General features: G+C 42.8%; 1 protein-coding gene across 2 annotated transcripts; it reads right to left on the bottom strand.

The window, feature by feature from the left end:
* Positions 1-16,750: 16,750 nt before the first annotated feature.
* On the bottom strand, positions 16,751-65,649 carry MKX (mohawk homeobox). Of its 2 annotated transcripts, XM_066315673.1 has the most exons (7): positions 65,555-65,649; positions 65,075-65,321; positions 62,952-63,111; positions 54,628-54,781; positions 53,058-53,393; positions 19,334-19,367; positions 16,751-19,221 (listed from the first exon to the last, which is right to left on the bottom strand). In XM_066315673.1, the coding sequence occupies exons 2-7, from the start codon at positions 65,254-65,256 to the stop codon at positions 19,035-19,037; spliced, it is 1,053 nt and encodes a 350-aa protein (XP_066171770.1). In that variant the 5' UTR covers positions 65,257-65,321; positions 65,555-65,649; the 3' UTR covers positions 16,751-19,034. The 2 variants fall into 2 exon arrangements, with proteins under 2 accessions (XP_066171770.1, XP_066171779.1); XM_066315682.1 differs by lacking the exons at positions 16,751-19,221; positions 19,334-19,367 and adding an exon at positions 45,060-45,856.
* Positions 65,650-72,089: the final 6,440 nt, after the last annotated feature.

Below are 72,089 nucleotides of genomic sequence, written 5' to 3'. Positions count from 1 at the left end.
AAAAGGCAGCTCAGAGGCTTCTTGTGCCTGCTGTGGGCAGCAAACGGAGCATTCAGCCTCAAGAACAGTCTATCAAGGTACTTCTGCCAATGGTAAATTCAATCATTAGGCAAAATGCACTCAATGGAGACCTGTTTAAGTGTGATGCAAAGAAGCATGGGTGGGAAAGAGGTAGGGAACCAAAGAGTGGCTGGATCAAAGTTCTGGCTTTCTAATTCAAATGGAATGAGCTCAAGTCCTTTGAAAGTTGTCCATTTGAAAACATTTCTGCTAACTTTTTTTCCTCACATCAATTTGCTTATAGATTAATTTTCATAAGCTTTCCATAGGGGGAAAATTGATAATGTGACCCAAAATATTTCTTTTCCAAAAATGTCCAAGTTACAGTGGAAAAAAACAGTTCAGCCACATAAAGATGTGATAGTTATAAAAGCAATGTGAGGGACTCGCACAGCTCTCCACCTGCAGCAGCTAATTAAGAAGCAGAGGCTGAAGCCAGGTCTTTCCCCTTGCTCGGAAAGGACTGCTTCCTGTCCTCTGGCACTGCAAGAATTGGGGTTTGCTTCTGTGGTTATCCACTGCCTCCAGCAATGTCAGCATGGGGGAAACTTAAAAGTCCTTTCTCAACAATGACTACACTTTCCTGGAGGCAGCGGATAATTGCAGAATTGAGTTTTAATTCTGTTTTTCTCAGAGAATTGCAGCTAGGTGAGTGATCAAAGTAGCAGTCTTAGGAAAGGGTTAGGTATTTATACAGTCAAACAAACTGTATAAAGAATCAACACCAGTGCTTCCATATTAGGTCTTCTATGTGGTGGGACAAAGACAGAGGAGCTTGTCCTTTCCTCTCTTGTGGTTCAGTTCTTCCACCACAGCTGCACTGTCCAGGATATCACAGAATCATAGAATAGTTTGGTTTGGAAAGGACCTTAAAGTTCATCTATCTCCAACCCCATTGCCATAGGCAGGGAATGTTCCACTAGACCAGGTTACTCAGAGTTCCATCCAAACTGACCTTGAACACTTCCAGGGATGGAGCATCACATCTTTCCTGGGCAACCTGTCCAGTGCCTCATCACCCTCACAGTAAAGAATTTCTTCTTAATATGTAATCTAAACTTACCCTGTGGTGTTGCCCTCTTTAACTTTCCTCTTACTGTACCTCTCTAGGCACATCCTGGTGCCTCACATTGGTTCCTCACTTCTTTAAGATCAAAGCTGAAACAGGTCTTTACCCTTCTCCCTCTGTACAACATACCTCAAGCTATGACCTAAAGAAAGTCTCTGAGTACAACCACTGAATATGAAGAATGATGCATCCCAACTTATTTCTCAGCCAGGTTGACCTGAAATGAAATAACTTTATAGCTCTGAACACTAAAATTTTGAGGAAGGTTTGCTAGTCCCAGGAGGAAGGTCATCTGCTCCTTCTTGCCCTGCCCTGGGTGTTGATATCCCATGCTTCTGCAGCCAGCAGCAATCAGGGGGCTTTTATCTTTGTTGGATAGAGCTGGGTGGTTTTGGTGGTGTTTTGCTGCCGCTGGGGGATGGACATATCCTATCCAAGGGACAGCACACATCTGGACAGAGCAGCCAATTTACAACTGTGATCAAGAGGTGCTGGAAATGGCCTGCTGCTGTGCTGTACCTGTTATGCATCTCTGAGGGCAGGGTTTCACCTGGTGCCTGACACCTAATTGGGAGTTTCTGATGGTAGGTGTCCACAGGTGTCTAAGGTACAGGGGAGGTGTAGGAAGTTTAGCAAGAGAATTGTACTTCAGAGGGACAAAACCTCTCTTCATCCTTCCCTGGAAATTTTGGTGTGTCCATCATGTCAATGGTGTCCATCATGTCAATGAAATTTAGTTGCTGGTTTACATGGAAAGCTGCATCTTGACTCACAGATCTGAAGTCTTAAACTGAATCACATTTTCAGGCTTCATCAGGATCTGCTCACAGAAGGAGATGCTCATCCACCTTTGAGCTGCCTCATGGACCCAGAAGCCATTCCCAGGAGTGCTGTGAAAGCCAGACTGCTATCTGCAGTTTGCAGACAGCCTGCCTTCATAGCTTGGGTTTGGGATATTTGTAATGCTACCTTCTTCTGGGCAGGTTCCTAGGAAAATTGTGATGGGGCATGCTTGGTTGGTGATCCAAGCACTCGGTAAATGCCCTGTAAAACTGGTTTGATGTGTTCCTGTGGGTAAGCAACATAGGAAGGGCATCAGATCTGATGCCTTCTGACTGTTCTATGCAGGCTGCTCTACATGGCAGACTAGTGCAACCAAACCAAACTCTGAGTTCATTTCCTGCCTGAAATTCAAATTCATTTGAACTTGGCCTTCTACCTCTTGACTGTTCCCTGCAGGCCTTAAACATTAACATTCATTACTGCCTTCGTCCTCATCCCAATGACATTCTGTTGCCTTTAGACAGAGTCTCTGAGAAAGATGCTACGTGGTGGGCTGAGATATCAGGCTGAACCTAAGAAATGTCCCACAGAGACAGCTTCAGCAGCTGGTCCTGGGGCTCAGTGTCAGGTCTGTGTCCAACATCTGCCTGGCAGCAGGAGAAAGCACAGCGACAGTTTCCTCCTTCCTTTCTTGCGGTTGAGCCTCAAGTTCACCACAGGCTCCTGAACTTAGACAGAGGATATATTTCCTGAAAGCTCCAAGTGAGCTGCCACGGCTGTGCATGAAAGAGTTGTCCTTGCTGATTCCTGTGGTCCCAGTGTGCAGCACCAGTGTAGGTCTGTTCCTCACTGTCTCAGGCACTGTCCCTGTGCCTCCTGGTGCCTTGCACAAAACCAGGCATGACCTCTGCCCAAAGGAATTCCACCAGGCAGCGAGATGTCTAGCTGCTAGAAAATCACCTGCAATTATTCACACCCTCAAAATTGCTGGAGCAAAATGAGAGCCTGCTTTTCAAAATCAGGTCCATTATGTGTCTGCAAAGTATATAATCTCCACATAATTCATCAACACCATTAATCTAAACTCCTAGGTACTGAGCTCAATAGAGCATGTGTTTTCCATGTGTGTGTAATATCAAACAAACCTGTGTTTAACTTGTCAGAATATAATCAACTCCCATTAATTACTTCAGTATGAAGTCTCCAGTACCAATGGTTCTTCATATAATCACTCAAAAAGCTTTTATTGGGGAGCTAAACAGCTCAATAACACTAATTAATTGTGTTTCTTGGACAACTGAGATTGTATAAGTGGAAAGGTGGTTTTGGTACATTTCCCACTACATTGATTTTCACATTTCTGGAACGTATTTCCCCATAATAGTCATTAGAGCACAGAGAGAAGAGTTGGAAAGGTGCGGTAGAAGCACAGCATTCCTAAAATATGATTTGAGATTTGTACTGGATCTGTGCTATTTGCCAGAAATTCAAACTCTGGCAAATAACTTAGCCTTTCTAGGCTGTTTGCCCAATAGGCTGAGTGAAAAAAGCAGCAAACCTAAAAATCTGCCAATATTTATGTACCAGCATGTGATTCAATTGTTTTATTGCAGAGTAAAAGTGACACAAGAAAAAGAGGAGGACAGAAACTCTGCAAGTCCAGGGGAAATATATGAAGCATTTGAATGTTAGTGTTAAAGAATTTTAAGACTTTAATTAAGCCACCCCAAAATTCACAAGTTCAATAAAACCAAAACCAAAACAAAAACAAAAACAAAACAAAACAAAACAAAAAAAGGAAAGAGAAAAAGCACAACAGCACAATTGCTCTCCTGGGGTTTTCAGGGCTTTACTTCTACACATATTTTTCTAATTCCATGTAGAGGAACAAAGAATGTGTTTTTCCCACCTGAGAAGTGTTTTTTGGTGATTCATGAAGCTTTCTCCCTTGTCTGAAGCAGAGGTTTCTCAGTTACAGGGCTGTGCTGCAGAGCGGAAGAGACCTGGCTGGGAGGGGGATTGCCAGTGGGGAGGGTGGGAGGCCAGGGGAGCATTTCAGATCAGCAGGATATTACTTGGTGTCGTGTGTGTATGTACTTATATATAAGGAGTAAGTGAATTGTTGCACTCAATGGCATGGAGAAGTAAATAAAAAGCCTCTCTCAGCAGGATTGTGAATGCTGGCTGTGGATTTGGATTCATGTTTCAAGGCTCCATTCACAACTGGGTTTTATGTTTTCAGGCCCTCTTTGCAGCTCCAGTGTTATCTCAAAAGCAACATCTTTCTGACTTCACAACTGGTAGCACTCAAAATGCAAATCTACTTATCCAGCAGTTACAATATCCAGTTCATAGCTTTTTGCCTTAGAAGTGTTGGCTGCCCCCAGCATGACAAAATACAGATTCCACTCCACAGAAATGGGTGGCACAGCCAGTGCTTTCATAAATCAAGATCAAACTGTGCCTAAACCCTACAAGATTATTCTTATTCAAGATTATTCTTATTCTTATTCAGTAGATGGTTCTTCTTTTGTGGTAAACATTGTCAAAAAAAAGCCATAACTTAGTCCTGTGCCCTGTTGAGCCAGGTCCTGTAAAAGTCAACTCATCCCTGAAAAACTTCATCTCCTATGTGCTAAGGATGTATTTAGGAATGCAAGGAGGAAGGAAAGTTGCAGAAAAAAGTATTGTGATGGTTTAGGACTTCACATTTTGTCTTGCTCTAAAGGGCAGAGTTAGTTCCAACCTGAAGGAATGAGGAATGAAGTTTGCATTTCAATTCAGTTCAAAGAAAACAAATTATTAATAATAATTATTATTTGGAACGGGAACATTCATTGCTGAGTTGCTTTTGCCAGCAATTTGAAAAATACCTGGTCTGGCAAGTCTAAGAAATAGAGAAAAAATACTCTCTTTACATACAATCAGACTGTAATTTCTGAAAAGACATGTTCTAATTCTTAATGTTTCACACTCTTTTATTCAGACTATGGAGTTAATACTATATTCTCCAGGTAGACCTCTCAAAAGCCATTTGATAAAAAGTTGGTGACAAGAGATAGATAACAGTATCAGTATTATGTGTTACTCCTTCAAGGATCTCATGAGACATTTCTGCCATTTCCTTAAGTCAGTATGTTTTCACAAGTCACTTTTTGCAACTCTTGTTAAAGGAACAGAATCATAATACAAGAAAATAGATGTTGGTCTATAAAAAGAACTAGACTTGCAGTCTTAGTGAAATATTGGCAAGTGACAGTCAGGGTCTCTTCAATTCCTGGCACCAGGTGAAGTTAGAGGGAGGAATTCATGTTCTGTAGCTAACAGGTAATTTATTATGTTGGTCAGGTCTTTCAGATTTAGGACATTTGACTGGTTTCCATCCTCCAGTGATGAGTAGTTTAGTTTAATAACCAAGTTCCCATTAGCAGTATCTCTGATATTCTTTCCTACCTAGAGAGCCAAAGCCTGTTTCTATTATGCTGTACTTTGGATCTGTTTCAGGTTTATTATCCTCCCGAACATTTCTGTCCATGTATGAGTTCTTTGCATCCAGAACAGCTTATTTGGTGCAGACAAACAGCAGGACTGTCAGTCTTTTTAGTGTACACCTTGTGAATCATGTAACTGGCAGAGAAAGAGGATTGAATTTTCTGTATTTACTGGATTTGATACAATGGTAATAAAATTCTTGTCTCTCTTGTATCAAAAGTGACTGTGTATCTCTTTCGCTAATGGAATTGCTGCTGCTTGCAAAAAAACCCAAAAACCAATATCATGATGAATGTATGCAAGACTCTAAACTTCTGGTTTACTTTTCCCCTTTATACTTCTGGCTCATTCTCCATCTTTGTATATAGCTTGATTGTGTTTTGTCTCCTACTCCTACCCACCACCCCTCTCATTTCCTTGTCCCCTAGTCTCTTTCTGAAGGGAGCTGCTTGTACCTAGGGAACACATTCCGTGTCCCCTTGAGTCAACATACCAAATCTTTACATTTCAAGCAGTTTTCCTTCTGAATGATCCATCTTGTCACATAGGGAACATTCCTGATGTTTTTTCACAGGTCCTGCTGACCTGTGTGCACTCGCTGAGCAGCTCTGGGGATTCTCCAGCAGCAATTTCCTTGGCTTTGTGGTGCAGAGTGCAAATCCCTGCTCGGACTACAGGCATTCGTTTTCCTATTCATTAGTGGCAGTGATCACAAACCAGCCTGTCCAAAAGCAGGTTGGTGAACATGTTCAACAACCCCTTTTGAAGCTTGAGGCAAACTGTAAAATAATTTCTTCCCCTGTTGGCATCTTTTGTGAAACGAGAATTTCTCAGCATTCACCAGATGCTCTGGAGCAAGTGTTATTTGAAGCGGCTTATAGGATCTGTTCCCGTGTTTTTCTTTGTGGTCTGTCTGCCTGTGTCAGGCTCCAGAAAACAGTGAAAACATTCAGTCTCCCATGACATTGAGTAGAGAGAATATGGGCTAATCCTGCAACACAGCCTTCAGAGAGCTCTGTACAGGAACTCCAGGTTCTGCTCAAAACAAACATACCTTCTGGAGGGTTTCTGCCCAAGTATTTTCTGTGGAGGCCAAAAGCACTTACAGATCTTTCAGGAGCTGTTCTGTTGCACCTTTGGACATTTCCTTGCTTTCTTCTTCTGGAAATTTGAATTTACATGTAAAATGTACATCCCTCTCTGTCAACTTTCATGTTTTCAAGTCTGTTGTCTTCCATCTGGGAGCCACCTTTGTCCCTTATGTTAGACTCTGAAAGGCTGTGAAAGTTAAACAGCCTCCAGTGGATGGCTGCCCAGTCTCCTCTGCTGGCTGGCTGGTGGGATCAGAACTTACTGTCCTTCCCCTCCACTCTTATGCCTGGAATGTAAACACACCTCACGAAAACAGAGGAATAAACCAGCTGCTATTCACTCTTTTAACCATCTATTGAGCAACAGACCATGCCATGTTTATAAGGCAGATTGCTGAAATGGAAAATCAGGGTGGAGAGGTGACCTCAAGAGGCTATCCTGTCTCAAAGTATGACAAATGATACCTATTTAATTCCTGATTAATAAGTCTCTAACTTGTTCTTATAAAAAGCTTCATTGATGGAAAGTCTGCTACCCATATAGAATATGTATTCCAGTGCTTCCCTATCTGATCCCCCTTCAGCTGGCATGTCCTACTCAAGAATACACCTACCATCTCCTTTCTGAAATTAAAACCCATTATTACTCAAGAAGGGATCTTTATAACCCATTATAAAGAAGGGATTATTCTCTTTGTGTCTCTGCTACCACATATACCTGAAGTTCATAATCTTCTCTACACTTAATAACACCAGATAAATTAGATTTCCCTGTCAGAGCATAGTTGCTCCTAGTATGGTAACTGGGTGCCTCCAGTTGGTATTTATCCCTTGTAAGCCCCAACAGAGCTCAACAGAGCAGAAGACATTCACTTACACATCATATAGAGTGCTAGTCCAACACCTACATAAACAACTCAGTGTGGCTTTCCCTTTTTCACAATAACACAGTAGTTTTGGATCATCTTCACCCTGTGATCAGCCTTCATCTTCTACAGGACTCCCATGAAGATTTTAAGGAAACCAGGATACTACCTCACCATGCTCTGTGCAGTTCATCATTTTTGTTCACAGGTCCTTGTTCACAGGTCAATTGACAATACAGATGAATTCTGTTATTTTTCAGGCCATTTTTCCAATGTATAGAGGTAATTTAGATTTCTAATCCTGGCCTCTGATATACTTTCCAGGAGAACTAAGCTGACAACAAAAAGTGTATCAGGATTCTGCATTGCAAGAGTTCCACTTTTTTTCTGCTCCAGACCACCATGAAGAACAGTGGAGGCAGGGGGAGCACACCCCAGCAGCAGCAGCCAGGCGTCTTTTCCGGGCTATATGCCCCCTAGGAACTGGTTGTATAAAGCCAATAGCACTTATTGTATAGCTGGGGAACCTTTCCTTTATTCCTATAGACAAGCTATTGGCGAAAATACTAAACACAAACTGCCAAGGACAGACCCCAGTGGAAGCCCTTGATGGATACTTTCACTTTGACAATGAGTCCCTAATAACTTCCCTGAATTTTCCATTTGTTTCATACACCCTGAATGGTAATTTCAGCTTCATGATATTTCCTCTGCTTATTTATAAGAATGTCATATGAGAGGCTGCCAGAAGTCTAACTAGAGTCCCAGTAGCTGTCTGACCTACTGTGTATCTTCCATACATGCAGTTTGCTCTGCTGTCACAGAGGGAAATCAGTTGGTTTATGTGATATGTTTATAAGAAGCTCATGCTGACTGTTACTTTCAGTACCTTCCTGCCTTGTGCACAGCTTGACTGGCTGTTCCTGCAGATGCCTGAGATGTCAGCCAACTCTCTGGAATTCCACAGTTTGTCCCTTCTATGGCTGGCAGCACATGTTTTGGTGGATCAGTTGACACCCCTGTACAGTGTAAACAGCCAGGAATGGGGCTGCCTTTCCTGCCCTATGGGATCGAGTGCCTTTTACTGCCCCGCTATTGTGAAGAAGGCATGGCCAGGATCAGGGCACAGGTGAGCCCCAAGCGTTTGTTTTGGTGGTCTCCTGGTTGATCTCCAGGGCTGGTGCAGCAGTGCCTCAGGCTAGAGCGGTGCTGAGTCACCCGTGCAGAGCTGCGAGGTCTCTGAGCTACAGTTTCTCTGAAATTTACTTCCTACTTGAGTAACAGGAGCCATCAGAACAAACTACTGAAAGCAAGACATCAGAGTACATTACCAGGATTCTCAGTAAAAGTGAAAAATGGAGTCTCTGGGATCTTTCATGCTCAAGTGAAACCAGTATCAAAGCTCCATTGGTTTTGATGAAAGCAGAGTTCAGCCCAGGGTCTGTGCCATTTAAGATTTCACAGATGAAAAAGTAATGTCTCTTCTTTTACATGAGACAGGATTTCTTTCCATTCTCACAGAATAAGTTAAGAAATTACACTTGGTCTTTAGTTTCCATGCTACTATTTTGTTGCTGTTGAGGGAATGCAGCAAGAAGCAGCTTAGTATTAGTTTACATAATAATGTTTCCACACGCCTGTATTTAATTTCAAGTTGTAAATCCAAGTACCACCAGATCCTACTCTCATGCTGGTACAGGCCCTTGTGAAACAAATACGGGGAATATTTCATTTATAAATGGTGTATATAGTTCCCACCCCAGCTGCTCATGAAGAAATCTCAAAAATACTGCAACCTTCTTGCATTTTTGTTCCTGAAGGAGAATCAGATTGATGCTTCTTAGAAGATGTTTGATATTGACTGGATTATACAGCAATGCCTATATTGTTTTCACAGTAAACACTTTTTGCAGGTAGCCTTGTTTGAGATAGCAGTAAGGGAGATGTGGTTTTCCAGGAACTCAGTCCATAAAGGAAAGGCTTTTAAATAAAAAGGTGAAAGAGGGTGGATAAATATAACTTGTAACTATATAACACTTCACATACTTTAAAGTGACAAAAGCACCAGACTTTCCAGCCGAGCCTCTTCCAATTTGGCACTGGCCATGGCCGAATGGAGTTACACCAGTCTGGGCAGGCTGCTCTTGAGAAGACCTTACTGCTGCCCACCTACAGACACCCTGCTTAGCAGACGTCAGCTTCAGGGCTGTAGTCAACGGTTTTAAAGACTAGAAAGTACTAAGATTTTCTTTGTTCTACATCCTGAAGCGTGGTGAGACTCCCTTGGCTGTTTGCTGGGCTTTTTCCTCACTTTTTTTTGCATGTGGTTTCACTGCCAGTAAAAGGTTGGTGCAAAACTTGGAGCACTCTCAGTTTTCTGGTTGCCATTACACTGCTCACTGAGAAATATATTTATTATTGCTGTTGTAGTCTCTTTTAAAGTGATTGAGACACCTTCTTCAATCTGATCCCCTTGTTTTCTCTTGTTTGCTCTGTTATTTGTAATCAACATGCACGAACGAACATCACATAGATTCTTCCATTACTGTAGTGGGCATCTGCTCTCCAAGGCTGAGGAGGACTGGCAAATACTGAGTTCACTATCTTCATTTTCCATCTGAATGAAAATGTCTTTCAATATCCCAGGCAGCAGACAAAGCCTCACAGTTACTCTTAAACCCTATTTTATTTGAAAGCAACAGGACACTGATACAAAGGTGACCTACAGCAAAGGCAGCATTGTGGTAGCTGAAATGATTCAGCATAAAAAACCAGTAACCTCAAATGAAGTATCAAGATACAGACTTTTATATCCACAGGTCACCATGCATAAGTGGTCTTGTTTTCAAGACAATGAGCATTAAAAGTTCTTCAGTGCAACTATGGAGAATGTATTTTCCTTGTCCGTAGATACTTTTGAGAAGGTAAAACTTTTTTATTTTGGGTGTGTTAAAATGCTTTAGAAAGTGTAAATACATCAACAAATGAAGACAAATAGTCAAAAGAACATTTTAAAAGTCAGTAAACATCATTTGGAAACCTCAATATTTTTGCAAGTTTCAAACATTTCTATTGTGGTGTTGATTTCAATCCTTTTTACTATAATTATCTTTCAAGAAAACAAAAGTAAATCTAAAGAACAAGACTTACTAATTTAAAAAATATATAAATTGGGGATTGAGCATCTCTAAGCTTCCTTAAAAGAAATCCAAAGAAATTAAACACAGTTGTCCTGTTCCACAAAATGTTTCCAATTTGCTGACCTGGCATTTAATTCCCAAAGATTTAGCTGAAATGTTGCTGACCATTTTTCATGACTCCATTGGCTGCCACTGAGTACTTGGAACATTTTAAAATCTGGCCACATATTTTGTGGCCATTTCACAAGATTCCCAAACTTAAGATGAATACTTTAAATGCTGCCCAAAGCATTTAGCCATGTACTTCACTTATACACTCTCACTCTTCCCTATGAATACAAATTTTCTCTGTACGTGAAGGTAACAAACATGAATAGGGAATTTACTGTTGAAAAGGAACGCATTAGTGCAGAGCAGTGACAGAACTGAAGACCCCAGTGTGGTGTCTATGAGTCTGCTGCCTTTTCCCAAAATGAGAGTAGGATTATCTTGCTGTCTGACTTCTGGATTTCTTCTGATTCTTATAAGCACATTATCCACTTCTCAGATCTGGGAGAAAAATTCTTTAAAAGGAGCAAAACTAGAGCTTCAAACCCTTTAGAGTGAAGATTCTTCTCCCTGCAGCAGTTAATATGAGGAAAATCAGACTACTCTGCTGAAAATTCCCAAGTCACAGGGGCAGTCCTAAATGAAACATCTTATCTTACACCTGAACTTGTATAGCCACCAGTTCCTGGGCAGCAAGAAGTCTATCTTAAAGACACATTTCACACTTCCTAGGATGAGGTTATCCATGTGCTTCAGTGTGCTCCTCAGTAGATATTGCAAAGGGAGGTCAGTAGAGGTGGCCTGGGCCCAATAGGAGCCTTTGTGGTGTGAGTCCCAATGGCTTGTTTCTTCAGTGTGGTTTGTCTTCCCCAACTTTAGCTGTGTCAGATTTGGGCATCTGCTCTCAGTAGCTCAGTCTCCTGCTGCAGTCAGTGAAGAGATGGAAGTGCTGCAGAAGGTGATGCCTGCACTGGGGCATGTGACCGAGATGAAATTTTAAATTACATTTAACAGTAGAAACCCACAGCTCCTTAAGTGCATCGGAGTGCCACTTATGAAACAGCACTGCTGTCTCCTACCACCGCAGTGAGGGACATCTCAAGACATTCCCTGGTGTTAAGAGCATCCCCAGCGAAGAGTCAGCTTGTCCACATGGACCAAACTCCAGGTAAGGCTTACCTGGACTCATACAGGAAGCCTGTGGCAGAAAAGGCCTGCACTCCAGTTCTTTACTAACAAACTATCTTTCTTATGCTCAAGATAATGTGCCTTTACTGTAAAGAAAGAAATGTCCCTAATTTGTGGTTATTTACAGCACTGTAAATCAGGCACATGCCACGAAGTACCAATAAAAATTGTTTAAAATCAGCCTTAAATAGCTAAACTCTCAAAAGCAGCTCATAAAATGAGACTTGGCAGTTCTTAGGTAGTTATGGTTAAATTGACAGTCCTTTTGGGAGTTAAGATAGCCAAAAGCAGTAGTAGTCAGGAGTGAAGTGATAGATGGTGAGCTTGTTGGTTGAAGAGCCTCTATTGCACACTCCTGAGGCTTCATATGTTCCTTGGCCCTGGACTGTGACAAGGGAGATACCAAACTTTTTCATTGAACACCAGCTTGTTGAATCATACATCGTTTGCCTACATGACCCTAGAAACTGCAAAGCCAGAAGAATGGGCTTTGGAGTGAAGGATGCCATTGCTGTCTGCATGGAACAGGAGAGTTTTCAGGCAGGAGGAAAGATAAAACCACAATTAAGTCCAAAGCAGGCTGAAAGGAAAGTTAAAGAAATCTGGAGAAAGGACCAATACCATGAACAAAAAAAGCTCATCCATAAAGAAACCAGATCTCAGCTCCTTTTAAAAAGTCAGGTGCACAAGTTATATTAGCCTTGTGCCAGGTCTAACTTCCGCTGCCAATAACCACTTCCACTGCCAATAACCCAAGCTGACATAACAGCAACATTAAGGAGGTTTGGGATTTTTTTTTTTTCTGTTGCATTAGGCATTCATGTCTCTTTTCCACTTCTTTTTTTTTTTTTTTTTTTTTGCTTCATTTTTTCCCCCCTCAAGGTACTTGTATTTTAGCCAACTGCCTCCATTCTTGTTAAACAAGAGGAGTTTCAAGATGGGGCCCAAACCAAAACACTGGCTCAGCAACCCAGCACTGTGAAAACTGTGGGTTTGAGTCTCAATTCTGCTGCTAATGAGAATCAAGCACACCCGGGCACTTACAAATCAGCTCATAAAACATGAACTGGCATCAAGGCTGGGTTCCTGTAGCCTCCCTTGCAGTGTGTCAGTGCAGTGCTCTCAGGCAATTCAGCCCTTTGAATCATGTTGCACCTTTCTTTCCTGCCCTACCTAGCTAGGCTGGGCAGGGATGTCACCAGAGCAGCTTCCAACTACCAACATCCTCCTAAAAACATCAGCTCAGACACACAGAGTTGTATTATTGTCCACTTTGAAATAATGCACCAAAGCACAAAGAAAATTGTGGACATCATTGTGAAAAAGACATAAAATAATCAATGACCCCAAAGTTGCACAGATATATTCACACCATACTAAGTCCAGTTCATGCTCTTTGGGAGACCTTGGCATAGCAGCTCAGGCCTCATGCCAGACTTGGTTACCCAAGTTTCTGTCCAGCTGGCCCAGAGTAGGCATGCAAATGCCTGCACTTGGCCATGGAAGCATGACTTGGCCCTCAGACCTTCAGAAGTGTTTCGATTTGTTAGGTTAGGAGCCTGAAACCCTTTGAAGTTCTTCCTAATTCTCCAAGAGTCTCACAGATCATTCACAGTAGCACAGGAATGAGAATGGGGGCTGTCATGCTTAAAGCTGTCACTGTGACCACTGAACTGGTGCCAACTGACTTCAGAGCTGGTAGTAGAACACTGGAGGATCTGGTATTCTCAGTCTGTGCCAAGTCCAGGCTCTATTTTCTGCCAGGTACCAGGTTCAGGTTTAAGAATGTGTGGCCACACCAAGGACTGAATGGTAGCACACTTGGGTTGACAGTTTCATAGCAGAACATGGGTTTCACAGCAAGAAAAGTTCTTTTGTGTGAGAAAATCATTGAATTTGGCAAGAAACATGGGGGAGTCTAGAAAGTTTTTTTTTAAATATATTAATGGTAATAGGCAGTGCAAAAACAACTTTGGCCCATTATAGGATGAAGATGTTCACCTCACAAACAGGGAGGGACATGGACACAGCAGAGGTGTTTAATCCATTCTCTGCCTCTATCTTCAACATGATGATGGACCAAGGGGGGCTCAGTGCCCTGAGCTGGAGGACCCTGATTGCGAGAATGATCAGTTTCCATTCAACCCTGAAACTGAGCAGGATTTGCTTCCCCAGCTGTATCCCTACAAATCTATGGGATCTGATGGGAATCATTCAAGAATCCTCAAAGAGCTGGCTGGTGTCATTGCAAAACCTCTCTTGATGATTTTTGAGCAGTCCTGGGAATCTGGAGAAGTCCCAGCTGGTTGGAAACTGGCGAACATTGTCCTAGTTCTCAAGAAGAGCAAGAAGGAGGACCCCAGAAATTACAGGCCTGTCAGTCTCACTTTGATGCCTGATAAAGTTATGGAAATTATTCTGGAAGGTATTGAAAAACATCTGAAAGACAACACAGTTGTGGTCACAGTGTGAAGTCTGACAGAGTTCAAGAAATGTTTAGACCATGCTTTTGCGCACATGGGGTGATTGTTGGGATGGGTGCTGTGCAGGGATGGGATCTGGACTCCATCCTTGTGGGTCCTTTCCAACTTAGCTTATTCCATGATTCTGTGATCCTGTGAAAGTCAAACATGACAGAAACAGCTGCACCCTTCTCTTTGCCACACAGCAAGAGGACATCTGAGGCAATGCCAGGAGCAGTGGCAAGCTTTGCTGTTCTGTTTTTCTCTCCTGGCAGTACTGGGATCATGGCTCTGCCAAGGCTGTTTCAAGGTCCTCAGTGTTCTTCTGAATGCAGAAATTATGAATAAGACTTGTATAGCCCTGGTGCAGCTCAGTTTATAGAAGTTTTTCTGCAGCTTTGGAAAGCTGGATTACTAAACACATTTACTCTCATCTTCAACCCCACACAGGGGATTCACCAGCAGATAAAGCCATCCTCTCCAGCCCCTAGAGGCCATGTGAGGAATATGGCCCAGGACTTCTGCAAGGCTGAAAGATATAGAGGCATGATGGAACCTGAAAGCCTCTGGAAAGATTCCTGAAGGAGGTTCGGAGCTTGGTGGCTGCCGTCCCACTACTTGGCAGTGCTTTAGGAGGCAGGGTGAATTGGGCCCCACTGGCATGCTCCCTGACTGGCCCTGAGTGATTCCTCATGCCAGTCATCTCTCATTCATTACTCACTGTGGTGAATCAGGGCGAGAAGGCAGTTCTCTCGCATTTCAGAGCATCCTCCAGGGCAGTTTCACCAAGGCCTTTCCCTGGTGCAGGGCCCCTTTCGACTAATGCAGAACAATTCCACTGTCTCCTATAGCTGGGGATGACACACAGGGTAAAAAAGGATTTTCTGAGCATTAAAAGTACAACAAATTCCATAAGCTTATGATTATTTTTATAATCAAAGCTGCTTCCTGTAATAGCATCCCACATTTGGTGCTGTTGATCTCCACTGATGGATAATTTAGGTAGATAAAACCATAATTCATCAAAGCCTGGGAACATAATGAATATCTATCTGAGTAAAGAAATGATGAAGAAAAGGGTTTAAGTCTGCTAGCCTTTCCCACAGCCAAAGCTAAATCCATTCTTCCCTTCACAGTACAGGTGATATAAACTTCCTCCCCTATCTTCTCCTTCTAGCTCATAGTAGAGTGGCTATTTCACACACCTGTGTGTGGGTATCCAAGTCTAGCTGCCATCCTTTGCCAAACTCCAAGTTAAAACTTAAGCCACCAAATTATCAAACAGCCTCAAAATGGTCTATGTGTTGTCCTGGGACTTGCTCTCAGTCTCCGTGGTGGAATGTTTTACCTGACATACATATTTGTGCATTAGGTCACCAGTGGAGGATATGAGGCTACAAACTGAGAACTATAGCTCAGTGGTTGCAGCAGTTGTTTAGCAGGTGTTAGAAGAGGAGTCTGCAATCCTGAGCTCAGGACATATTCTAATTACTGAATTGAAAATTGGAGCTCCCCTTACTCAGTGGTATATAAGAGTTTGGAGTGCTCAGCTCTGGCAAATGATGTGGCAGAGTAGGTGGGAGCAGACTGAGTTGGTGTCTTCATGTCTGACTTGGGTACAAAGTAGGTGCCAAGTAGCTCAGCATCATTAAGATGTGGGTGATTTTACACATTCCCAACAGCAAAAGTTAGGCTGTACATATTCCCTCAGGAAATCAGGTATCAGGTCTCCAGAGAATCTTCAGATCTCCACTGACATGTTGGATGGCCAGAGGTGTTGCAGGAGTACACGTTTATCACAGATCAGCAGGACATAAAACCTGAAAGTGCTGATTGCCCACCAAATCTTAACTGTCACTCCTCCCATACAAGTGGAGAAGCTCTGTTAAGACACAAAAGTTAAGAGGTCACTTGCACTGGTCTCTCTACCATGAGGATTGAGCCTCTGGGTGGGCTGACTGAATCTGCTTCTCCACCAGGGTTTCAGAGCCGAAGATCCACATAGGGTAATGTAGGCAAATGTAGCCTATGCTCCCAAAAAACCCTAAATGACCAAAGTCTTTCCCAACTGATGGACCTTCTCCAGTGACTCAGGTCAGTGAGTAGCTGTGGCTTCCCCCTGCACTCCTCCAGTGTGGAGGATTTACTAGCATCATGCCATGTTGTCATTAGCAGTCATTACTCAAACCTAGCCACAATCATTTTCATTGGGGATGAGCTAAACTACTTTACACAACTACATACCACAAGGTGTATTGATCTGACTAACTTTTCTGTTCTGGCCTTGCCTATCAAGTGCTTATGTCCCAGTACAGGGAAACCCTGACTATTACAGGAAAAAACAGAAATGCAAATGCCTAAGGACAGATAAATGAATATTTAATTCAAACCAGCAAGATGTTGTTTGCAGTTATTTATTTTACTAAAATGGTTACATATGTTGAAACAAAGAAGAGCAATAGTAATAATGTTTGTTTTTCCAATATCATAAATAATTACTGAGTTTTCATTAGCTGTTGGCTCAGCACTGATCATGACTTTCGTTATTTAAAAAAGACACACACATAATTCATCAGAATTTGTGTTTTCAGGAAACTCTAAAGCAGCAGTAGAAAAAAAAATAAATTAAAGGAAACAGTAACAAGAAATTAGGCCAAGTATTTCTTAAATTTAAAACCCACTTGGATGTGTTTTACAGATTATTCTTGTGCTTTGATCATTGGAAAAGAGAACCATTAACAAGTTGTTTATACAATAGCTTGCCTTCTCCGGTTTTACTTTAGAGGAGTCCCCAAAAGTACCCTTTTTACATGACAAATTTTGGTGTTTATACAGACAAAAACACTGAATATTCCTAACAGAAGAGTTTGTCAAAACCATGATTTTATTGTCACAAAATATTTAATACCAGAATAACTTATAATAGTATGAACAAAAGTGAAGTATTAACTCTCTGCTATTAGTTATAAACTCACATTATTATGCCAAAATCCAGTAAAGTATTAAAAATTAATGTCATGGAATCTTAGACATATAATGATGCAAGTCAGTAAAACATACTTCAACTGTTCATACAGTCACAACATACATTTCTTGCTTGGCACTTTAAGTCAATGCAAATCAGCAATTTAGAAAACAAAGTAAAAATATATATGTACAAAATATTTTCATATCAAATAATTTTCATTGTACACTAAATAAAACCAACAACGTTATGTTACATCAAGAAGTTTCCTAAGAAGTCACACCAAGGCTGATATTTGCAATGTGTCTTGACTATTTTAGTGCAACTGAAACAGCCTCTATTTGCAAGTTAGTTACATCATTAGCATAGTCCTGCTTCCATGGATGTGGGAGTTCTGCCATTAAATTCAGCAGGAGCAGAACTAAAGTCTTGTCTTGTTCATTGATGGCTCACCATAAAGAGAAGCAAGGAAAGGGATAAGTAGGAAAAAAACCTGACAGGATACCCACAGGAAAAAAAATTCCAAATCCTAGCAACAATCAGCTCTTTTCCAGTTTTCTATAACGGATTCTGTGTAAATTGGTTTAGGCTTTGCCACTGTTTATTCAAGCACTGTAAACCTCATTAGACTGTTGTTATATGACTTAAGAATTACTTGTACACCTCCAGACAAAAATTAAAAATAAACTTGGTTTTATGATAGTTCTTACACTCAATAGCAGTCAATTTTAGAGACATGACATTTAAAACATGGTTTAGTATCTTCTTAAAACCTTCCTGCCTTAAATGCTGAGATTTTTCAATGTTTCAGTTCCTTTTAGGATTCTTGTTTGGGCTTTGATAGTTCATATTATAGGCTTTTCTTACTGAAATGTGAAATGTCAATCAACTGTCCTCATTTATGCAGTACATACAAAATAAAAAATGTTTAAACCACATTAAAGTAATAAGTTCCACCATGGAAACATTTCTGAATGGCACTATGATTTTAGTTTTGTACAGGAAGAAACCAATTTTACTTCTATCAAAACTTCAGTAAGTCACTAGTAAAGCTTTAAAATTACAGAAATTCAACTTGAATTTACAACTAGTCTGACTAAAACCTTCTCAACTAGAAATCTTTAATGAGCAACACAGCTGAGAGCATAGGTATAAGTTCAAAATAATCTGAACAATTAACTTATTTCCTAAATTTGTGTGTTCTAGAGTATTGCACTTTTCAAAGGAATGATTTTGGTATTTTAATATACTGCATATACAGGTAAGAAACATGCATAACAACCCTATCGTCACTTTGACAAAAAGTACTGTACAATTTTTATAACACTGTTGATTAAAAAAAAAAAAAAAGAGAGTGAGAATGATGTAACAATTTCATTAAGACTCGTCAATTTTTACAAGTCAAATAAGCACAACTCTCCAGGGCCTTCAGCAGTAATGTGTTTAGCCCTCGGCTGCTTAAGCCCACTTGGAATAATATACAAAGTTTAAGCATTATGGCATTGTCATTTTGAGGCATAACACTGTTGTACTATGCCCACGTTATAGCTTATTTTTTCAAAGCAAGGCACTTACTGTAATAGCAATGCAAACATCTTATGCGCACTTTGATTAACATAAAATAAGTTAATATTTTGATAAAAACAGGGGTTTTATAATTTACATGCCTTTTATAGAAGCAGTTGAACATTTCATTTAATACAACGAAAACATCTGAGTCAGAAGGGACCTTAATATTTTTAACTGACCATTCTGTAAAAGGGGACCTATTTTCCACATTTTCCTCCTGTCTGTGAATCTGATTTTGCTGAAAACCAATCCTGTGAGGAAAACATCTGCTTGACGTGAAAAAAGAAAGAGGACCCATCCCTTAAAACTGCTGAACTAATGGCACTTTAACAGTCTTTACTTCTGATATATGTGATGATTTCTGAATGATGCAGCTGGTAGTTCCCTGCAGTTTATCCTTCCCCTGGGCAAGGTTCGTTAGGGCCATAGCTGCGTTGATCTCCTTCCAGTACGTCTCATCTTTGCTGGGTCCCTTTCTGTTAGCTGCACTAGAGTCAAGCAATAACAAACATTTACACACACATCTGACACAGCCACATGGTATCAGGAAAACTGCAATAACAACAATAGTTTTAGAAAACTGTGAAGTCCCTTACTCACCTTTCACACTTATTTGGTCCATTCTCCAGATTTTCTGAAAACAGGAAAAAAAAAGAGTCTATTTTATTTTAATAGTTTTAAAAATAAGCATGTTCAGGGAATAGGCATATTGAAAAAGAACCCAAGATTCATTTCAAAATTGATACCAGATCTAAAATAAAATCTTTGTTTTGACACACATAAAGGACCAGCTTCATGCATACATCTTCCTGGAGAAAGCTACACTGAAGGGGTAGCTGTTCTTGAAGGTTCACCTACATTTTGCAGGGTAATAGAGGAGTTCTTCAAAACATATTTATGTTTTGAATACCAAGGACATAAGGAATTGCAAAATCTAAAAATAAAAATCAGCTTCATTGCCTTTCAGTGAATGCCCTCTAGTATGCACTAAAAATAGGACTCTCAGCCCTGCACATACGATGTGTGTTGGTTTTAAGGCACCCCTTGCTCAGGCAGTGCCTCAGTCACAGAGGCAGCTGAGAGGGACACAAGGAACAAGCACACCTGGTTAACAGCCCTCAGAGATGAAACTGCATCACAGGCATAAACTACACCACCTCATCAAGAGTCACATTTGTTCATTCACTAAGTCCTCACATCCCAGAGAAGCCAGAAATATTTACCAGGCAGAAATGTATATGCTTTATTCAGTGCATTTGCTATCCTGACACAGAAAAACATTATAGAGGAGCAAGAAGCTGAGGCCCAACTTCAATACCTATAGAAAACAAGTCAAACCAAAGAAAGGGATACAGCATGAGCACTAAAGGCTACAAGACCCAAAACCCCTCTAAACACAACATAAATCTCATAAAGTGATGTACATCTTTGCGAGGCCAGATTCCCAAATACAAATCAAACTTAATGCTAGATTTCCATCAGCTTCTTAATTAAAAGTTGATCTTGTCTTTAAACAGACTTTCCAGTGGAATAACCCTTGGCAGCCTTCCCCTTAGGACCAGCCTTGTCCACCACAGCCAGCAGCCCATTGTCTCCTACAACCAGTGATTCAGCTCAGCTGCTACTGCCCAGTACTTGGAGGTGACTGGAGACCACAGTCCCTCTAAAGAACTGCAGGGAGACCAGCTACAATTTCAGAGATCACCTATTTGCCAGACTGTTTGATCTAGCAGGCCTACATCCCTTTGCAAAATAGTTTTATAAATAAATGTTCAGAGGTGACCAAGATTTAAGTTTTGTTCCAAAAGTGCACAGCTTAAATCAATATCTCTTAAGATCTCCTGGAGCAATGCTTGAATGGGATTCAAGAGGGGGAAGACCAGCCTATATAGAAGACAAGGAACCAAGGGAAAAAAACCCCATTTGATCCAGAAAGAGCTACTGGGTGACATGAATAGTCTCCTTCTTCACACTGCACTTGGCTATGGAGAATTCTTCAGCCCTGCTTCATTTTTTTTAAATTAGAGACAGTTTTCAAGACAAGGTTTAGGACTGAATAGGTCAGTAGGTATAGAAATGAAAATGGCAAGTAATAGAGAACATCATTGCCAGAGCAAACCTAGATATAAATACACCTCTCTCAAGCATTTGTCAGTTTCTTTTGCTGTTGGAAAATATTTCCTCCGAACAAAAAAATTGCTTATACAAACTTCTGAGGGAAGTAGGTGTGAATGGTGACACACATTCCAATTCCAGCGTTTATTTGAAGGAGTATTTGCAAATATTTTTTACTGGTGTTTAGCCAGGTCTAAAAGAAAGCATCTTGCCCATGGTATATAAAAGCAGTAGCAAAACTAAAAAATGAAATCCAGGAGGAAAGAGCTGCCCATTCTTTAACTCTGCTGAAGATTTTTCCTGAATCACACATATGTTCTTATTCTGTTTGGATTTTATGGTTTTTTCAAACAAACAATTTATGTCAAAAAACTCAAAACTGGGTTAAAATAAAACCATCACTGATAATTTGCAAAGCGCTGGCTAATAAGTGCTCTCAAAGCGTGTTAGTACAATGAAGTCTGAAAATCCATCATTTCAAAGAACAGACCCCCTTTTTCTTGCCAAAAAATCTTTTTCTGCTATACCAAACCTCTGACAGCATATACCAGTATGCACTACCACAGCATCCAAGCAGTTCCCTTGTGTCTGAATAGCCCTTAGCAAAGGAAATAAGTATTACCATATTTCTTTTTGGTTGGGGATAACCACAGTGAGAGAGACAAAGACCTTTCCTCATTCTCTCCTTGACATCTTGCCAGTCAAATCAATTTGATGTGACTCAAAGCAAAAGCTGGGTTCACCTCACATGCCATGAAACAGCCATCTGAGTCATATCCTTGTATCTTTACTTGTCCAGACTCCATTCATAAACAACAGAGATGTCCTCCAAGAAGTGGATTCAGCCATTCTATTTAACACTACAGGCCAATGTCCCTGAGTCCTGCTGCAAAGGCAAATCTCTGAGTCCTATTCTGTGGCCCCTTCCTCACACTTTTGTCCTTTGGACAGCATTATCATCCATGTGGATATGCAGAGAGCTGGATGAGGGGAGGATCATCTCTCTCCTTTGGCTATTCAGTATATCAATCATTCAAATCTATTTTTATATAGAGACATTAGTACACTGCTAGTGTAACTGCAACCTTAATGGCTTAGCTCAGCCTGGAAGAAACGCAGGCTGGTCATGTCTGGCTCTTCACTGACCAGAGAAAGAACATAAATGACAAAAATGTTATCAAATGTATTAAAAAAACCTGAAAAATGGTGAGTCTTACCCAATATTTTGCTTTTTCTTCGTCTTTTGTAATCTACCTGCTCTGCCTCCAACTACTTATTAAAGATTTTGATAATTGAATCTTTTGATATTTGAGCTATCTGCACAAGAATTTCAAAGTATATTTCAACAGTAAAAGCAACATTTTGGTGAGATTGCTCCATGAAAATAATCAAAGAACTGCATTCTCAAAATGGAAAGTGTTCATTTTCTTGACCATCACACAACATGTTCCTAGATTTCATCTCTGAGGCAACAGGAGAATGGTACTGGGACTGGGTAACCTCCCTGGAAATGGTGATGAAAGGAATGGAAAAGTGATGGACCATCCTGAATCTCACCAAGTAGTCTCAGCTGAGGACTCACCCCAGAGCAAGTGCTGGTGGGCACTCCACCCATGACCCTCTTTCTACCACATGAGAAGCAGCACTTTACCCACCTCGAGATACCAAGGTTGCACCAGAGCTGTTCTCTCCAAGCACTGTGGTTACCTTTAGTCTCACATGCCTTTGGTGGCAGCACCTCTGGTCTCTTCCTAACGAGTGTGGCTCTCTTACTAATCATATCAAGGCAAGCTGTCACACAATTGTCACACATTTAAACCTCTACAGACTTGTCAAGCTTAGATCAGTGTGTAAAGTGACTCCTGGAAAAAGCCAGCACTGAGGAATTATTGTACTCCACACTGTTCCCAAGACTCATTTGGCAGGTAAAAAAATTATGTTTACCCTACTACATACAGGCATAAATACATCTCAGCAGTATACAACTGTCCAGCACAAATAATTTTCCTAAACAAACAGCACTAGTTTCAATAGCATATTTAGCATAATTGAAACCAGCAGGAGTTGCTGCTGAAAGTATTTTGTAGTGTCTCAGAAAGGATTATGCTTCTTGTCAAAGGATGGTGGTAGGCTTTCAACATACATTGAGATCCTATAATAAATCTATTTAATATTAAGCATCACAAATACCTTTTTGCTACGGGTTTGGAAATCACTTAAAACAGTGGTCATTTGCTCTGCAGCCACAAAGTTTTAAACACACTGAAAATGGAAACTCAATCATTTAAAATTAGGGGTTGTCACTTATGCCTCACTTTCTGGTGCTTCATTCTGCTCCCAGTTGTAAGCATCCAGAGAATCAGCTTTTGCCTAGCCAAGAATGTCTCATTCTGCTCTCAACATCCGCCCAAAGAAACCAGCAAGTCAGGATATTTGTTTCCTCTTGTTTATAATAGGAAGTAACTATAAATCACCTGCCAATGGAATTCTGTATACCTTTCCATTAGTATGAGTTTTCAGTATACAGTTTACTGTAGGGCATAGTGCCAAGAGTGTAGACAACAGACAATACCAGCTTTGTGATACAGCATGGTATTTTTCAGGACTCACATCATTATTAATAATATACATGGCATCTTTCTTTTCACCATGAAATTTCTTCATAAATATTAACTGGCTGATCCTGACATCTCTCTTGAAAGGTAGACTGCTGTCCCATTTTAGCAGAGATGGAAATGAGTCTCAGAAGTCCAAAGTCAAAGTACTGCCTAGGCAAAAATTTTACTATTTCAAAAGTATTTAAGAACAGAATTTTCCAGGATTTCTTTTATATTTAAAATGTTTTCCTTTGTTCTTCTGCTATCAGAAAGGAGCAGCCATAGAAAATGAAGCTCAGCATTCTTGCAGGCAAAACATCCCTAAACTGCACAATAGCATCACACAACTCCATTTTACTATGCACAAAGGCTCTGTGGCAACACAGGGCTGCAGCACGTTCAAGCATTCCAGAACAACTCAGACACTTACTGTTTCCTGCATCCAGACTAATAATTTTTGTATACTTGGACGACTTCAGGGGTGTGCTAAATAGTGTTAGTTACAGTTACATTTTATCATTTGCATCTGAGAATTCTAACCTAAGAATATCACATGTGTGTGCAGTGATGAACTACACCTAAGGCCCTGCTGGGAACAGTGAAGGCAAGACTGACCCTCAGGTAGCACCAAGCAGCCTCCACGTGACTCCTCCACTCACTGTGGGATCCAGCTCAAGCCCAGCCACAACAACTGGCTTCAACCCTGCTTTGTGTTATCAGGTAACACTGACAAAGCAAAAATGGCTTGAAACCAACAGGGGAAAGAATGTGTGAATGAGTGAATGAGACAGAGAGGGAAGGGTATAGAACATTATGTAGTGGGGAAAAAATGGACATAGAAGTCAAGACACAGTAGGTCAGTCTCACATGACAGTCATATTTTTTGAAGCTACTTAAACATGTACAGATTCCTGATGAATTACACATCTATTCTAGCTTAAAATAGAGGGGAAAAAAAAGAACTGCTGGCCTCAAATGATGAACACTGTAAAACATTTGTTGGTTCAATAAAAGGTCCTGTATAACTTATCTTCATTTTAAAATTGGCAACATTATTCGGTTGTTTCTCTCACTGCCTGTCCTGAACTTTCTTTTGTTGGTTTTGGAGACTCTGGCTTAACATGTGTTGACCAGCATTTTCAAAACAAGCAAGAAGAGGAAAAAAAAGGAGAAACAGGAAATAAACTTGGGCAGCTGAAAGAAAAATGAACATTACATGTGTGAGTAAACTAGTCGGGAGATGACGTATTTCTGTAGGTCACATACTCACACACACCTTGACTCCAGTATTTTCCAAACCATAATTCCAGGGTGCATAAGACTTTCAGATCTCTGTTTCTCCAAGAACAAAGTTACGTTAATTTGAATTAATACTCCTGTGCTCTTCTGCATTGACACATCTCCCTTACCCCTGAAGAATCCCAAAGTAAACCAACCACGAATCACACAACACCACGAATATTCGCCCACATCTGGGGAGGGAACGTGGCTTAGCACAGGCTGCTCAGCAATGCAAGGGAGGGGGAATTGTAGCCCAAAGCAGCGAGCCAGGGCTTTTGCTCTTATAAAAAATGTCAATTAACCTTGGTGCAAAAACTGCAGCATCTTTGGAAAAATAAGGAAACCTCAGCTTCTCTAGCTTGAATTGGAGGAAGAAGGAGCTGGCCATCCCATATTTACACTTGCAGTCTCCCGTTTTGAGCCTTATGTAAACAGACAAATGAGTTTGTAAACATGGATAACTGCTCAGCCAGCGACCCACACTACCACAGGCTTTCCACACACAGACAGGACTCATCCCACCCAGCGCTGAAACTCCTCAAACCTTTTTCCTTTTGCACCATCCTCCCAGTTTCCTCAGGGACAGCAAACCTATTAGGGATGAATTATGGACAAGTGCAGACAGGAAAGCTCATGCTGGAAGAGACTCCAAACCACAGAGTCTACTACAGAAATATTCCCCAAACACACTCTGGTGGCTGATCCCCTGCAGACCCCAGGCCACCTCCACATGGGATCTCTTCAGTGTTGTCCCTTGTGAGTCCACTCCTACCCCAAAGCAGATCCTGGGCTGGGAAGGTCTGTGTGAAACCATCAGGCTGAGGCTGGCAGCACTCATGCAGCAGAACCTTTTGCTGGAGGAATGAAAGGCCCTGTTGGAGTTTCAGGTGACCTGTGACTGCCGACACAGCATGGCAGTGCAACCTGGGAGAGCTCATGATACCGATCACAGCTGGTCCCATCTCAGGGGTGTACTGGATTTCTACTGACAAAGATTTATTACCATGTCCTTTAGTTGGGTGGGAGGAGGAAAGCTGTCAGAAACTTGCAGGAATGAGCTCTGGGCGCAGGCTCTAGAGAAAGCTCCTTTTCAGCAAAGCTTTATTTTACCACTGCTCTCTTTCCTCCAGGAGGAGGCTACAGAGCAGCTTGTAATGCAGTCACCCCCACAACCCTGTTACCTCACTCCTTTGGCTTCACAGGGACACCAAGTATAACAACTGACCTGTCATCAGCTGTTACGTCCTTTCAGATGAACAAACTACATAATGACAATTTATGTTCAAGTGACTGCTAGAGTGAATATTTTTCCCTGTTCACCCAGTGGGTTTTTTCCCAGGAGCAGCTATAGCCCTGGTCTGACATCTTCTATTAAGACCCATGTGGTGGGTCTTGCCAACGTTAGAAACATCCCTTTTCCATCATGCCCTAGACCAAACCTTTTTTGTGAAAATATTTCATTGCAATTTGTTTCTTACATCAAACTTCACATAACAAGTTTTAACTGTGAAGGACTGCTAGCACTCAAGTCTTTTTCCTGAATACCTGAGCATCCAAAGACTTCTTTATGTTGTGCAGCCTGGAGCCTGCTGCAGTGGGAGTAAGCATCTAATTACATTTTAATACATTGATTTTTATAAAATGAGTGTACATGCCCATGGAGACTGCGATAGCTGTATTTTATAAATCATAAAAGAGAACTGAGTTTGCAAGTCTACATTAATATTTGCATTAATAAGTGCACTGAGAGCCCCATATAACAGTAGGCATGGTACAAATGGTCTTAGAGTCTTGAACTATGCACATGAATGTAAGAATTTATGAGTTAGCAAAATAGATAAAAACCTGGTGTAAATCACTTCATTGTTCAGACTGTCACAGCTGACTCTAAATTTCCCCTGACCAGTGACAGTGTATTTTCCTTGGTGAGATTCAGGGCACTGTGTGTCTTGTTTTCTTAGCCAGACCTTTGCAGAGCCTATAATGGGAGCTGGGGCTGTGAGTGTTGAGGTGAGCTGTTAACAAACTGATGGTTATGTGTTTTTTTTTTCTTTACAAGTTTGCTGCAAGGCTGACTGAAATAATTTTTTTTCTCATTGAGTTGGCATGTTTCTCATTGAGTCGTGCAATGCTGTCAGATTCCTTGTGATAGTCTCCCACATGCATTTCACAATGCATAAAGGAACATCTGACCTAGGCTTCTTTTGTGTTTGTGTGTGTGTGTGTGAGTGATTTGGGAAGGGATTTACAACACGTGCTGTGCTGACTCATCAGATAAAGTGGTTTGCCCTTCTGTTGCAAACCGTTGGGGGTTAACATAGGAAAACCACGTTAGGCAGCAGGTATGGGGAAGGGTGAAATAAAGAGAAGAAGAACAAGGAGAAGAGGAAGAGAAAAAAGAAATAAAGGAAAGACTATGGGAGATGTTACAAAAAAAAGAAAATGACAAAATGACAAATGAAGATTCAGCAGGAAAGAGTAAGGAATATAAAGGGAGAAAAAAATATCACTATGTCAACTTTCTTTGTTTTTAATACAAAAATATCCTTCTCCCACCAAGGAAAGTTGCTGTTGTGCAGGCAGGCACGTTCAGTCTTTCACTCTGGATCTAAAGATTTTAATTGGGAGCTCTTAAAGACTAAAATAAGGCCTTAAAAATAAAAAGCTAAAGTCAAATGCAGCCAGGGTAAGCACTATTACACTCCAGCACGATTGTTTTTCATTAAAAAAGCAGGGTGAAAGGGAGGGTTTCAAAGCCATATTTCAACCCTAGGCTGACACGACAGCAGTAAAATCTGATTTTGTTATGCTACTTGGCTGTGGGTTTGGGAGCAGACCCTATATATGTGGTGTAATGTTATGATATGAATGCATGCACACAGGATATTTTCAGAAGCTTCTTGCAGAATTTAGAGAAACGTGCCACCCATTCCTGTGGCCCCACTTGCAGGAGCCAGCTCCTCTCCCGCTCCCAGGAGCCAAGCAGGCTCAGACATGGCATATGCTGAACAAAGGCAATTTAAATTACAAGGTGCTGTATTTTCAGGCAAGTGGAGGAACTTCTCAGTGAATGCCAGAACTGATTTCTGTGGTGTGTTTAGCCAGAAGCATGGAGTAAAGAATGGGTAAGTCTAGCTGAGAGACAAAATTCAGTTTCTTTCGCTAGCCTTAAGACAAAGAACTGACAAATATGGTCTCTTTAAATACAGCCTCTTCCATCCACTGCATGGGGTACTGAAATCTGCACAATACTTAGCACAGAATCATAGAATATCCTGACCTGGACCCGCAAGGATCACTGAACTCCAGCTCCTGGCCCTGCGCAGGACAGCCCCAAGAATTACACCATGAGCCTGAGAGCATTGTCCGAATGCTTCTGGAACTTCAGCAGCTGTGACTGCTTCCCTGGAGAGCCTGTTCCAGTGCCCAGCCACCATCTGGGTGAAGAACATTTTCCTAATATCCACAGAAACCACCCCTGACACATCTGCAAATACTAAACCTCAGATACCTAAGTAGTGTGCTGTGAGATCATAAGCATGCAAATTCAAGCAGCTTGTAAGAAAAGTGCAGCAGCAGGGCTCCAGCAATCAAACAGCCATAAAAATGACTGTAAGCTGCAAAGCAGCCTCATGATAATGCAGATAACTGATGCACAACAGATCTTGCAAATCCAGGGATTACATGAGAAATTTAAAGGATCATTTACATCTCCAAGGAGATACAGATATTTTCAAATATATATCTACCTGCATCTGCTTCTACATTATGTTTGCATAAAAATGGGAATGGCTAAGCAATCTGCCTTCACACTAAGTATACGATGACATACAGCAGTACAATCACACTTGGTGTTTTCTGTGGTCACCGTTTCCTGGAGGCACATGATAGAGTTGTGCCAGGGCTGAACCTGGAGCAGTTGGTGACACCTTTCCCTGCACAACCTCGGTGCCATGACAGAGCAGCTCCGAGGCTGTTGCAGGAAGGGGATACAAGAAGAGAGAAGACAGTCAGGTGGACTTAACACATTAAGTAGGTCATGTTAGTGACTGACAGTCCCTAACATGCTTGTGCTACAGGTTTGTGCGGGGCTCAAAAAGTCATTCTAACCGACCTTTTCACAAGTGCTACAGTACATTCCCTGGTCTCTAGACTCTGACTTGAGAGCCTGGGCTTTCAACTTCAGCATGACTGAGCACTCACAAGTGCAAATGAAGTTAACAAGAGTGTTCCTTTGCATGCATAAGAAGGCATGAAATCATGAGCATCCACAAGGTCTTCTGTATCTAAAATTGCTTTAAATTGTAATTGTTTGGTGCCTTACTTATCCATTTGTGAAATCCAACAGATGTCTTATGAAAACACCTTTATTAAACTTTGAAAAGGGCCAGATGGAATGTATCAAGAGGCACCGAAATCATCCTGCCCTCAGAAGGGCTCAGCTGTGTTCATGCTATGGCTTTGGTGGTACAGAACCAGCAGTGAGCACCCAATGAGGATATAAGACAGGTTTTGAGGCATCTTTCAAACTAGACCAGGTCATATATGTCAGAAAAGTATCTCTTTCCTCATCTAGCTCAAAATGTAATAGGAACTCCTTTATTCAGCATCCCGAGGAACAAATGCGACATAGAGAGAAAGCTGTAGTCACACACCTCCCTGGCCATATACAGAATAATCAGCAGAAAGAAACTGCTGAGTGAGCTGCAGAGGAAGGAGCTGCCTGTGGATTATTCTCATCTCCAGTTGCACAAAAGTCGTTTCAGTGTTTGATAGCATTATTTTTGAAGCAACCCTCCCTTTGTTTCCCTTGTGAAGCTATTGCAGTCTTCATGATCCTGCTCACCACAACTTGCACTGTTATTATTTCCATTATAGGATTTCTTCCCAAACCTAAATATTCCCAGGCACCTTTTAAACAGGCCCTCAGAGATTCTAGCAAATTGGGAGGCATATCAAGAAGGGCTGTGTTTTCAGTGTTCCTATTCATTGAGTGAGTGAGAGGCAGCGCACCAAAAGGCGGAAGGCTCTTGGAGCAGAACAGCATGCCCAGAGTTATTCAGGAAGATGTGCCTATTTGCCAAGAGCTTTTGAAGAAGCAGAAACACCTCCTTCTATACTCCAAACATCATCTTGTGTTTAAAATAGTTTGAGTTTTAATGCAATGCAATTCCAGTAACCCTGCAGGAGAATCATACTTAGAAGAGCTCAAAGCCTCTCTGGGCTATCATGGAGATTGGTGCAGTGTAATAAATCAGTCACACTGGGCTGATTTCTCAAGGAGCAGCTAAACTTTAACACGGCAGATGCTCACTAATTGAAAGTTGTAAGCACCCTTCAGAGCAGAGCCTTTGCCTAAGACAGATGAGGCTCCTGCACTCTGAAGGAGCATGTCTGGGAGGTCCTCAAACAGTAGTAGGATGGTACTTAACATTGCAAAGGCCTTGGATGTGAACAGCTTTGTGGAAGAAGATGAAATTGCTTCTCTGGCAAAATGTATGAAACGGTTTGTGATAACAGGAATGAGAGCAAGGATGAATGAACAAATATTTGCACTGAATGCCTTGTCAGACAGGGGAATTGCTACTGATATGATCTTTACTTTCAATGTTACTGCTTCTGACAGTCTTACAGACCTTGCAGATGTTTATTGGCCACTAAATCATTCTTCAAGAATGTTGGCTCTGTTCCCAAACCTGAAGAGCCTGAATGTGAAGGGGTTTGTTATTCAACACACACTGCTGCTTTTGGAGACAGTGATTTTCAAGAAACCAGCAGGGAAGCATCGTCAACTGATAACAAGACAGGGGCTAGATTCAGCTTCACTCCGAGCCTCTAAGGCAGGCTGAGTAAATGAGCCCCACGTAGCAGGGCACTGAGCATCCACGTGGCAGAGCGCAGTGCCTGAGCCGTGAGAGCAGCGCTGCCCCACAGCCATGGACCTGCACGGCAGCAAAGACTGCTGCTGAGAGACAGGCTTTACCAGCTCGCCCCGACCTCGATACACTGCCTGCTCTTCTCGGTGTAGCGCAACTGCATGAATGTTAGAGCCTGTGTAAGGCTCGCTCCGTGGTGCTGCCGAGAGCAGTTCTGCTCTGCTCTGACTGCAGGACATGCTGCATAACAACGAGGCTCATTCACAGCCTTTGCCATTCATCTCAGGAAGAGCAGCTCGCAAAGACGCAGTTGCTGAGCTGTGCGGGACCCCAAGCCACAGTATTTCAAGGCAAACAGATTTGCTTTCAGAGAGTTTTTGAACTACGGGCAATGCGCTCTGGCTGTTTCTCTGAGGGAAGAAGCCAATTTTCTGAGATCACTGCAAACAGCTTTCACCTGAAAAAGCTACACTAGCCACTGGAAGCTGTACCTAAATAGATACTGGACTAAAATAGTAGTAATAATAATTGTGGCAGTAATGATAAGTATCTTTTAAATAATGAGAGAGAAAAAGTAACCCATTCCCTTTGTACTATAAAATAATTTTGTAAAAAAATTATTAATAAAATGTCGTAATGAAATTATGAATTATTGATGCACAGCGTATTATTACCACAGGAAAAATAGACAATCCATTGGTATTGAACATATTTCTCCCCAAAAGGCATCAACACATTGATCAGTGGATGTGATCAAAGAGCAGTCAAAGCCAGTAGCCTCCTCTAAAACCTGGCTGAATTGGTGGCTATCAGCTTCCAGGATGAAAGACAACGTCATCTAAAGTAGCCCTTGTAACATTTTTCCCCCAAATAGGGTGAATACTGTTTAAAAATATCAGATTGGCACAGATATAAGGTGCTTCAAAAATATGTAAGACAGCTGCAGAAGGTGATGATGTCATATTTACTATGTATTTGTTTTACATTAGCTCATATGTGTTTTCCTGGAAGCCAGGAGATTTCTGTCAGGGAATTCTCTCCTGCAACAGTTTGCTGTATCACACTTAAAATACACATACATATTTATGGTAAAGCCATATGGTACTTATGGTTAAATCAACTGACATACTTCAAAAATATGAATTTTGATTAATTTGGAAGCTCTATAGATCAAAACCATCTCAGAAGCTTTATTAGCATTATAAATAATTGGTCTTTCCTCATGTTACCATAAATAAAAAACAAACCAAAACAAACCCTTCAGCCAACAAGGTTTGCAATGGGAAACTGAGCTATAGATATGGGAATAAAATTTTAGGAACTACCCGCATTCATAGAACACAATTCCTTACACAGATGTAGCTGGAAATCACTGTGAACTTTTTGTTCAAGGAGCAATTAACTTTATCTCAATGTAATTAATGGAATTACTTATAGAATTTTTAAGGTGTTTTCCCTGATCCACTTAGATGTTTTCCTAATGGTAAGCAGCATCTACAACAATCATATATTTGCACAGACAGCCTTGCATTCTCACCTGCCTTTTAAGAATTAAGATCCTGAATTTCCACTTCTATAGAGAAAATCAACAAAATATGAAGCCGTGGCTCCAGACATAAAGAACATTTACATTTTTTAGGAAATAACTATGGTGAAAGAAAGTGAGATCCTTTGATCCCTCCAACACAGTTCAGCTCTAGGCTTTGAGCTTTTGGACAGAGGATAAGAGGACTCTCAGCAGCCTTGCAAGCCAGGCAGCTACAACATAAACTCTTTAAGCTCTGTGAACCGTTTCATGTCTTTTAATTAACTTGCTGCTATTATTAGTAGTACTTCTGTTTCCACTTTTATAACAACAAAGGCTTTTTCTTTCATTTTGCAAGAGCTTTTTATTTTTGCCCGTGAGCCAAAGCTTTACCATGGAACAACTGCCTATACATCATAGTCTGTGAAGTTTATGAGGATCTGCAAAAGACCTGCAAAGCAGACACAGCAAATCCCATGTGTGGACAGTGCCTGAATTCCTGCCCACGTCCTTCCCCAACAATGGGCAAAAAGGCCTTGAACCACCAGCAGATGCTGTATTTGATAGCACAGATTCATCAGGGTGCACAAAACCCAGCCTAGCTGGATGGCACTGTCATTTCAGACAAACAAACTCGTAAGGTGTTGGCCAAACCAGCCCCTCTGAGCACCACAGGAGTGCCTCACCCAGCTCACAGGCAGGTCTTGGCTAATGCTGGCAGACACCATCAACCCAGCTGTGGCTCCAGGTTCAGCAAATCTTCAAAAATTCTCTCTGGATAGCACTTCCTAGGCAACTACTACCTCAGGTAGGAGCATCCTGAGAGCTGTTCAAGGCAACCTGAAGGCTGCTAACCACCCACAGCCCCATCTGAAGAGACACCCTCCCTTCCTCTCACACCTCAAACACAGCTGGCTGTGTCAAGCTGTTACAACACGAATTCTGCCCGAATGATCCTAAGCTTTGCAATTAGTACTTGCCTTGCACCCTTCAAACACCCAGAGGCCCACTTTGGGGACTTAGATGACTCCTGTCCCATTCCTTTATTTTTGTTTTTATAAGACTCATTAGCCTTTGTGGTGAAGCAGAGGTTCCAGAATACAAACCAGGACACTGACACTGTGAGTATCTGTACCCTTAGGTCTCGAGGAGGAGCTGCCCGGAAGAAACAACAAAGTGTCTAAAAACCTGGCATCAAGGATTTTTCCGTATGATTTTGGTAAATGTTAAGATACCACATTGCTCAGATAGACCTGGGAGCAACACACTAAGCTTTATTTGTGAAATCTGCATTTCAGTAGAGAGAACAAAATATAGGAATGTTCAGCCATATTCAGTGATTACAATTCTCAATCCAAATTGCTTCTCAATTGTGTGGTCTTCTTTTCTATCACATCTGTCTTTTCCCACTTCCTCCCCGTTTGCAACTGGATCCTCCTTTTTCTTTCTCTGCTGTGATAGGGGAAGAGAAAACCGAAGCAAGAAGAGTTCTTGCAAAAAACATCCAAGACTACCTGTTGGGATGGCACTGAGTTGTAAAGCCAAAGTCACACTGTAGCAACCCATCAAATATGAGGTGCTGTGCATGTTCAGCTGCTGGCATTAAACCCTTCTTCTGTAAGAATTGTGCAGAAATTGGCAATTGCTGCCCCTCAAAGAGGCAGATTGAGAAGTATGACTTGTGAACATGAAGCACAAAGTCTTTGGGAAAGTTTCCCCTGGCCATAACTCTGTGCACATGTCCTACTCCTGAGTTTGGTATGTAAGCTGGTTTCTATACAGCATTTAAAATGGAAAAAAAAATCCCTTTGAAAGAAGCGCCTTGAAACACGGATATTGGCAATGGATGACACTCACTTGCTCTAATTACTGAAAGACAAATTTTTGATCAGGACTCCTATCTGAATTCTCTCCAAAGCCTCTGAGCTCCAAATGCTGTGACCTTTAAAATCAAGGGAGCAAAATGTTCTCTGTTCTAATGACTGGTACTGTAAATGCAGAAAATCCACACGTTAAAACTAAGATTTAAATTGTACTGTTTGGCAATAAAATCAGACTTGTTTCTTTTTGGGTATCAGAGAAAAAACAGGGTCTATACAAAAAGTTTAGAAGCATACTAAGCTTTAGAAAAATGGTCAATAGTTATAAATAGGAGCCCTATGTTTTCAAGAATGATGAAAACAGTATTTAAATCTATAATGGCATCAAATCTACTGCCTAAATTCTACATTTACTTGCACAGAACATAAAAGCCCCCACATTTATGTTTCCAACAAACAATAGAAAATTTTCTCTGATTATATGATGAAGTTTCAGAAGAGTTTACAGCTCTGTCTCTAACTGTTGTTCTTGTTCTCATAGATACATGCAAGAAACACTTCTGTACAAAACATCTCTACTTTCCAAGTAGCAGAAAGGATGCCCTCCTTTGGACAAATACACACTTTTCATTCATTTGGACAAAAAATATTAAAATTAAAGAGAACAAATTTTCAATCAACACTTGTTAATTTGAAACACTAAAAATTCTCCCTTATTGAAAGCAGATTGCTCTGAAAAAACATTCATTTTCAAGGTCATAACAGTGCTGGCAGAACTCAAAAAATTGTAGTCCAACTTTCTTGTGTTCAGCTGTGTTTACTTAGTCTCAATTTGACAAAAGTCTGCCTCTGATTATACATAGCAGTCATCTGCCCACAGATAAATAGATATTACACAAATGCTTGGAGGGAATGACATTTGGCTACCATTATTTTTGGAATAATTTACCCTGCATCCTGAACTTAAAACACCAAAATGATTCATAATGGTTTCTGGACCCAAGTATTTCCATTTAATAAATAAATTTACCTCTATGACCTTTATGGACTTTATATTGTACATGTTACTGGATTAAAAAAAAAAAAAAAAAAGGAAAAAAGGGCAATTTATTGTTATATATTCTGTATGCTTAGGAAAGATAGATTTACCCAGAATTCAGACCCAAGTCAGTGGCAAACGTGGTGCACTCACTGCTGCAGCTCAGAGCCAGCATGTGCAGAGCAGAGGGCTCAGGGTGCTGCTGGAGAGGGGGCTCTAGCTCAGCTCTACAAGACATCCCACCCCATAACCACCTGCAAGCACAGGGGCACTGCTCAGCTCTGCAGAGCATGCACCTGCACTGGGAGCCCACACTAGCAGAAACCATAACAGCACTGCCTGAGATAGAAATGTGTTTTCTATTTCAAATGCCCCCACCTCAAATGTAAACTTAGTAGTTCTCTGCCTATTATCTGTAGGAGGGAAAATCAATACATTTTGGAAAGCAAACTGAAATTTTGCTTATCTGAGTGAAATAGTTGTTTCGTGACATCTATGGAATATCTTATATTTTAAAGGAGATCTGCAGTATTTCTCTGATGACGACAGAAATTTTGTCCAGTTAAAGATACTGCTTGGTCTAGGGCATTTTTTGCTATAAATTATCGATGAATAAGGCAAAAAACTTATGGATAAATTATAGTCCCTACTCTCATTCCTTTCCTGATGCCTCTTCTTAATTCTCTCCCCTTCGAGTAATCCCGTCAGTCCCCCAGACTCAACTACCCCAAACCACGTTTCCACATCACACACTGGAAGTATTGAAGGCAATTCAAAGTCCATGAGGTATACTGTTACTGCTGCACATTTAAAGTGGAAAATGTTTCTAGAGTGTGGTGATAGATGGAAGAATAAAGCCCAGACCAAACAGGGTCAGATTAGTTTCTGTAAAGTTAGCATGCTTTCAAAAATGTCTCTTCAATTAGAACACCAAAATTAAGAAAGCCCCTGATGCAATAGGAACCATATGTGTTTGATATACCCAGCTTCTATAACATAACATCTTAACATTCAGTTTAAAGAAAATCAAGAGACTTGTTTACAAAGAACTAGTTTATGTGTTTACAAGACTAAGCTGAATATTTTTAGATGGAACAATTACATACAAGTAATTTCCTTTCATTTTCCCTTGTTTCATGAAGGAATATTACTGTGAAGAGGGAATGTGCTTTCAATGTGGACAGCTGGAGGTACAGAAAACAGATTTCTGTCACATGGAACAAATGCAGCAAATTCCTTCTTTACAGGGTGTTTCCTTACAGAGATTAAGTATTAGTGTTCATTACACTATGATGCAAAGCCCCACTCATTCACACTAATGACTGTGACCCAAAGAAGAGTTAATTCAGATGGAATCCAGGAAAATGAGGCAACACAGAAACCTCATCAGCAGTCCAATCACATGACAAAATGTGAGGCATCTCCAAAGCCACTGCCTGCCAAAAAAAGAAAGGCTGCTGCAAGAAAAATACTTTCACAGCTTGATATCTGGGTCTTGTGACTGCTATCCAAACAAGGAGTAAAAGTGGTACTATATAGTGTGGCAGGGTAAACAGAACCACCCACTCACAATCACCAATCATGTTTTTAATTCAGATAAATTCTGTTTCTTTAAAAAAATGATAGGGGAAAAAGAAACAAAACCTTTTGTTGAACTTGAAAATTATATGTGTAATTATCAGATCTGGCATGACACATTTTAGGTTCATATATACCATGAACTGTATAGGAATGCATATTTTGACATACAGGATCAACCAGTCTGTCCCAGGTGATGTCCTTCCTACTGACAGATGCTCATCTTGGAGGAGCACAAAAACACTGCCCCCAGCCAACTATGCATTAGGTTAAGAAGATTTCTCTCTGTAACTTACAGATGATGACTTGAAAAAATTTCAAAGAGAATATCTGGTTTGAAAAATTTACAGAAAGGAGCAGACCTAAAAGAAGTTAAAACGTTCAGGAACACTGGGCCAAGGAAGCCTCCACACTTGGCCAAATTGTCTCACAGTAGCCTGAAAACTACTTACAGTTTTCAAAACAGGTCTTGGTGGAATCCGCCAAACTCTGGATTGGGTATGATTAAGCCAAAGTATGAGAAGTATTCTATACTTTTGTGTCCAGCTTAGTCAGGGATTGCAGATGCACCAAGTGACTGGGAAATTAATAACCTCACACAAACAGACACCTCCATCACTACCACCACTACCACCAGCACTGGAATATTTCCCAGTTCCAGACTAAGCTGTGGTTTTCCCCTAAGTTGTGGAGCAACAGTTTGGATTCATTTGCTTTGTATCCTAAGAAGGGTCATACCCATTCCTGGAAGTGTATTTGCTCTTAGCCTGTGCAACATGGAAAAACATGCCAAGACACCAAAAAAGGTTCCTTCCAAGAAGGGTGGCAGTATCCTGAATGCTTATCTACCCTCATTTCTCGAACACATTAAAAAGGAAAATATCAAACTTCTAATTTTGGACTGCTAAAAATGCTACTATCTCCTACACATCTCTAATTTATTCTAGAACCTTTCCCTACTACACTCCAGATTCCTACCATTATTTCCATACCTGCTCCCTCAGTATTTTATCTTCTTGCCTTCATCCCTTTGAACCCTTTTCCTTCCTTTTCCTTTTTGTTCTTGCCCTTAGTCTTGCATTCCCCTTTCCTTGTGCCCTCTCTCAGCACTATCTTCTCTCTACAATCTTTCAAAACTTTCTGCTCTTTATTTTCCTACCTGTATTTATTTCCTGGCTCTGGGTTTTATTTTTTCCCTTCATTCCCTATCCTTTCTTCTATATTTTCCCTCCTCCAGCTAAAATGATACTCCAGCCATGACCTACCTGAAAAGAGAGTTACATCTTTTAAGTCCATTGTCAGTACCAAAGGGATGGAAAATATCTCAAAAAGAGCTAAATGACTATTCCAGTCACTGTCCTGGACAAACAAGTGTAACTCCCACCAACAGCTGGAGAAGTTCAGCACCTGAGTCAAGTTATTTCCCATTTGCCACCAGTGACTGTTTGGCATGGGAGTCCTGCTATAGCAATCTGTCCTCACACTAGGGCACAGAAACACAGACAGAATTTCATGCAGTGGTTGCAGGGTGTTGGTGATGAGAAAAACAACTCTGATAATGTAAGTCCTTTCTTCACTCTTAACTGAGAACAGAACCTAACTGAAGTGGAAATTTCATTGAAACTTAAAAAATAAGAAAGAGGCCTGTATAAATATGGAGACAGCTATGCACCCTGTCACCCCAGTATTCTTCTGCTGGATCTCTAACAAAATATCAAAACCCACAAGAAAAGTTCCTTGCATGGCATTCATTGTGTAATCATATCACTAGTAATGAAAGTCTTACTCTTGGCTTCAAATAAAGTGGTGTAACATCCTGTGAAAGGACAGAATTACCACACAAGCAATTAGGTCAAGAGGATAAAAAGACTAAGAAGCATTCGCTCCCTGAACTCCTTAAGATCTGCCCATCAAAACAGTAATGTTTGCTTTTCAAGACAAAACAAGTTAACAGAAACATGCACTAGAAATCATCTTTATGGCCAACACTACAGTCAAAATACTGGAGAGCACTCTTGTTTTTCATGCTAAATGAACTGCCCCTGTAACACCCCCCGGTTGAAAACCCAGTTTCCCCTCCAGCTGGTGCTGCCTGGACAAGCTGGAGCTGTCTTGTGCATGGCTCAACCTAACTTGCACACCAGATCTTACAAAATTTTCTCTGTTTTCTTTGTCTCACTCATTTTATATTGCTTCTGGTGGTTTTCTCTGTGTGTTTTTGTTGCTGCTTGCTTTCCACCCTTACCACTCTCCAACTGCTTGCTGGGCAGGCAGAGCAATTCCATGTAAGGAACGCAGGAAAGAGAAGCATTCCTTGATTTTTCTGCGCACAGTAACTTGCATGACATTTGATCATAGACAGAGATTAAGTCATTCATGAATAGGGCCCAAAGGGAGGAACAACTCCAGAAAAACAACCCTCCTCACTGTTAGTGAAGCATCCAGGACTCCAGAATCATTACTGCCACACTTACAGTTCATAGCCGATCTGGCAAAGCAAGGAATCCAACTGCAGGCTCTGTGGTTTAAATAAATGTATCTACAGCAGCTTGGATCAATGTTTAAAAATGTTCCATGTGTTTTAGTCCAAGGACAAGCTTTTAAAATTAAAAGAAAACTTTGGCTTTAATTACAGATTAAAAGTGAAAATTGTTCAAAAAGAATGCATATTCAAAGAACAGCAGTAGAAGTTATTTAAAATTTAAAACTCATTTTTCTCTCTCCCAGAGTGTGACAAGTCTCCTTGTAAATATTTAAAACCCAAGTTTGAAAACGATTAATTTGTGGACAATATTTAGGGTGCTTCTGCCTTGCTGTTGTGAATCTTTGGCAGAGCTCAACTTTTTCCTACATTTATACTTTCAGTCTAAAATAAGTGTCAGATTTTGATGCATGTTACAATGGCCAAAAAATAACCACAATTGTAACTTGTACCTCCTTTTCCCCTAAATTTTGTCACCACATATGCGTGATGCAGCAAATGTCACCACCCTGTACATAAATGCAAAAGGTTTGTTCCAGAGCAGCTACAAGCAATGTGGTCCCAGAGTGGTTAGGTGCTGCAATGGAGAAGCTGCTGCTCTTGGGATGATTTTCAGCAACAATTGCCCATCTGAAAATCATTAGTGCATAGCAGTGGATTTTCCACATGTTCACATACTGGACAAGCAGGTTGCCCTTGAAGTATGGTTCCCCGGGGGAAGAAGGAAAACCCAGAGAAAAGTATTCTATTGTCAGATCACGGTTTCAGTAGAGCCAGACAAAAATATGGTCAAGCATTCACTTGGCTGCTCTGCTGGCAAAACGATAGAGTACCGAAATGGAGACAACTAATGAGGAAGGCAAAGAATGAATCTCAGGAAGAAGACCTTAAAGGAGCACAGATTTGTTTTTTATTTAAAAAATCAGAAATAGAGGTAAGCATGCAAACATAGTGGCTTTCAGATTACTGACCTTTATTTTTATAAGGTCAAAAATGCTTAGAAAGGGTAGCATTTTCCCAGTAAAATATCTCATCTTTTAATTCAGTGTTTGAAGCACCAATAAGAAGGTATTGAAGCAGCTTGAGTTAAAAAGTGTATGATTCTAACTAGGCAGTATTTGTTATTTAATGCCCCATTAATCGATAATTTGGCTTGAAGGAGGAAAAAAAAAGTTGGCAAAAGGTAATGGAATTCCTTAGCTCCTTGTTTTACTTAAGAAAAATTCCCAATGGGCTTCACTTAAACAAAGAACTTTAGTTTTCCACTGGAAAGACAAAAAGAAAATCTTGGTCTAGCATGTCCTGCCACATGCTTTAACTACACAGTAGAAGACTATGTACTTGGATCCCAGGCACATTTCAAAAGTGCAGTATTTATTAGCTGCTCTGTTGCCAAGTTCCACTATTATCATTTTATTATAACTAAGGTATATTTTTACTAACTAAATTATATTTAGGTTTTTAGTTTAAGCATTTGAAGGTCTTGGAGTGTCACGTACAGATGACATACAATATATCAAAGGCCTTTGTTGATTTTCTCCCTCCTCTCCTCTCCAAACAGTTACCCTATTTGTGAACTCAGGGCATTTGATTTACCTAAACCCATATTCCAGCTGTAAAGGTATGCAGGGGCCAAGGGAGCAAAATCCTTGGATGAAGCAGAGCTCACCAAGGATGAAGGTGAGCCCTGTTACTGGATAAGCCACCGCACACACGTCCCCCACACCCTGAGGGGCAGGACAACCCTCAGACCATCTCTCCCTACTGCCTCCTCCAGACACCTTGCTCCAACGCTCCTCTCTCGCCCTTTGTCCAGCTCACCCAGACCTTTGCTGGGACCTCCTGCTCCCAGCTGGGCCGTGGGCTGGAGGTGCTGCATGGTGGGACATGGGCTCCCCATGGGCTCCCCATGGATGATGGTGGGCAGAAGACAGTTGGCTCTTGGGGAATTTACCTCAGAAGACCTGTCTCCGGTACCTTCTGTAAAAGGATTTTTGGTCCTGTGGGGAGTGTGGAGCCACTGTCTGGAGGCTGTCCACACATGAAGGAAAGATGACAGGGCCATGAGGCAGGAATGAGTTTTGGTGGGCTTACATCAGGCAGAGTGCTGCCACTGCTCTGGACAGGAAGTGGTTTTTCTGAGCAGCCATAGAGCCCACAAAGAGATGTCAGCAGTCCCCAAACTTCAGCAAATGCAGCAGTACTGCAGCACTGAATACAGCTTTTATTTTTCCTATTTTGTGCAAGGAATGAAGGATGAGGAGTACCCAAATATGAGCACTTACATTCTCCAAGGGTCACAGTCTTTGATCTGTGAGCAAAGATCCCACTGAAAGCAGCAGGAGTTCACAAAATGAAGTTTGGAAAGCCTTGAGAACACATGAACATTGTGTGTCAAATCATGTAGCATGCTTTGGGGCCAAAACACTCAAAACCCAGACCAGATCTTGGCAAACTGGATTTTTGCACTTCCAAGCACTTCCAAAGGGTTGGTTTTAAAACATGTCTGTCCCTCAATTATCGGATAAAGATAAAGGCCCTTTGAGTTGGGTATAGATGTAATTATCAATCCCTTCTGAAATAAGAGGGAAGAGAATCAGGGGTGTGAATCTGTGAGCTGAATGAGGTATATCAAGAAGAATGAGAAATATCAAGGACATTTTCCCTATATAGATTCATAGCAAATGTAATAACCACAAATTAACGCTTATGTACACTTGTAGCAAGGAGAAATTATCACTCACAGTCTCATTAGACAAGGAGTGTAAACAGCAGCAGAAAGGCTGGGACAAAATACTGAAAGGAAAACAGGCTTATAAAGACACCTGCCATTTTTATTCATTTAAATGTTAAAACAAGCTTTTCTTCACATTGGTTTCGACAGAAGAAATAAGCCTTTGCATAAAACAAAGGATTACTGGGATCAATACCTGCAGGTCAGCCTTGTCTTTTATGCTGACTTCTGTGAAAAGGATTTTCGTCTTTGTGGGGGCAATCTGGAGTAAGCAACTTAGTGAGGTATGGGATTTGAAAGCAAGATATGTCATTGTTTGTAGACAATATGGTTAGGAGCCTCTTTTCCTCTGTCTTTACAAAATTCACTGCCACGGTAAACTTCTGCACAGCTCTGAGCTGAAGGGGCAAGCACAGCAAAACAGCAAGAGAAAGCGCTTGAATTCCACAGATAGTATCATTGTAATACGGCACTAAGGAAATATATATATGCATCTGTGTGTAGGTATATATATGAAACATGGCATATCTTACAAACACCACTACAGTCTCAAGTGCTGGCCAGAGCAGGACAGCTTTTTTGGTTTCTCTTCACTTCAGAAAGCACCCCTCAACATCCAGCACTACTGAGATTCAAAAAGTAGGAAGCCCAGAACTCTTGTAATTATGACATCACAGATAGAAAGAGGCTCCAGGCTTCACCCAGCCCCCCTGCTCCCCCACCTGACATAAGTTTCACAGGCTGCACATGGCTCTCTCTGACATTGCTGGCACAAACAGTGATGCAAACACCCAGAGCTTTTCCTGATAAAGTAACAAGGAACAAAGGCTGTTGTCTTCTGGAGGAAGCTCCTATTTGAAGATGATCCTAGGGAAACGAATCTGATGCAGAAATCAACAGCTACGCCAGCTCAACAGCATGAGAGGGAGAGAAACACAACAATGAATTTTAGGGTGCCTGTGTAATGGACAATCTACCACCACAGTGCAAAGCTGCCGTAAATAGTCAGAAGCAGATCACTGGATTTGCACACCAACTCTGGAACCTGCTCCCTGAGCAGCCACCAGTCCAGACTCTGCATGGTGCAGCCCACAACGGGACAGAGCCAGAACCTACTCCTTGGGCTAGAAAAAGCAATTAGACAAACAGGGACCTGGGATAAAAGTCTCACTGAAGTCAAGGGCCGAGAGGAATTCTCCAGCACACCAAGACCTCATTAAAACTGCCCGCAGTGTCTAGCCCACAAAGTACATCTAGTGCAAGGAGTGCAATCCTGCTGCTGTTTTGCAAGGCATTACAAAATACCTTGGCTAGCAGAAAGAATTTGAGGCAATTTGCTCCTGAAGAGCCAGGTCGTGAAGAGCCTTCATTTTTCCAGCAAGCTGGATTTAAGTTGACAAATAGTAACAGAGAGACAAAAAACCCTGACAAAGTAAGGGGAGATGGAGAAACCGACAATATTTAACTTGATCTTCGAGGGTGTAAATCTGTCAATACCCACAAATGACCACAAGGCCACATGCCAGTTTTCACTCTGAGATACCGTAACTAAGACATTTGGCTGGTACCTCACATTGGAAAGAAAGTTTTTACATTTAGAAATGTAAAACATTGTAACATTTAAGGAATTTTGGCTACAGCCCACTAGCCAGCCTCAGCTAGGGGATTATTTTGAATGTTGCTTTGCTTTTCGTGCATCTGTTGCCTAAATCAATGTGGAGGCATGAGGGAGGGACTGAAAGTTGGCTCTAGAAATAGTGGTATATTTTAGTGTCATAACTGAGAGTCTTGGCAATCCCTTTTAACTTGAAATGTCAGTGCCATACCAAATGATCTGGTCATCATAACCTCAATTTCTGTCCATCAGTGAAAGAACAGAGATAGAGTCTCTGACATCGGGTTTCAAGGCCACTCTGAAAAATTAAGGAAAACAGATTTCATGGCTCGTTGGAATTTTGCTTTACCTATTTTTGTGTTTCTTTTCAGCTGTTGCAGCTTCAAATATTTATCTGATCTCTTTCTGTTTGAATTGTTTTTCACTTTTCCAGATTTTCTACACCGCAGTTTACCTCTCCAAATCTCTTCTCTGCTTTAAACTCCTGCTCCCTCTTTTTTTTTTTTTTTTTTTTTTAGCTCACATGAAACTCAATTATACAAGCCTTTTGCATGCTTTTAGTGTTATAACATATTTCTCCTTTAGCAGATCTAAAGTGGTGATTTGATGCTAATTTAATGCCATAAAGCATAAAAGACCTCGGTCTTTAGTAATCGCTGGTAATTTCCACATCTGCCTCTTTATCTCATACCCAAATTTTTAAATCTGTAGTGAAGTGGATTTAACATCACTGCATCCAACTCTGATTTTCTGGGTAATTAGAAATTAAACTCTACAGATGAACATTAGACAAGGTTTTGCAGAACAGGTGTTTTTAAAAGCGCTTCCTTCAAGCTGACAAAACTCTCATTCACAAACAATACACACAGGTCTCTGACATTTTCTGAATTGCATGTACAAACTCATCCACAGCCCAGCATTATTCCATGCAGATATCCCTTCAGTCCACTTCTCAAATTGTGTCGAAACCCTCCTAAAAGCTTCTCTGTGAATACATATGGAATATCAGAAATCTGGTCTCACTAAACTGCTTTCATCATTATGTTTCTGGTATTCACATTATGGACAAATGACCTAAAAAATTTCAGTTAAACACATAAAGAAGGGTGGGTTTTTTGGTTTTGTTTTTGTGGGGTTTTTTTTGTTTTTTTTTTTTCAAATTACAGAATTATATTTTAAAACCACAAACTGCAAAGGGAAATAGGATTTGCTGGATCAGATAAGATCACTAGTTAATCTGGTCAGGCACATTCAGTGTATAGCTTTTTGGAAAAGAAAATTTAAATGGGAGGAAGCAATTGAATAAAACTAATTTTACAGTTCAATATGGTATCTATCAGTTTTTACACTATTTTAGGAAGAATAAAAAAAAAAAAGTCTCACCCAAAAGAAAAACAATCTTCTTATTTCCCTAATTTTTTCTATTACAATCAATAGATAAATTCCAGCATTTGCATCAGCATCAACACATTTTCTTAACCTACTTAAGAATCATCAAACTTCACTTTGGTGCATGAGCCTGGAGAGTTTCAAATGTTTGCCAGTCATATCAAAATCTTGCCATAGCAAGGAAAGTGCATATGTTAGTGCATTGAAGCAAACATGGAAAGACCCAAACCATTTTCTTTATTTACAGCTATATGACTGAATACAAACAAGCTGCTTTTCACTAGTTTCACCACAGGCATAAAATATTTCAGACTCCAGGACTACTGAGAAGCTCACAGTTTTTTTCACCAGTCATCATTCTCCAAATTTACAAGCCTAACTCAGATGGTTATTACTGGGATGTACCTGCTTAAATCCCTTCCACAGATGGGAGAGTGAACACTGTTCATGCCAAGTTTCAGTCTGGATTGAATTTTTACAGCTGGGTCATAAATTTGCAGATTAAAAGGGTTCTAATGGAAACACAGGTACAACCTTAACTACAGCAACATGAACAGCAGCAATGTAACACTGCACGAGGGACAGTCTGTGCTACAAGCAGAATCTATCAGGAGTTACCAAAGTCACATTATTTCTCCCCAGCAGTGGCGGAAGGAGGCTGGGACATGCAGAAAGCCCATGCCAGGTGTGAAGTTTCAATTCAGATGTTTTTCCAGAATGAAGTGAAACTTTTATGGGCTTGCCATTCCTTTAAGTTTACTGCCCCAGTCAGAATGTGAAAAGTCCAGCCCTTTTTTCCCTTCTGCTACTACCCCATCTCGCCCGTGCCTGCCTTGTCTGCATCCTGTCCCCTCCTGGTCACACTTTCTTGCAACACACACAGATTACTGTGTTAGTAAGAATCGCTGAAGGCAGTGGTTACTTGTGATGAAGACTATAGATTTCATATGCAAAAGTGATCCACTGGGCAATAAAGAAGAGGTTTGTCCCTGTAATTTCTCTTTCTTCATGCAGGTGCCATGGGCAGATGTCTTGGTGCAGGAGCAGAGTCAGCTGCAGTCCCACAAGAGCCCTGAGGAGCAGAACAGGCACATTTCAGTGTTGGAGCCAGCACAAGTCTTGCTCACAACCCAGTGATCTGCCTCCAGCCATGGCTTTGTCTGCTCAAAAGTGCTTCCCCATCGCCGATATATAAAGTTGTGTGTGATTTCTAAGCCACTTCTGATGAGGTGACAGCACACATCTCTGTCTTTGCGTTTTGTTCCTCTTTTTTAGTATTCCATGTATAAAATCCTGCCATATTTTTCAAGTTCATTGGCCTATATCTCCCCTTTGGCACAAACAGCTGATACTCACATTTTGCTGCTGGGTTTCCTGGGTACGGGAGAGAGCAGATACACCCTCCTTTGTGCCTTCAGAAGCATGCTGGGGGACAGCTGTAGTGCCAGGACCCCTCTGCATGCACACCAAGGCAGCATGAGGCTGCCAGGCTATGGAGACATCCCAGGGGATGCAAGCCACTGCTCCTGCCTGGTGCTGCCCTGCTCCACCCCTGGTTCTTGCACCAGGGCTGCAGCACCCAGGGCTTTCTGCTGGTACATGGTTCATTTACCTCACCTCGTTACCTCCCCAAACCCCACTCTGCCTTCCTCTCTGAGCAGTGTGTATTTTTGCAGCAATGGCTGCAGCTGGTTGAAGTTTGCAAGGCTGAGGGACCCTTCAATCAGGGCAGAAGCCACAGCAAGGCAGTGCATGAGCCTGGCGTTTCTGCTGCAGGAGATCTGCACACAGATTTGGCTCCTGGGGAAAATCCTGCTCAGGCAGTAGAAGGGGAGAAGGAATCACATCCATTTCACTAAATGAGTTTTCCCAAGCTGTAGTTTCACACACTCTTTAAATATCTTTAAATTAACTGCTAATTTTCTAACTAATTTCCCTATTATAATCATTACTAACCATGCAGTCTAGGGCTAAAACTGGAAAACAGTCTGATTTATGACTATGTGCTTTTCCATGCACATAATTTCCTGAAACATTCACATTTTGGCTGGCCCCAGGTTTTAAAATCAAGCATAATTCTGAAGACATTTAGAACAATGGGAAAATGGGGATAAATTTTTTTTTTTCTCTTTGAAAACACCTTCACTAAATGAGTGAAGCCTAAGGCTTGCCAGAGAACAGCCCTTGTTGAGGCCTGGAGCATTCACTAACTCTAAAGAGGAGCATAAAAATATATAGTTGTAAGAGATTGGCGACAGTACCACACAATTTTCCTGCTGTGTCTGAGAGAGATCTTGGGCAAGCACAGGGGTCTGATGCTTTTTGGCCACTGCTGTGACTACTTGCATTGGGAAAATTTCAACGGTCTTGGAGAAACAAAGGTGGGCTTGCTGCACCGGCACGGGCAGCGACAACCTGTGGGCATGGAAACAGGGCTGGTGCCCTGATCTTTCTGGTGTTTTCTCTGATTTTTCGGTCAAATATTTCGGTCAAATAATCCTTTCCATTTCAAATCGTTCAGGCAACATCTTGCTTTCTACAATGATAAAGCAGTCAGGAGTCCTGATATATGCCGCTCTGAGGCAAGTTGATTTGAAGAAAATCCTCTGCAGCCAAACAACTGACTCAAGACAGCTTTTACGGAAGCATGTGGAAAATTTGCCATGATATCAACAGAAGAAAAACTAGAAAAAGTGCCCACAGTCTCCCTCTGCTCTGTGGAGTTTCCACAGCAATTAAAACTGAATTACAGAACAGGCACAAATATGCTGCTATTTGAAGCACATCTCATCTCCATAAAAGCAGATCTCCAGAATCTCTAATATTTTGGGTTTAAACAGGGGAAAAAGCCTTAAACATTCATAACCTTTTGCATCCGAAAACAAAGAGATAAAACAGGAATGCACAGTTTTTGCATCCAGCACCTGAGAGAAAACAAATAGTCTCTTTTCCAATAAAAGAATGGAGAGAAGTGGCACAGGAAAACTGCACTGCCAGGGGTGCTGCTTCCCCTCTCAGCAGGGCTGGCTCCAGGCAAAGCTCTTCCTTGCTGGCTGGCAGACTCTGGGTGCCCAGGATTTTGGGACAGTGCTCTGGCCCAGCTGTTGTTGTTTCCAGCCCACCCAGTGCTCTCTTCCTCCATTCTCCTACCTGAGAGAGGTTGGAACTGCTATGTTCCCACAAAAAAGATTCAGGTACTGAGAAATCAACAAAGTAAAGAGAACTAAAAAGCCAGCTTATTTGATTTTTGGTGTTTGAACTGAAAGAAATGCAAAAAAGTGAGCCATACTAGCAGAGAACGGGTAGGATCTTTAAAGCTCTCAAGTTTGGGCTATCACATCTGGTATATTAAACCTGATGCTTCCCATGCAGTAAAGCTATTTCCTTTTATTCTTGCTTTAGAAAAAACAACAGAACAGTAAATTAAACACAATCTTCTGCTCAATTCTCAATTCCATGCTATTTTAGTTGATGAATCAGGTCATGTAATAATAAAATTCCTGCAGAAATACGATCTTAACTGTGTAACCTTCAAATTGCAGTTAGGCTGCTGTGTGCATTTAATACTGTACTTGACATTCACCTTTTACATTTCACTTCTGGATGACATTAGGATCTGCAAAAAAGACCTCCTTCAGCTCTCCCAGGTTACCATTTATTTCAAAGTATCCCCAAGGTCTCCAGCACCGTTTAGATCCAGCTTGCAAAAGTCACTGCTGTGAGCAGTTTTTGTGGGTCCCTTGAGTTGTTCCTGAAAACAGGTTCCATTGTGTTCGTATTACACTTTCAAATTTTATGGCTTATTTTTAAATTACATGTTAATTTCTAAAAATGTCAAATTGTGAGGAAAAGTTGGCAAGGACCACACAGAATCACAGCACTGTTCTGCAGTTTGTGTCTCTCTATAGTATTTACGTGCATGGCTCCACCCTTACATTTAGCGCTCTGTAGGAATGTGGGCCTGATCCTGCAGAGTGCCGAGGGTCTCATCAAAGGTGCTCAGTGTGCTGCAGTAAATGACCCAGGATCATGCTTTATAAATCACCAACTTTGCAGGATCCAAAGGAAAGAAAGAAGGGAAAGCAAGAGGAAAGAAAAAGTCAGTAGTAATGAAAACATTAGAAACAGAGCACACTCTTGAGTATAAATGTCTAAAAATAGAGATCAAACATCTTCAAAAATCAGCCAGTCATTCAAGCGCTTGTTTAAAATCACCCTCTTTTCCAGGCCTGCAAGTCTTGAGTTTCCTCACTGTTTTTATTTGTTCTGGCTTTTTCTACTGTGCTAAGCAACATATAAAGTGAAATCAATGAAAAAATTGCCTACAGAAAAGGACTCCCTATCCTGCTATTTTGTCTCTTTTTCTCTTGTTTTAATTTTTGCTTTCCTTCACTAGACAGCAATACCCCAGAAAGCTGGGAATTTTTCATTTCCTTGTGCTACAACGATGCAGAACATTTTTTTTTCTGCAGGTGACTGACACTAGGGTACTCAGGGAGCACTGCAGCATGATTACAGAAAAGTCAGCATTTTAGTGATCCGTAAACCAAAGACTGACATTGCCTCTTAAGATTTATATTCAGCTTCACTACAAACATTAGATCTTTTCCTTATAGATTTCTGGAATGCTTGTTGCAGTTAAGACTGTTATTTCTGCATGCATTTGTACAACAAAAACAGGTAGACAAGTCTGGTTTCACTTATTCCTGTCACACAGAGAACCCGCTGTGAGTGACTGCACGCCAAGCAGTTAGTGAAAACCAATTCTCCAACACGGCTTTTTAACTAAACAAAAACACTGAACCAAGCCTTCCAGTCATCAGTTTAAGATGCATATTTGACCAATTATATATACTTATACATTATACCCACACCAAGATTGATCTGAAGTGAAATTTTCTGCTTTAAGTGAACACACTTGTGTATGTCCTGTTATATACACAAGAATATCAGCTTACGACAGAAGGACGTACAGACAGCTGCACTCTTCCTCTGCGCTGTCTGCCCGTGCTGCCTCTCACAGCAGCTCCCCAGGCCTGGGGTTGGGGACATGGCAGTGTGGGCACTGCACCTGCAAGGGCTTCAGCTCAGGGTTTGCTGCTCCTGCTCCAGCACAGAAACTGCTTCCCATGAGCTCCAGATAATTGTGGGGAGGTATAAAACGAGGCTGCTCTGCCGACAGTCAGTTATATAGCCTGTCCTTGATCTTTATGTGGGATTTCCCAGTCTGTGAAGCTGGAGTAGCATATGGTCCCGTGTTTATAAGCATGTTAATGACTGAAATGGGAACCTCTACAACCCATTTTCCTTATAAACTGCAGTTTCTTGTTTTTGTTATTGGACACTGCACTCATACACCGTTAATTTGGCGCAGGCTGTTGAGACACACGTGGCCACGCTGACCCTGGGTGCTGGGCAAACAAAGTAGATCCAGACCCACTGATGCACCTGAAATCAGAGTCCAGCCCTAATCAGAACCAGACAGGGCAAGTAAGCTTTCTTACTCATGATCTGCTACAAAAAATTACCTTTCCAGGTCATAAATAAACACAATAAAGAATTAGTTTAAACTCCAGTGACTGTCTGTCCTCACAGGCACAATGACCTTGCCAAACATTTCTCAAAAATAAAACATCAATCAGTTTTCACTCAGTGCTTTTTGAAGTACTACTTAAAATGTCTTAATAATACATAAAATAATAAATTAAAGCATCTGGTAGGGACTTGACAATCCTGCAAAATCTCCTTTGTGTTAAAAATTAAAAACTGTTTTGCTCTACAAAAAACTGCAGCGGAGAACTCCTTGTAAGTGGTGATATCTCACTTAAAAATACACTTGCCACTTTCAGGAGGGTAAGAGTGGTAAAGTCAGCCAAACTCTGCTATTTACTTAACCAAAATGTATTACAGCTATTTTTGAAAACACAGATACAGGTCTGGTACAGTACTGCACTGAGAGCTACCAACCCGGGTACTCAAATTACAAATAAAGATTCAAAAAGTAAATCATCCTTATTTATCTCTCCCTACCTAACAATCATGTGGATAATTTCATCTATTCTTTTATAAGGTAAGTTTAATAAATGAACAATAATTTGAAAATATCTGCTCTCTTCATGAAAAGCTTAATTCCTGCATGTATAACATCATCAGAAAATCATTATTGGGACTTTAATCTTGTAACTGAAAAAAAGCCCATTTGTTCTTATATTTCCTGAGTATTCACACATATATAGCAATGATATAGCAAAAAAGTAATGTATATACATATATCACATGTATATCATGTATATATATTATCTCTTTTTCTTTCTATATATTGCTTGTCTGCTTTTGAAGGGTAAAACAAATAAAACTCTATCCTAAGAGCTGCTGGTCTGTTCTCAAAAAAATGTGAACTTGTTAAGATATTTAGGAACTGACCTAAATACAATCTCGAGAGGAGTTCCAGGAATGTCACTTACAAATTTTAGGGACAAATATAATAGTTTTCAGTCATTCCAGCACAGCTGGTGAATTTACACAGTTACAGTGTGCCTCTCTCAGCCTTCACATTAATGGCCGTATTTTTCAGTGCAGCTTGAAATTTGTCAGGAGGAACTTAATCCAGTAGCAAATTTATTATAAATTTTAAAAAGTCATTGCATCCATTTTTAGGTTATGGTGTAAAGCACAGAAAAACAGAAGTTTACATATCTGAGCTTCTGCATCTGTTCTTGAGTAACTTTTCACTTAAAAATAAAACTTGGCAGACAATATATTTTCAATGCAAACCAAATGCATTTGGTATGTTCAGAAAAAAAATTAAATTAACAGAGAGAGAGAGTTTATTTTGAAACTTATTAATTGAGCATCCACTATTCTATTCTTTCTCCCGACAAGATCCCATTTCTCTACAGGGCCCCCACTCGTTCTTTGGTCATTCTCAACAACCTGCACACACAAACATCCTCCTAATCCCCACCAGCAGAACTCAGCATTGTGGCCCCTCCACATGGACAAAAAAACCCACAGGATATGTGCCAGAAAAGAGAGAGCAAAGGCTGCAAACTTGAGAGGTTGCAAAGGCACCTGAACCTGCCTGCCAAGGAAGCCAAGGGTAACCAAGTACAAAATCTAAATCTTTATTAACTTTACTGCAAAATCCTCCAGTACTTTTCAGCAATATGCATCCCTAAAGTGATGCTGGCCTCAGGGTGGTCCCTGGCAGAATAACCTGCCAAGAAAGACTCAGGACAATGCAAGGAGCTGCTGCAATGAGTCGAAACCCTGGGACACTGATGGAGATTTTTAGAGACTGGGGTGCAAAACTTCATATTTTTCAAAATTAATTTTTTTTACCTTATATGCCAAAGAAATACGGAACAAGTTTCACAAGAGGAGCCTTCCAGCATTCCCTGCCTCACAGGGACTTGAGCAAGTCCTGATCTTGCCCTGATTTACAGCAATTTACTGGCATGAACCAGGAAGTCCCATGTGTCATGCTCTGACTGGTAACACAGTAGATGACATTACATCACGCTTGTATGTTTTTTATTGAGAAGATTAAAATAATAAACTATGTGTAACCCTTCAAAAAACAGTAAGACAAGCATTTTATGGTCAAGTCTGTGGCCCCCTTAGCTCTGGAGAGTGATGCAGAAATTAGTCTTAAACTGATGCCTATATTCCTGAGATGCATGAGCACCAAAGGGTCACACATTGGAGAAGGCAGTCTGAGGACAGAAAAGGTGCTGTACAACAGGGGAAGGTGTTCACTCCACTGAGGGGCCTATGACTCATGTAAGTGTCACAAACAGCCACTTTGAAATTTCAAAGCCCTCCTCCTCCTCCCAGCTGTGGCCATGGAGAACTTCAGCCCTCCTGTAATCCTCCCTTATTGTAATAGAAAGCACAAGAGTTTTCTCCTTCCATAGGCTTATCTTAGTGCTGACAGAAAGTGTCATTTCAAAAATTATCCCATTGCTCCATTTGAAAAGCAAATCAGCTTCATTAGTGGTCAATAACAGCACTTAACTGCAATACTGCAGGTAGAACTTCTCCAGAAAATGAAAGAGTGGAATGAATGGATTTATCCATTCTGATATGAGAGGATGGATATGAGTAATCTACTCTCATGCAAAGAAGATGGACAGGAATTATCCACTGTCCTATGAGAGGATGGACAGAAGTCACCCAGACTCACAAAAGGCACAATCAGTGGCACTTATTCCAGGAGCCACTGTCTACTGAAGATGTCTTTAATAGAAATCATGCAGTAAAATATCCCTTACCTGTCCGATAGACAAAATTGCCTTCTGTCTCTGATGATGATGGAGACACCAGTTCTTCCTCAAATTCATTGGAACTAAATGAACCAGAATGATTTCTTTGCCTTGTTTTTTCCATCATAGCTGCATTAGTAGCCATGACGTGTCTCAATGAGTCATTTAGGTAACGATTCAATAAGCTGCTTTTGTATTTGGGGGGTGACACATAATCCTCATTGGCACTTGCTTCTGGTCTCACTCCTGTTTTTATCACTGAACTTTCAGTTTTAATCACAGTGTGATGAACTGGTTTGTTATATCCCCCTTCACTCATATGGTTTCTCGGAGGATTTTCTCCATCTGAAAACAAAAGAACAAAGATACAGTAATACACTGAGTACTTAATATTTAACAGGAGGCTTTCTCAACATGTTTTGAATTGTGATAAATATAACTAAAACTAGACAGTAACTTCATCTTAGACACTGATTTTCATTTTCTTCTCTTCACACCTTCACACATTGCTCATACTAGTTACCATGATTCTCAGATTTTCCAGCTATTCTAAATTAATTAGCTGTAGAAAACAGTATTTGAGTCTAATTTGTTCATGAGTAACACAAGACAGGTAGAAAAAAATTGAAAAGTGCCCTGATTCAATGATAAGCGTTTAAAAAGCTGTGTGAATAGGCTGAATTCTTACTATCACAACTTGAAGTTTGGTTTGCCTAAAAACCACAGCATATTTAGGGGCATTTGCTTAAACTGTACTCTTGTAATTGTTCTGCAAGCAATCTTTTCAAGGGAAGTGAGTAGAAATGTGAGTACATTCCCCTGTTTTTCAAGAAATGTGAGTATAGCCTGAAATTGGAACAAAAATATTTGATATTGAGTACAATTTGAGACGTACTCTTCTAAAAATTCACATACGGATTTCTGACAATGTTCTGTAGGATTTGTTCCTGTCATTGTATCTTCATGTCACAACTGTCTAAAAAAAGTACTCACAGACAGAATTAATTCGTGAGTTCTATTAAAATACAAGGTACTTTTAAAAAAATCCTGCATTTGTTAATTTGGGTAAGAAAGAGAATTCCAGTGCATCCTTTATGGCAAACAGCTGCTAGCAAAATGCATCAAATAAATCACAGTAATATTGAGTTTACTATCTAACATGCCCCATTAATCAGATTCTTCCTCTAATGATGTATATTGCTGTAGTCCTTCGATGAAGGAAACTAACAGTCAAGTGGTTTCTCATTTCTTTAAACCAACAAATGTAATCCATTTTTTTTCCTTTAATGCAGATTAAAGAAATAGGCTTGTAGAATGTAATGAAGTAACAATTATCTTTCTAGCAACAACAAAATATAATAACATGCAGCCAGATTGCCACCTTGAACAACTTACACAATCCTGCTTTGCAAGGCTGTGTAGTAGTTGGGAGCCAAAAAAGTCACCTAATTCACAAAGAAAAAAAAAAAAAAAAAAAAAAAAGGCAGATCCACTTAAAAATTTGAGCTAACTTAGGGTATCTAATACTTTCTAAATATATTTTAATCAGTTTAAAATCCATAAAAGAGCATCGACAAACCTTCAGAGCATGAGTCATCGCTGCTCACGCTGAGTCGCTCAGCATTTCCCTGAACATATTTGTTGTACAGTTTTATTCGTAAAGCCCAGCTAAGATCTGGCTGCCTGACCGTGTTCTTCAGGCGACGTCTGGCATTGGCAAACCAGTTTGATACCTGCATACAAATGTGTGTATTAGTTTCCCTTGAAAATTAAACAAATAAACAAATCTGTACAGCCCTCATGACCTTTATGTACATAAAGCTTTCATGAGCTTTATGCACAGCTTTATGTACCTTTTGCTTCAAGGACACAGCAAACAAAAGAAATACGAACAGAAGTCCGCAAAATTACCACTGAGTAGAGCAGGAATCTCATAGAGGAAGGCAAGTTCAGGCTTCCCACTCTTCCCAAGTGTTAGCAAAACCACATTATCACAAGGTTTCAATTAAGGTGTCCCAACTGCTAGTTTTATATTCATCTTTTTTTTCTTTTTTTAATTTTAAAGATATAACGCTGAACTTTCAATTTGAACCTTCCATATACTACCAACTTCCTAAATTAAACTAGTATCTAATATTCAGGAATCTCCTTTGATATTTACATAGGCTACAATATGGTTGAACAGAAAAAGACATTTTAAACTTGTATATATAAAAGCCCAAATTCTCCCTTGTACTTTAACAGGACTCTTAGTCTGACAAGCCGTGGGTATCAGGAAAGTCTTACACAGAGTACAGCGTACTTTTACTCACTGCAGAAATCAACCATTTGCTCTACAGAGCAACACAACAGATTTTACAAACTCTTTTTGTTGTGGACAGCCTAAAAAATAGTAAATATGCAATTTCTCACAACGTGACTACGAAATGATAGTCTGGTTTGTCCTCCTTTCGAACTGCAGAGCATTTTCTAGAGTGTGACATATCAAAATGGATACATGTTAGTATCCCTCTAGCACAAAGGCTTATCACTAATTCAGCCTCAAACACAAGTGTTTCACGGAGGTTTAGGCACTGAATGAGCAAAAAGGCACATTCTACCCTTCAGTGCCAGCAGTGATAATTAAATCACCAAATGGGGTGCATGTACTTGCAGTTTTGCATGAAAGCACACCTGAGAAAAATTCTATTGCAACTCAAAAAGATAGAAAATGAAGAATACTGACAACTCTATCTTTACTAGGAACAAGAGCAGAGGCAAGTGACCTACTTTCTAATGATATTTGCTTAATGATAAATAAGGTGTTAAGAATACTATTTAACCCTGGCATGCATAAGTGCATTTTGACATGACGTCTGCAAGAAAGAGGCAGAGTAGCATCACCTGCAAAGGAGAATGCAAAGAATGTTAGCAGCCTACAGCTCTGCTCACATCTTTGTGTTATGAACATGCACACAGAGGAAGCCAGAGTACTGTCATCATATTTTAACCTGGCAGCAATCATACCACTTAATTTACATCAACCTGCAATGCAAGTTCATACATGCTTTATCAACACATGCTACCCTAACGAATAGAGAACCAAACTGTAGACCTTAGTGTTGGATTTTGGACCTAGTTTTGTCATCTGTCTGTTGTAGCTGAAGTTACTGTATAAATCACACAGAAATATCTGTCTAATTATTCTGGGTCAATAATCTCTTCTAAAGTGATTATGAGAAAAATAAATACTATGTGCCTAAAGAAAAAGTAAAGCTTCAGTTCAGAGTCCCAGCTAGAACTCAGCAGTGGTGTCTTATGCCTGTCAGTTTGATTTTACTCTAAAATTACTCTAAAATTAAATTTACATGAAACAGGGTTCCCTGGATCACTGCTCAGATAGCAGGCACATAACTTTACAAGCCATGTAGTTCACTATGACAGTTTAGAAAACCAAAACTGTAGCTGACAGAGTAAGTAATTTTCATTGTCTTCTGAGGCTACTTGCTTATAATCATCATATTTACACAGTAGTTTTCACAGTAAATGAGATAGAATGGGCTGGAATCCATGCACTTTCTAATGCTGATAATAAAGTCACTCCAGACTGTTCAGCTGAAGCAGCGGTCACCTGCTGCACAACAGTGTAATTCTGAGATCAAGTATTTAACAGCAGAGATGGATCAATCCAGGGTTCCAATCAACAGGACTGAAGTTACTGCAGCATTTTACCAAACTGACAGCTTTCCAACCCCTCATGAGAAAGATTCCATTATACTTTATTTTATTACAGACTGAAATTTTTCATCAGTGAAATGCCATTTACAGAAAAGATAGGGTAGTATTAGTGTGATTCATACATAAAAGCAATTAAATTTAGCAGGAGTGATTTCTGCATGGTACTCTTGATTTATTTTAGGCTCATTCTTCCCATGTCATTGCTTTGCTTTTTGCATATCAGTATGAAAAAATGAGTCATATTTTAAGTCTTCTGCTATGAGAGAAGGGAATAGTAGTATTTGCTTGTTATTTCATAATGAGATAAATGTACTGCACCTTGTTCTCCTGCTCTTTCTGGAGCAGATGATTTTAAGTATCATCACACAGCATGTCCATGACAACCAGGGGATCAGGCCCAGCCAGCTAGGATTTGTGAAAGGCACGTTCTGATCGACCAACCTGATCTTCATCTATGACACGGCGACCCACTTAGTGGATGAGAGGGAAGCTGTGGGTGTGTCTGCCCGGACATTAGTGAAGCCTTTGACACCATTTCCTACAGCATGTCCTGCAGAAACTGGCTGTCCATGGCTTGGATGGGTGTGCTCTTTGCTGGGTAGAAAACTGTCAAGATGGCCAGGGCTGGGAGTGTTGGTGAATGGAGTTACATCCAGCTGGTCACTGGCCACCGGTGGTGTTCCCCAGGGCTTGGTATAGGGGCCAGTCCTGTTTAATAGCTTTATCAGTGATCTGGATGAGGGGATTGAGGGCAGCCTCAGTCAGTTTGCAGAGACACCAGATTGAGTGGGAGTGTTGATCTGCTGGAGGGCAGGAAGGCTCTGCAAGGGCTCTGGATACATGAGCCAAGGCCAGTGGTAAGAGGTTCAACAAGGCCAAGTGCCTGCCCCTGGGTCACAACAACCCCTGCAGGGCTACAGACTGGGGGAAGTGGATGGAAAGATGACTGCTGGAAAAGGACCCAAGGACATGAGCCAGCTGTGCCCAGGTGGCCAAGAAGGCTAATGCCATCCTGGCCTGGATCAACAACACAGAGACTGGAATCCTTTGGCATATGGTCTGGTTTGCATCTTAATTCAGGCGGAGGCATTTCTAATAATTTTAAGAACTGGACCATAACATGTGGCCAGCAGGACCAGGGCAGTGATTGTACCCTTGTGCTGAGCACTGGTGAGGCTGCAACTTGAGTGCTGGTTCCAGTTCTGGGCCCCTCAATTCAGGAAGAATTGAGGTGCTGGGTAGAGTCCAGGGAAGGACAGTAGAGTTGGGGAAAAGTCAGGAGCACAGGTCTCATGTGGAGCAGCTGAGTGAGCTGGGGGGGGATTAGCCTGGAGAAAAGGAGGCTCAGGGAAGACCTTACTACTCTTTACAACTACCTCCTTTCAGGAGGTTGTAGGTGGGGGGGTCAGTCCATTGTCCCAAGTGACAAGTGATAGGAAAAGAGGAAATAGCCTCAAATTGAATCAGGGGAGGTTTAGATTGGATATCAGGAAAAATTTCTTTACAGAAAGGATGGCCAGGCGTTGGAACAGGCTGCCCAGTGAAAGTTACCATGGTTGAGTCACTGTCCCTGGGGGTATTTAAAAGAAATGTAGATAGGTGCTTAGGGACATGGTTTAGCAGTGGACTTGGCAGCGCTGGGTTAACGGTTGGACTCAATGATTATAAAGGTCTTTTCCAACCTAAATGACTCTATGATTCTGAAAGAACCTCAAGTTAGCTTTTAGAAGAAAAACCTTTTACTAAAGCATGAAGCAGCAAACTCACTCTAGAAACTCTTACCCCAAATGCAATTACAACAAGGCCCATTAAAACCTTGGAAGAAAGGAAAGTTTGTCAAATTCATTTAGGAGATTTTTAAGCTTAATCTTTAGGTGCTTTCCAGCTTTTGGGCACTAGTGCATGTTGCTGGAAAATCCTGATTTCTAAGATATCATGAGATTCAACACCTCTCTCACTCTTCAGTCTTGGACAATCTCCAAGTGTGTGAACTGGAACGAACTGCAAAGCCACAGGCTGTACCAGTCAGCGTGCTCACCCTGACCTCCAGCCACCCCCTGTCTCCTTCAGAAACACCAACAGTTTTACCACTCATTTCAACCAGCCATAAATGTTACACTGTCAATCCATGTGGTCTTTAAAACCTGCCTGTCCACTGCTGTAGGTCCCACTCACAAAGAGTGTCAGTTTGCACCACACTTACCTAAACCATTACAAAAAGAAGCAACAAAGCTGCCAAAAACATCCAACCTTTCCCATGGTCCCAAGCCATGCTACTGTGATCTCCAAAAATAATAATAATAATAATAATAATAATAAAAATTCTTTAGATAACAGCCAGCGGGAAAATCTTCATCACATAAACCTCCCAAGAAGCAAGTATCTTGAAAAAACACACGATGAAACTCACTATTCTTGTAAAGCAACAATCCTGTAGTTCTTTGAGAAGTAAAAAGACAAAACCCAAGGGGAACGACAACAGATGTGCTTTCCAGCATTCATTTTTTTACAGCAGTTCAGTTGTTCTCTAAGAGCATCAGGTACTTATATCAGCATCATGAAATATTGACCCTCTGGCTTTACTTCTGAAGATACATCTTCAATTTTATTGTAATTTGTTCTGCTTCAGTGCTTAAGAGTGGCCAAACTTTCAGAAAGGGAACAGACATCAAGCAATTCTCCTCCTCCAGTAATCCAGATATGCCTTTATAAATCTGAATACTATTAAATCCATAGCAGCACATGACTGATATACGAATCCTTGTATTGAAAAAGCCTTCTTTCCAACAATACACACAGTCATATTTCTTTCTAGAAGGAATATACAGCCATTTTTCTTTTTTATTTCACAAGAACATCGAAACCAAAATTTAAAATAAAATAAATCAAGCACTGTGGTAATAATACAGATGAAAATGTAGCATATTAATAGGACAAGTTATTGGATTCTGAATTGGAATCTAATTGGAGTAAAATATAAAATGCCTTTTCAAACTATATTGCTTTTTTGGTTTCCTGCTTTGGCAGTTGTGGAAGTAGAAAAGTTTGGACTGTTGGACTGAAATCTGCAATAACATTTGCCTTGAGGACTCCCAAAGACCTTGTTGGCCTGCACAGGAGTAAGTCAGCCCAGAATTTGCCCCAGGTTTTGCTACTACTACTTAAGAAACAAGATGATTTATGATTCCTGCAAAATCCTACCTCATTGAAAGAGTCTGACTTTTCTTCAGCACTGCAGTCAGACATGTATCTGGAATAGTCCCCTTGCTGTCCCATTGCACCCAAGAACAGTGGGGTTGGCCAAAGTATTAGTAAGGTAGAACAAATTAATCTAAAATCAACCAAATGGGTTGATTAGCAAAACTAATGAAAATAAAGTTATGGAAGGTTCGACATGCAGATACAAATAACAAAAGTTATTAGTATCTGCATGCCATTAGTTTGTCTTAACAACAAAAGTAGAAAAACAGGGCTGGATGTTCACTTCTTTGTCTAACAGAAGAATTTGTTTAATCTATGCCATAATCCTGAAAAAAGCTCCTTGGGATAGATGATACATACTGGAATGAGGTTCATTAGATGAAAGAAAGCAGAGGGAGGAAAGTTACATCCGTATTATCAATATTACTGTGACCACCATCATCTTGCAGGCAGCTGCTGAAGACCTTTTCCAAGATTGTCAGTCAGGTGAAAAACTAAAAAACCCCCAACCATTCATTCCCTAAATGGCATTTTGTCAGAAACTCAGAAACTCAAAGGGATATTCAACAGTATCTTTTGCCTTTCCTATTGCTTGTGACAACAAGGTGTTAGCACATGAGGGATTCTGGGAAGAGGTAGCAGCTGTCAGCAAACAGCCTCCACAGGGGTGGAAAGCTGTGGGGCCAAACACCACGGGACCACACTGAGAAATGTAAAAAGCGTAGGAAACATGAGACCAGTCAGCAAACGTGAAGGCATTTAACCTAGAGGAAACATCATACACTGATTCCTGGTTCTCCAACAATGTCCAACAATATTACTAGATTAGAAAAACCATTTATAGGCAACCCTGGTTGATGCTTTTGCAAAAGTGTCCCTCCTGGGACAGAAGTAAAGCTTTCCAACAGACACCATAGCCCAGTCCCAAACCTGCTCTTGGTTATATCATTTTTAAGCTATTTCAGATGTACCCAGTGTGACTGAGATCACACCCTGGCATGCTCTCTCTCACTCTTAGAGAACAAAGATTTTGAACTGAATTACAATCTCATTCTTTTTGAGCATCCAAAAAGTAGGTGTGTGATGTGTGTTGTTTAGCTCTTTGTGGCTCAGGAATTACTGCTTGTGCCAGACATATGTATTTACATCTCATACAGATGCTATCAAATTTCTGGATTAAAAGAGCATTGCACAAAAACGATGCAAATAACACCTGGGATTTCTCTTTGATGTCGTGCTTCTGTACATGAAGATAGATGTGCCTGTTTGCACAGTTCTTTTAAATATTGCAGTTCATAGAAACAAAACTGGTCAAATCCAGCTTCAACGTAAAACCACTAGAGGTTAGAGGGGTCTAACAGAGCCAAATGCTGCCCTTCCTGATTATTTTTAATTTTATTCTACACCTTATGTAGATAATAAAACTCTATGGAGAAGTGTCCATGGCTCACCTAATGCTTTTATACAGGCTAACGCATCTTATCCCCATCAGCATTTATCAAAGCTCCATGAGAGAAATCCTGCAAAAATCCACCAGATTTTTCCCTTTTCTGCTCATCCTGAGGCATTTTTAAAAGAATAGCAGAACTCCTCAAGATGTCACTAGTGTGAAAGTGCCCCAACACATATTGTGGAATTATCTTTTAAATCTCATGTAAAAATACAGGGATATTCTAAGGACCAGTGTCCAGTAAAATACTCCTATTAAATTTTGCCATTGAAGGGATAGTGTTCATGTAATCATAGTTTAAACCTTTAATGTATATTTTTTAAAAGCAAAAGATGTTGCTTTAACTATATCTTCCAGTTATAACTGGCATTTTCTGAGACATTAATATTATTTTTGTCAAAGCTATAGTGTTTTTCCTGGTGCAATAGTTTCAATGTGAGGTACTGAAGTGTAAAAATTTTCCATTTTGCCACTACTAGAACTAAAGTTCATAGCACAGGTTTTTTTGAAGGGGCACTCAAAATAATAAAGCTGAATTACCACCTGCTTTTTTCTAATACTTTAGGTTACTTTGATCTCTTTGTATCCTTTGCAAAGTGACACATAATGTGTTAGGCAGAGTGATGAGGACCCAATCCTGCAAACACATGGGTTTCATTTTATGCACCTAGCAGTAGCTTGCAGTAAGGAAATTAGATTATTCACAATGCATAAATCTTTGCAGCATCCAGACCTGAGATAGCATCGCTCGGCAACCGATAGCATTTAACCACATATTTCAGTAGAGTGCCAGATGGCAAAGAGAACAAAGAAGTGAGATTTATAAACACTTGCAGCAAAATTTATGCCTCTTACAGCAAGACAACTGCCAGTCACTTCAGGGGAGAATTACCTGAGAGCAAAACAATTACTCCCCATGTCTATTTATATTACAATGATAATTCCTGCAAGACTGTGTGTGCTGAGGCACTGCACACAGTGTGTAGGGTAATGCTGATGTCTGTCTGTGCAACAGGTGATGACAATTATTATCAGAACAATGGAACACTTTCCATCCTGCCCCTTTTCAAAAGGGAAGAGTAGCTCCCTGCAATTTCCTCAGCAATTCCTATTCTGTGCTGAAATCTCCCATGACTGATATTTATTTTTTTTACCTGAGAATTTTTAAAGACTATGCAAAAAAATTTTCATTATATTGATGAATGAGATGAAAGTATGATGGCATCCATTCCTAGGAGGGCAAGCACACACTTTTTGCTGATTGTCTTTAGCACTTCTCCAGCCACGATAGCTCAGATGTGGTAATTTTTGCTCGAGACAGTCCTGCTGGGGTGAGGGAGCCCAGGGGAGAGTGGAAGAAAGATGTGGACAGGACCCCTTGTGTCTTGCTGGCTGCACTGATGCTCCCCGATACCCAGCAGTGTCCTTCGCTCAGTTCACAGAGGAGCTTTGGCAGATGCAGTCCCCATCCCTCCCGTCCATGAAACGCCTCAGAGCGCCTTTGGGAGGTTGGGGTAAGGAGTTCCCTTCCTTACCTGCACCAGGGTCATCTGGGAGCCGAGGGCCAGCAGAATCTTCTCCGTCTTGGTGGGGTACGGGTTGTCGCGGTGCTTGTAGAGCCACTGCTTGAGCGGCCGCGCCATGTCCTGCAGAGCCTGCCGCTTGTGCCGCACCTTGCCGCCGCTCTGCCGCGCCCTGCCGCGGAGAAGGGGCGCTGAGGACCGGAGCGGCGGGACACCTGCCCGCTCCCCGCGCCCGGCCCCGGGCCCTGCCCGCTCCCCCACCCGGGTGCGGGAGATGCGCCCCGGCCGAGGGGGGACCCAGCTCGGGGTGCGCCCAGCCCCGGGGGACGCGCTGCCCGGAGGAGCCGAGCCCCGTCCTCGCGGGGTGCTCGGGGACTTTCCACAGCCGCCACACTCGGCCCGGGCAACTGCTCAAGTGAAGGTGATGCTCCCCGGACTCGCCGTGGAGGGTCCGGGCGAGCGGACTCAGAGCTGGTGAATGGCCGCGACAGTGCTGCGGACACGGGCGGCGGCCCCGCGGGGATTTCAGCGGGCCCGGGGCTCTGCCGGTGCGAGTGTCCCGATGTTTTCGGTGCTCGGCACCTCACAGGCGTGTGGCCGGTCTATCTACAGAGGGGCTTTCCAGCGCGGCCAGGCCGCACCTCGCACGGCCGGCCGCGCATCCCGCAGCTGCGCTGCCCCGGGGCCAGCCCAGCCTGGTTCCCCTGCCCGAGTTTATCTCCCGCTGATACTCAAGAGATACCCGCGGCACCGAACAGCTCCTGGATCTTTTCCCTCCTCGGAGCCGGCGGCGAGCGGTGCTCCTGGAAGAGCCGGCGTGCCTCTCCCAGCGCCGCCGGCAGCGACGCGAGGCAGCCCGCAAAGCCCCGCGCCTACCGAGGGAAACAGCGTATGCCGGGGGAACAAAACACGAATTCCGTTTAAAAAAAAATAAAAATAACAAAACCAAAAGATGTCCCTCTATAAATAAAGGCCTACAATAAAAAGTGAGTGAACAAAATCGGCGGAATCCTAAGGAACGAGCGGAGGCAGCGCCGCGCGGGGCGGAGGGGGCTCCGGGCGGCGCTGGGCGCGGCCGCCGGCGGCAGGGGGCGCCACGGGGCCGGGCCCCCGCTGCCTCCCCGGGCTCCGCGGCAGCCGCGCTCCGCCGCGACCGGCGGCAGCAACGCCGGCGACACACCTGCGTCCTCTGGCCAGCACCGCCGGTAGAGCCGCGAGCTGATGCAATCGCTACGGTGAAAATTCGTCAGTGCAAGCAGCTTCCCGGGACTCCTCGCTTTCGCAGCCGCCTGACTGTGCTCCTCGATCTTTACTTTGTAACGCTGACCCGAAATGTCTCGTCAGCGCTCGCCAGCTCAACTCTTGCAGCTATAGCTGTTAACACGCCAGAGCTCGCACGTCCTCTCATCACCTTCTATTTCACCTGTTCCAGCATCAAAAAACCCTAACCCTCAAAAAACAACAAACCAAAAAAGCCCCTCCAAAAAAACCGGCTTCGGGCGGCTTAGCCTCAGCTGCCGTTTTAGCAAACCCGATCTTAATATCACGTTATCCAGCCCTCGACTGGCATCGCGCTAGTCCGTTCTAAATCCCATCCCTGAGAACGCAGCTCCTTCCCGCCCGTTCGCTCGGCTCGCTGCGCACCCGCGGGGACGGCGGAACAAGTGCCGGGGCCGCGCAGCGCCCGCCCGCCTCAGCCCCGCTGCCGCGGCACCGCCGGCGGGGATCGGCCGCGCCGCCGCCCCGAGCCCCAGGTCTCACACGTCCCGCCTGGCGCCTCCGTTTTGGAGACTTTAATTGCATGAAGCGCCAGAGCAAGCCGGTGGAGCCCCGGTGTTCCCGGTTTGTTTTTGTTCGGAGGCAGAGGGGGAGGTCAGGCACAGCAGGACAGGAGCGCTCTGTCTCGTACATTCCAGCCCAATCGGACGCCCCTGCATCACCTATTGCCGGAATTTCCCACCGTAGCGGTGGAATGAGAATCCCAGAGAGCACGAACCCGGGGCCGCGGGCAAAGACCCAGCTACAAACCCATCTCGCGACCCCAAATCGGCGACGCGGCGGCCGGGAGCGCCGGCAGAGCGGGCAGAGCCGCCGCCGAAGCCGGTGCGCGGCGCGGAGACGAGCGCACGGCATACCCCGTCCGCCGGTTCCGCAGGCTGAGGCTCTCCTTGATGGACGGGCTGTCGGGGAGCAGCACCTCGGCGTGGTGTGGGCCCTCCACCACCCCCACGTAGGACCGGCCGCTCCGCTCCCGCTCCTTGGCGTCCTCCTCGAAAAGCACCTGGCCGCTGAGCTTGCTGAAGACGATGGTGTTCATGGTGGGGGGCTGGGGGCCGCCGTCGTGCTGGCCGCCGGCTCCGAGGTGCGGAGGCTCGCTGTGCGCTGCGGGGAGGCGGCAGCGGTCACCGGGCAGCCGCGCCGAACCGCCGAGACCCGCCCGGCGCGACCGGCGGGGCGGCAGCGCGGAGGCACCGGGCGCCGCCTGCCCACCCACGGGGGGGGGAGGCAGCCCGCCCCTCCCACGGCCCGGCCCGCTCTCACGGCCCCCCCACACAACCCCGGCCCGCTTCCTCGGCCCGGCCCGATCCCACGGCCCGGCCCGCTCCCGGTCGCACCTCGCCGCCAGCCTTCGCCGCTCTCCTCGCTCCGTGTCGCAATAGTTCGGAGCGCGGGTTTTCTGTCGGCTTTGGTGTTTCTGTCTCGCTTGCACTCTCTCTCACTCCTTTTTTTCCCCCCTTTTCCCTTCCCTTTCTCTCCCCTCCCCCGGAATGATTTTCCCCTTCTCCCTCCCCAAACGGGGAGGGAAACAAATTGTTTTTAACGACCACCAAATGCGCAGGGCCGGCGCCCGGAGGCACAGCCGCCGCGCAGCCACTCAAACTGTCGGGACTGCCGCTCCCCATCCCGGGGGCAGTCACCGCTGGCGAGGGGACCCCAGCAGCCCCAGCCAGGGCACGGGCCCGCCCGGCCACAGCGGCGTCGAGGGGCGCTGCTTGGAGGGGCGGGAGGAGTCCGGCCAGGGGCATCTGAGGGTACGGCGGTGCACGGCTGGGCCGTCCGCCGTCTGTATGGGGGAGCCTCCCGGGGAAGGCGGCTGAGGACACCGGCTGGTTGTCACCCTGACCGCGGGAGAGACCCCCGTCGGGGGCGCGAGGCGCAGCCACAGCCCCGTGCGACTCATTAACACCGGTGTTTAATGATGCTATGCCAGGAACCATCTCCCACCACGTTTCCCCGTCTTCTCTTGTGTGTCGTGTGTCCCCGCTATCCCCCGCCCCAGGGTTGTAAATTAGCCCGAAGTCCATGCCGGGAGACAGCCCCGCTGCCTTTAGCATCATCTGCACTCTCCCGCAGAGACACGATGTTCAGTGCCCGGCCATGCCTACGGGCGCCCCCGGCCGCTCCCAGGGATGTGCCCCTGTTCCCTCGGCCCCGCCGCTGCGCACCCCCTGAGGCCGCACAGCCCCGCGGAGCGGCAGCCCGGCCCCGCCGCGCTTGAAGGTTTGGTTTTCTGTGCGCAGAAACGAAGAAGATGGCCACGGTCAATATTTACAAGGATGTAATTCAGACGTTATTTGACCGCCGCGGGTGAACGGGAGCAGCCGTCTGCGCCTGCGGGCCCGGAGGGACGTGCGCGGCGCGGATCCCTCGTTCCGCCACCAGCCGCAACTCCACGCTCTCCATGGCACCTCTATGTCCCCGTCTTGTCCCCGCAAGCGTGACCCCAAAGTACCCGAGTCTACATACGGCTACTACTTGTATCCCCCCGGCCCCTACCATCATCCTGGCTGGTTCCCTCCCGTTTTCCTGGGCTGCAGAGGCCACAGCGGAGGGTACGCGGCTCTCCGCTGGCTTGGCGCTGGAGCGGTAGGGACGGAGGGAGAAACATGCTGCGGGCCGAGGACCCCCGCCCGCCGCCCCGCAGGGCTCAGCCTTCCCGGGGCTCACCCCCATCCCTGCACCCCGGCGTCAGGCGTGCGTGACGTCACGGCCACGCTCCGTGACGTCACACAGCCACATGCATTGGGGAAAGCGTTCCTGGAAGAGCGGCAGCTTGACATCGGGATTCACCGATCCCGATTGTAATATCTCCATTTCCTGATGGGAAACAGGGGAGGGCCTGGGGAAGGGCAATGCACCGAATACGCCCTAATGCCCAGAAAGAGAAACTGCTGTCCTCAGAAAGGAAAAGGCATGAACAACTTGCTGCCAGTCCCCTGCCGAGAAAACAGAAGGTAGAAAAATGTAAATAACCACGCGAATGCTCCTGTGCAGGCTGTGCATCCTGTACGTCCACAGACTTTTGGGCAAAGCCCTGGTAAGGCTGCCCCTCAGGACATGACCTGGCCAGAGCATTCAGGAGCTAGCTAGGGGAGAAGCTGGCATAGGGGAGCAGTATGGGACAAATGCCTCCTATTAGACTGTGCTAACATACTGAATAGGAGCTTCCTGCAAAGCACACAGCTCTGATCATTGCCATGCCCAAATGAACTGTTTATGACATGGGAAGTGGTGTTGTAATTACGTCACAGGAAAAGGAGTCTTAGAAAGTGACAGGTTTGACCAAAAACAAGCGCCCGTGGGAAGGTGATCTCAGTTGTTTGCAGTCTCAGATGATTGTTGTCATCCCACTCCCCTCTCCAAACCCCTCTGCCTGGGCAGGTGCAGGTTCTGGTGGCCAGAGGCTGAGGGCAGATGCAGATGGGGCATGGCTTGTTTCTGTGGGCTCTGCAGAATGAGACAGCCTCTGGAGAAGGGGCAATCCATGCACTGGCAGGGTACTGAGCAAGTGCCCTTGGAAGACCCTTCCCTCTGCCTGTCCACCGTGAAGGAATGGATGCTCATTCCCTGTGTTATGCATCAGGAGGGGCTGGGAAGGCAAAAATATTCCTTCCCCGTGCCTACTGATGATGGCGCTGTTTGGGCGTGGGCTTACAGGATCATGGCACTTGCAGGGTATGTGGCCATCCTCAAGGACATGTGTGGTCCCCAGGAGTGGCGCAAATGTGCACTGCTCACCTGCCAGCCTGTCCAGAGCTGGGCAGGGCACAGACAGCCAGGACAGCAGGTTGCTGAGGGCCTAGCAGACCCCACACCCAGAATAAGTCACAGCAGTAAGAGCCGAGGGCAGAAATCACCATTTGGAAAGCAGTTCATGAAAAAAGCAAAAGTGTGTGTGGGGTAGGCATTGCCAAACGTGGTGAGGCAGTGGCAGGAGCAGTTGGCACTGCGGTGCCTCACAAGCCTCCAAAGCAGTGAGATCTCCCAAATCATCACACGTAAATCTCACACACGCCCGCCCCCTCCATATTTTATTACATAGATCACAGTTGGAAAGCTTAAATGAAAACAGTGTTTCTATTTCCAGAGCTTGTTTAACATCATGAATGTGATACAAACTGTGGGCTTCGTGTTTTTAATTAAGGTTACTTACCCTTCCATGCACGGAAAAAGAAGTCAATAGTTGCTGGCCGCATACCGCAGCCTGCAGCCGACTCCCCTGAGGATGTAGCATCAGCTGATGGGAGCACTGTGGCTCCCCTGCATCCCACAGTGGGACAGAAGCCTGGGGCACAGCAGGACTCCAGGCACCTGCCAGGCTGGAGCTGCAAAAAACTCCTTGCCATTCATTGCAACAGCCCTCTATTGGCCCGTGCTTGTGTGCCAGCTCCAGACAGCTGGTAGGCCAGGTTGGCATGCCAAAAAGGGGCATCAAGGCACATTTCCAAGGGATATCATGCAGAAAGAGCCTAAAAGTGGTGCTTTGGGTCCTAATGTGTCTCACTAGTGGAGCCAGGAAAAAATCGACTGTACTGTCAGGCTGAGAGGAGAATTTGCTCCTGAGGCTGCAAGTGATGGAGCTCCTCAGTCACTGCCAGCCCTGCTCCAGCTCTTGGAGAGGCTGCAGCCCCAGCCCTGCTGCCTGGGCTTGGCAGCCGTGCCATAGAGCTCAGATGGCACCACTGGGGCTGGCTGTGAGAACTGCTCTGCCTGCTTCCCCCTTCTCCAGCCATGAGTGGGGGAAAATCCAAAAACAGTTCAGTAGGGTCCCATCTATGCTCCTAAACACAGTCCTTGTTTCTGGTGTCCAGTTCCAGCAACGTGTTGCTTTTGTCCGTTGTTCTGGTTACTTTTTATATACTATCAGCAAACATTTAGTTGGTGTTGCATTTCCACAGCTCATCCCTCCAGCTGCAGACTCCTTCACAGTAAACATATATGTTTGAATTTGAAATTCAAATAATTTCCTCATGTTCCTGGCACTCTCTGTGCTGTGGCAGGTTGGGTGGCTAAATAACTATAGTCATGTATATTGAAAGGCCTAAAGTTTTGTAGGTGAGAAATTGTTTAGGATTATGCCAAATGGGGTGTTATCCAAACTACAAAATAGCCACACTTGCAGGTAAAGCAGCTGCAGAGACCTTTTGCCATCCCTCACAGCAGCTGGATTACTGCTGAGCAAAGTCCTGAAGCACACTTAGACAAGGACGAACCAGCTTAACCATGTTGGCTAAAAGGGGTTTGGTCTGCTTCTGTGAGGAGATATGGCAGAGTAGCTTTAGAATGGGCTCTTCGTGCTTATTCTGGTAGCTCCCAGATCACTGGAATAAGATAACATAGGGATGAAGTTAAATCTCGTAATGTAGAGTTGTGTCCTAAGAAAGGAAGGACTGCCTCTTTTGAAGACTTTGCTGGACCAATGCCTAGAATAGCCACTGTCTTCAGAGCAAGGAGGGTCCATCCTTGGGATCAGCGAGGTCATCATACTGGGCATACAACATCTGAGAAGAGAGACAATTATGCTGGACCATTAGAAGATAGGTTCTGAAGTTGCTAGATGATTTTTGCATGCAAAGACCTGTGGAGAAAAGAGCTTTAGAAGGTTTTTCACTTGTTTTTCAACAAGTGCTGAAGGAGCACTTGAAAGGCAGTATGTGTGCTTATTTCTTTTCTTTATGGATATTTGGTTTGGACAAACTGGTAAGAAGGTGTGTTGGAATGATGTATGCAGGAAGGAAACAGGTCAATGTAATAATCTGTGACTATCCCTAAAGCAGCTTTAGTGCCGGTGCTGCAGCAGGTAATATTGTCAAACTGCAGGGACCTCTGTGAGAAAGGAGGGCAACAACAACCAAAGGTGAAATGAGGATGTTGTCAAGAGGTGCTCTGAAACCTGGCTGATGTGGCCATTAATCGAACCCTGTTTTCAATTCCAAATAATTGGACTGGACTGAGATAAAATTATAGACTGTAGCTCCAGTGTTGCATTCAGCACAACTCCACTATTTCCTTACTGTGTACACCTGGGAAGGGTGTCCACCAAGAAAGCTGGTCTGCTATCTGCAGACTGCTGAATGCTGCAGAAAGGTGGACCAGACATCACCTGATGAGAAAGCCAAAAAACAAGTCCTGTAAAAATGAAGATGACCTTGTGTGAAGGTCCAGTTCTAGCCTTCCACAGATCAAGAATATTGTGTTTGGAAAAGAGTAGGTTGAGGGCATGGGCTGGTTTGTAGAGTGGACTTGTGGTACAACATACAATATTGCAAAGGAAAGTGGCCAGGGTGCTTCAGCTGCAGGAAGGGGTTAACCATGAAGCTGTGAGCATGGCTTTAGTCATGGCTGTCAGGTGTGGTGGGGCTGAGACCATTCTGAAGTCAGGGAGCTTATCTTGCAAACATAAGGAGGGGACAGGTGCTTCTTCTAAAGATGCACCTGGCCCCTGTTTCTTTTGGGAAGCATGGGGTCCTATGGGTGGCCTCCCTGATAACACCCTCAGACTGAGGCTAGTGGCAGCAAAAAGCTCCAGACAAACTGCAGACCTGGAAGCCCCCAACATAGAGCTGTTGCTTTATCTAGAAGGAGGGAAGACCCAGTTCTGTTCTACATATGTGCTTTGTCTTAAGAATGGATAAACAAAACCAAAAAAAGGTCTCCAAACAAGGATCTCAGTTATTTCTACTTCCATCTGAACACATCCCCAAAGAGTCAGAAAAACAATCTCCCGGCTTGTGCTTAAGGTCTTTATTTTTTCTCACTTCTCTGCTCCACCTCCATTTTTTATTGCATTTTTTAGGTTTCCATCCCCTTGGGCCATGTAAAACAAAACTCCTTCCATAAGGCCTCTGCTGTGCATCAGCTGCTGTGTGCAGTGGGCACGGGGAGGAGGAGGAGGGCCGTGGTGTTTGCAGGAGACATGTTTTCCCAGCGTCCCATAGGTCAGGCTTAGCTGGGGCTCTGTGACCAGCCACAAGGGCAAAAGGGCTCCAGAGAGGGGCCAGATGGTTTTCCTGGGAATAGAAATGTGTGTAATGCCTTCTTAATTAGGAGGAAATGTGGTCAGCAGGAGAAGCTCTGCAGCTTGGCCTGGGACAGAGCCATTGTCTCAAGATCAGGCCTCTTTGTTTATGTGTCTGAGCTTCATTTATGTGTGAGCTGTTCTGCATTTTGTGTTTAGGATCCAGGTGGGGGCTGTGTGTGCCCCACTGGAGACTCCACTCATGGAAATTGTGGCCTGCCTGGTTTCTTCAGTTCTGTGCCCTCTGTGGAGCCAAGCTGTGTGGGTTGCTCCATTCTGTACCATCACCCCTCAGCTAGTGCTTTTTACTTTAACCCCAAGGAATACAGAGCCAGAGACTCAAGCCTTAGATACATACACGAGCTCTTTTTTCCGTAAAAAAACCCAACAGCAGTTCAAACTTCCCCAAAGAAGATGATGTTCTTCATTACATGTAATGTATCAATATAAAAAAAAATATAAATTTTGCTGTGTTTTATACATTTTATTTATTTACCTGAGCTTTAAGTTCTCCACTTAATATCCTTAGAGCAAAATCACATTTTTTGAATCTGTATTAGCCAGGGAGTGACTCAGTTCCATTTGATGTAGTATCTCAGATGGGTGATGCCTGTTCTACGTTTGGAAAATGAATGTGAATTTGTTTGGCTTTAACATTAACGGTGCAGGTCACATTGCAGAAATCACTGCTCTGAAAAGCTAAGAATAAATGCTGAACAGTTGATAACAATAATAATTATAAATCTAATTTTTCTTCAGCCACCTGTGCAAAAATAAACACACCACACTGTGTTATTGAATTCCCTACTTTTTATGCCTGCTCTCTCATCTAGCTTCACTGGAGAGCATAA

Source organism: Sylvia atricapilla, chromosome 1 (assembly GCF_009819655.1).
Source record: "Sylvia atricapilla isolate bSylAtr1 chromosome 1, bSylAtr1.pri, whole genome shotgun sequence".
In the NCBI taxonomy this organism is placed as follows: Eukaryota; Metazoa; Chordata; class Aves; order Passeriformes; family Sylviidae; genus Sylvia; species Sylvia atricapilla.
Note: the sequence above shows the minus strand (reverse complement) of the source record. Positions and strands in the feature narration are given on the sequence as shown.

Bases quoted from the DNA above. Each gene is read 5' to 3' on its own strand.
- MKX (XM_066315673.1), bottom strand. From the start codon at position 65,256: ATGAACACCATCGTCTTCAGCAAGCTCAGCGGCCAGGTGCTTTTCGAG. The intron at 53,394-54,627 runs GTTTGTCGATGC...TTTTGTTTTCAG, and splicing joins CGATGACTCATGCTCTGAAG to ATGGAGAAAATCCTCCGAGA. The intron at 19,368-53,057 runs GTAAGGGATATT...TCCTGTTTTCAG, and splicing joins CAATTTTGTCTATCGGACAG to AAAATCTGGAGAATGGACCA.